Genomic DNA, 72,089 nt, shown 5'->3' on the forward strand with positions numbered 1-72,089 from the left:
ATGGAGGATCGGGGTCCGGAATAGCCGCTCCTCAAGTCATCAATCGGAACCTGCCTGGCCTAGAGCCCGAGGCCAGCCAACACCTCGCTCGGCCCATGCTAACAATAAACAAAACCACAATGCTGCAGAACCAGGCCGGGCCTAGCCCTGCTGCACCTTGCCCCTGTAGGCCCCTTTTGCTTTTAATTAATTTCTCTCGCCCGGTCGCGATGCCCCCATACAGTGCCGCCCAGCGGCCACCTCCCAGTGGTCAAAGTGGGGGTAAAAAAGTAGGGGAACTGTGGACAGAGAATCAGAGGGCGGGTATAACCAGTGGATTGGGTCAGTGGGTGGATTTAGAGGTGTAGCAGAAAGAGCTAAATATCCAAATTTTTAGTATTTGTTTCCCATTTCACTAACCGGTTACAGCTTATTACGTTATTGTTATTTTTATTGTTATCTGAGGTTTGTATAGCGCCAAATCACCGTCAGGTCTCTAGGCGCTCATGACAGAAGCAGTAACAACAGCTGAGTGAGTGAAAAGAAGGTACAGATATAGCAACATTACTCAAAAGGAACAGAAAGCTTCCCTAAGCAAAAGTGTTTTCAGTGACTTCCTAAAGTGGAGAAGATTTATTTCTTTGCGGAGAGGCTCCGGTAGTTTGTTCCACATCTGTAGGACTTGGACAGAAAAAGATCTCCCTCCCTTGGTTGCCATTTTGAAACGCGGACACGACAGCAATTGGGAGTTGGAAGACCTCAGCGCTCGTTTGGGGTTATAGACCTCAAGCCGTTCTTTTATATAGGCAGGCGCATGCCCATAGATTGCCTTATAGGCGATGCATAAACTTTTAAATTCCACCCTTTGCTTTATGAGGAGCCAATGTAGCCAGTGGAGGCATGGGTTTGTCTAGGTAATCTAAAGATTAGTCACGCTGCATCATTCAAAATAACCTGCAGGCGGTTGATTATTTAATTTAACCAATGGATACACATGTTTATTTAAGGTTTAATATTAGTTATTGACATTAAAATACATTCACAAAGTGGGACACATTTCCACTCATAGAATGTCCCAAATATCCTTAAAAGTGGAATTGCAAGCCTTTCATCTCCCAGCCATGGAGTTTCTGTCATCAGAACTTCTCCTCCCTTTTCCACAAGAGCAGTTCAAACATGAATGTCAAAATATCCTAGTTTGCAAATGTTTTCCACATAATTATGGATATGTCATATTTGCCACATAATACATCATCTTCTGCAGGTAAACAACCTTTACGACGCGGTCAAAACACTGCAGTACCATTACAACGCAGCTTTTAAAACGCAAGTTGTTACCACGACTTGCACTGGAGGGCGCTCTAGACTAAGGAATAGTAGATTTACTATTCAAACACCTTCCCTACTGTACGTAGGCTGGAGTTTGAATAGTAAATTATACTATTCCTAAGTCCAGCAGGCTACAGCGCAAGTCGTGGTAACGACTTGCGTTGTAAAAACTGGGTTGTGATGTACCGCGATTATTTTGATCGCGTGGTAACATCATACATCCTCTTCTGCATAATCAGACAATTTTAACTAATAAATTGTTTATACCTCAAACGTATCAAAGGTTACTAAGAAATGTGACTTGTGATGCTGTGAAGTGGAGGGCCCCATGAACAGATTGACTGTTCATCTTTCTCACTGCTGCAGTTGTATGTTCCACTGGCACTAATAAGTAACAATCTTTGCAGAGGTTGTTAGCATGTGCAAAAATGTCAAAATAATAAAGTATTAGAAAATTTACGGCACCACTTATACCCGTGTAGGGTGTCAGAGCGCTTTACATCACACATATTACACAGAGACAATCAATCATGCGTGTGTAAATCACTGTATAGGAAATGCAACATAAGAAAAATGACTAACAGGTGTAGGAGTCACATGGCAATCATACTGGTAAACAGCATATTTTAATAGTGATTGGTCTGGAGAAACACAAACTAAAATGTAAAACCATGGTTGGGGGTTCTCTTTAATAATCAGAATTTGTTTCAACCCAAATGAACCCTTTTTTGTAACATTAGGACAATCAGAGACTGGGGAAAAACCATAACACTCTAAATTAAACCTTGCCGTTTACATGCAGCTCTTACATGACAGTTAATAGCTCACTGTTCTATGTTAGGATTTTAACTTATTAACTGCAAGTAACAATAGGGCCTGTCTGGAAAAAGCAGGAACCCACTGACCTATTTACATTATGCAAAAACAACAATTGATTAACAGAATGCAGAACAATATCATGCTTTCACCCCAGTACAGAGATCTGGGCCTAAATCCATTGTTTTTTTGCTCACCGTGCCATTCCAGTTTGAACCCAGCTATATGCAAATCAGTCTTGACCCTGGGCCCAATGGGAACAGTGCAGCCCGAACTGCCAGGCCAGGTCCTCCCTGAACTTGAAACAAGCATCCTAGGACCAGTTTCATTTGTTGCAGTTACACTATTTACAATATGTGCACGTTGTGATCTGAATGGCACCTGCTCTTAGCAGCAGGCACATTCACCCTCTTTCCATGAGTCAAAACGTCCACTAGACTAAACACCTTCTGTTTCTACTAAGAACATGAATCTCTGGAGTTATCATGACATTTTTATTGTTTTCGAAAATTGTTGGAGGCCAGGAAGGAGGCAGCAAGTGCTTTTAAAACTGTATTATACTTGCAAACACGACGCCCCCACCTGAAGTCAGCACCAGCCGCGGTATGGGCAGGTAAGAGCGGTGGGTGGTGGGGCCAGGTGAAGGGGGATTTTGAGGAACAATGAAGAGGGAAAATTAATTATTTATTAAATTTTTCCTCTGTATCATCCCTCGAAATACCCCTTACCCAGCCCCTCTGCCCCACTACTGTTACCTGCATGGACCGCGGCTGGTCAGCGCCTGGTGGGTCGCACTGCCCTAGAGCCACCCTGCTCAAGGGTCCTGTGACCTCAGTGACAGAGTCACTATCATTCTATGGTGTGCTGCTTCATAGGCTGCCTGCAAGACTGAAGGTGAACTTCAGAATGAATTGTGGCCTTCTAGGTTAACCCACACTTGCCACTGATAGGGTCCACCTGCTGGTGATAAGACACCAGGGTTTCTAAGGTCTTATGGGGCCTTCTAAGGTCTAGCATGGGAATGTGCTCCCTCGGGAGTGTGGTCTGGTGGACTGGTCATGAAGGCTTAAACCGGTTCTCCAGTTCCAAATTCAGCAGCTCTAACCCTAGTGCCCCTCCTCTCCCCGACTGAACACCACACTGCCCCACTGAGAGAAACTTGCACTGCACTGACCAGCTATGAACACCTGGATGTGACTCAATTCAAATCACGCACTAGACAAGAGCAATATGCTGCCTAAAAAAAAAAAATTACAACATTCTAGAACAAGCAAACACTCCTAGGGAATACAAGATTAAGTAAAGCATGTGCAATTTAAGCAGTAAACAGCATGGTTACCTTTTTCTTTTAACACTCATTATTCAGAAATTAGTGAGTATTTTGCCTGAAAAGTTAAGGCTATGGCTACAGGGTGTAGAAGGTACCCGTTTCAATGCCCATTGCTTATATCCTTACAAAACATAAGCAGTATGGTTTAAAAAGACCACTTTGTGAACATAAAGCCACTGTACATATTTTGTTTTCCAATTCACCCATCAAGCAGGTATTTCAGTACCTCTAGGAATAGTGCACTTTCCCACCCAGGGTAAGCAATGTTGAGAGATGAGAAAACAAAAGTAGCACTTCACTGCCATACACTGTAAAGTGGCACTAATGGGTTTAGGTGTGAATAAATCAATCTGGCCACCTTGCAACCAATCTGTCTTACTTTAGTTTGTTAGTTAGTTAATTTTTCATATTCTAAATGCTTTATTTCTCTCCACCCCGAGGCTGCACACTTAGAAATTGAACAATGTCAGAAAAAGAGACGTTCCCTTCAACCACAGTCAGGAGCTCTCAGGCCAAGGCAATGTGCTGAGGAGACCCTCTGGAGCTCGGAGGCCCCCCACACCATGGGAGATGCTGGGGCCTTTGTTACGCTCCTGCTTCCCTTCATAGCCACAATTAATGATATCATGAAACTTTAGAAATACTACCTGTACATTTTAAGTTAAATGAAACACAGATTTCGTTTATATAAACCACACACTTCCAAAGCTAATGAGAAGAAACCGGGGGTCAGTTTGTTATAGTAGAGAGGTTCATTGATCACAATCCCTTGTACGCTCTGTTTGCTCATTACTTTCAGTTGCTAATATTCAAGGCCACTGGAATTATGTAGCAGGGATGGATCAAATTATGTCGCAAAGTAGACTATGTTATGCTGCAAAAAAAGTATGCTGTATAATGCGGCACAATGTCAGGATAGCATTGCCTTGTCTGTTTTTTATTTTTACTCACATTATAAATATTTGGACAAATGTTTCATCCCATTAATATAAGTGCACTCAGTCTTTCATCCTTCAAAGGTCGATAGCAAAAGTATCATTGAGGCGAGTTGCACATATTTGTTATACAGCACTAAGACATCCATTGAGATGATGGTGTGCTTTACAAGAGCTCATGTGTGATTTTTTGTCCTGTGTATTTCTTGAAAAGCCATCCTGTTCACAGCGTTGAAATTGGAAGGTCTGTTTTAACATTCTGCCGTAAACTTACCATCTTTTGAAGTGAGCAGTGCTGAGAGATATGGTGATATATTTTATTGAAATGAGGACTGCTGGGGGGTATGGCCTAATATGAACTTCTTTTGAACTGTGCAGTGCTGGTGGGGTATGGTCTGTAATGACCTTCTTGTGAACAGTGCAGTATTGGGGGATATGGGCTGTAATGACCTTCTCTTGCACTGTGCAGTGCATGAGAACAGGGCCGGACTGGTAAGTCCTGGCACCGGGCAATCCCGGGCTGGAGAGGGTGGGGGCTGGTTTTGAGACAGGGGGCTGGTTCTGTTGCTGGAGCCGGTTTGGCCGTGTGGAACCAACCCCTGTGTGAGTCAAAGCCCGTCATTACATTAAGAGCAGTCAGGCATTACCTTCTCTTTCCTCCTTGGGTATATTTGCTCCCCTGTGAAATAAATCCAAAAAGCAAAAACACGTTTGCTGGAAAGGTTGCACCAATAAGCATTCATTATAACACAGCTGCTGCATGCCGGCCAGGGGCATGGCATTCACGTGACGTGGTCATGTGATTACAGTGTATCCATAATCACTGAGTGTGCGGCAGTTATGTTTTTTTTTTGTTTGCCGCTGCTGCCCGCCACGCGGCAATAATTATTTTGGCACCTCCTCCATAATTGGTGCCAGCGTTCACTGGACAGTGAGAGGTCCATGCTGAGTCTTGGTAGAGCGCAAGCCACCGGGTGACCCGCGCCGTGATTCCTCACACCACCGCAGGGTTGCCTTGGCCTCCTGAGGCTCACCAGGTCCCACCAGCGTTGGCATTACCTCCTTAGTTGTGAGCCTGCTGCCGGCGCCGCCCGGTAGCGATGGCTGCTACTCTTTAGGCCCATACTGTCAGTAAAATAATGATCCCTGTGTTAGGGGTCAACCAACTCGGGCCTGACCAGAGCCTGCTGGCGGGCTGCTGCCTGCAGCTGTGAGAGCATGTCCCAGCCCGGGGGAGGCACCTATTGCCATGGCGACGTCTGCTCATCGCCTGCCTCCAATTAAAGTCAGTGAAAACTCTGAACTCGTAAAACTGTGTTCCTAAATAAAAGGGATGTCCCTTTACTCATTTGATTTGGCCAGATTTAGAACTGCAGAGCAGTCAAGAAAGTGATTAGGTAAAGCTTGTTATTTTATTTAAGTTAGTCAGAGCAGAAGAAATTTTAGAAGAACACCTGCTCAAAATATTGGTAGTGGAGTCTGCAGTGCACCATGGCTATATTCCGTACCCCAGCGAATGTTGATGTGTGCTTTCAAGTGAGGAGACCCATGGAAAACAGTCCTTATCCGCCTCCCTCCCTGTATATCCCCCACTACAGCAGTCATGGTATTCTCAGTGCTTGAGGTGAGCAAGTGGCAAACAATTTGCGCTGTTTTTTTAAAAACAGAATTGAACCCTATTACAATAACTGACCGCAAACATTACAGAAACATTCTTTTGTTTGCAGTGGCGCGGCGCACACTGTAAATGACTGGTGTGACCTGAGTCCTCGTTTTGTTTAACAGTACGATCAGCTTAGAAGAGAACTAGGTTCTTCAGTTTCTGGTGCTTTGCTGACCAGCAGTTTTAACATCTTAGAATGTCTTGTTGCTCAAATGGGTTTACCTGCTCATATTTATATGTTTTCCTGGTTTTCATTGCTTGATTTTGGTTGCGACAAAGTGTCACTCATAGTTTTTGAAATGTTACACAAAATTACACTGAATTTATGAAAATGTCGCACACAGTAATCTGTAACCTTGGCAGCTATGAGGAGTGTGTGCACACCATGCTACGCCTCGCCTTGTAAGGATGAAAGAGGCGTTAGCAAGGTCATCATTCATCAGTAATGCCAATACCTGTGAGGAACAAAGGATGGGGAATTTTAGGTCATTACAAAGCTGGGAAAGCGAGGACTGTAAGGAACGTCCCTCTGGCACCCCTCATGGGGTAGCATGCATGTGCTGTACCCCTTCGAGGCAGGGAGCGTCACAGCGGATGCTACAGGCGCCCCACAAGAATTAGACTAGCCTCTAGGCGGAGGATGGGCCCTGGAAGAGGGGTGCAATCATATGATTTTTCTTTTCGGAGTGTTTCCTCAGACATATTCAGCTGTTGCTCTCACTGTATCCAGTGCAACACCATATGCCTCAGATCTACCGCTAATTCTTTCATGCTCTTTTTCAGTGCCGGAACACGATCCAAGTTGATAGCGTAGGGGGTGGATTAGGGAGGAAGATGTAAATGCGGTTGTTGGATAAGAAGCTCTACATTATCACCCATAGGTCCAAGACCAGGATTTAATAGTGACTGGCTGTTTCCAGTTCTGCTAGACATAGAGCGCTTTTCGCCCACCTCCCTAGCCTGTAATGCAGTATGGATAGAGTGGGCAGGTGAAGGCACGGGTGCTTCAGATGGAAATGGATCCTGGAGTGAAGGAACGAGTCCTGGCTGTGTATGCCGTGCTGGACTGACCGACAGGTCCCTGTGTGAAGCCCTGGTCTTTTCCAGCCCCTGGTTCAGGCTATAGCACGATCAAGACTGTCTTTCCGAAAAGTGTGCCATTCCTACCACTTGCTCCTGACCAACACACTTCTCTGTGGTCCTGGAGGCCCCACTTCCCCTATATGATGAGGGCTAGTGGCCTGCACTGAAGAAACTATCTGAGGCCTAAGGATGCAGAAACGCCATCTCATTGCCTCCAACGCTGGACTTCTCCCCATCCCCAGCCAGAATTCAAGAAATGCTGTTTAAGTTGTTCACACTCAGACACACCGTAGGTGTACTGGAAAGCTGGTCTCTTTAGCACTAACACACTACATGCCCTAACCGAACAGGTCTCACAGACCCCCCAAAAAGTATTATCCAACCCCAAGTAAAGGCACTCTTTTTTTCGGCAGAGAATAATTTTGAATTATCAGACTTTTTTAATAAAGCAAGAGAAAGGCAGAAAAGAGATATGGGAGGGAAACAAAGACAGGAGATCTCTGGCAATGGGAGAAAGCAGTGGTGAAAAAGAACTTGCAAGATTGAGGTAAAGAGGTGGAAAGTGGTGGAAGAAAGAGGCAGGAGGTGGACTTCCCAACATTGGTATTTGTCACCCTGGCATCAAGCTCGTTCACCAGAGTGGGCGAGTGATGGGGTCGAATTGCAGGTAGTAGTGGCCCAGCTCACAGCCACTTTGACAAGTATTGAGGTCAAGTGGCCCAGCTCCTGAACGTAAACAAGGGAGCAATGTTCTAGTACTAGTTACCCCGCGCCTAACCAAAATGTGTGATCCTGGGTAGATCGTTCTAACTTCCTGCTCCAAAGGCTAGGATAAATAACAAGATGCTACGTACCAATTCTTGTGCTAGATTTGATAAAAAAGCCATATCCCACAGCACTGTACAAATCAAAAGAAGGTCCTTTCAGGCCACTTCCCCCAGCACTGCAAAGTTAAAAATAAAGGTATACCTGCACATAGCTTCCAATATCACATCCCTCATAAAAAGACCATATCCCCCAATATGGCACAGTTCTAAAAAAGGTAATTTCAGACCATTTTCCCAAGCGCTGCACAGTTCCTTTCAGGTCATATCCCATAGCACTATGTTATGTTATGTTATAGTGGATTTATAGCGCACACTGATTCTCACGATATTCCTGGCACGGGAGTTGACTGGGGTCAGAAGCGAAAAAGTACATTAGATGGCCTGACTGAAAAGATGTGTTTTCAGGTTCGTTTTAAAGAGTTGAAACTCTTGGATAAGTTGCAGATCTGGGGGAAGCGAGTTCCAGGCAGCAGCGGCTTTAACAGAAAGTGACTGGCCTCCCAAGCGAGCTCTGCGGAAGCGCAGGATAATCATCCGGCGGAATGAGGCAGATCGCAAAGGACAGTTCGGCACATAAAAGGCAAACCTCTTCCTGAGGTAGGAGGGACCTGAGCCGTGAAGTGCCCTGTGAGCCAGGGTAATTGCTTTAAACTGCACTTGCTGGGCAACCGGCAACCAGTGCAGTTCACGTAGGTACTGTTGGGCGATGGATCTCCTCGGAGCGCTGAAGAGGAGTCTTGCCGCGGCATTCTGAATAATTTGAAGTTTCCACAGACGATAGCCGGGCAGACCTATGAATAAAGCATTGGCATAGTCCAACCTCGATAGGATCAAGGCACGGGCAATTGTCTATTTAGCCACCCGCGGAAGCAAAGGAAACATTTTCCTGAGTGCCTTGAGGATGCCAAAGCAGACTCCCGTCCGTTTTTTTACATGGTCTGCAAACCGTGAATCCTCACTGAACCAAATCCCCAGATTTCTGGCAGGTCCTTCCACCGAGCATGGGCTAGGGAAGTCAGGAGGCCATAGACAATATCTAAAATCCAGAGGAAACTGACCATAGAGGAGGATCTCTGATTTATCCTCATTACATTTTAGAGAGGCTTGGGTCAGCCAGCGGAATACTGACGTTAGGCATTTCTGGGCAGCTTCAGTGGACAGGTCCGAGCCCCTCCAAGTGAATAGCAACTGCGTATCATTGGCATACGCTATCTCTATTGCTCCCAGCTTCTCAGCCAGGTAGACCAGAGGTGTAAGATATATGTTAAAAAGCAGGGGGCTTAAATTAGAACACTGTGGAACCCCCTGTTCCTGATGGAGGAAGCGCATGGGCCCATACAGACCTGCTGCGAACAAGAGTCCAAAAAGGATTTCACCCATTCCCAGGCCAGGCCCGAGATCCCGATCGCCGAAAGCCTCCCCAAGAGCAGCTGGTGGGGCACCATGTCGAAGGCGGCAGAGAGATCTAGCAAAATCAGGGCTGCCCTGCCGCCCCCATCCAGACACTCTCTGAAAGCCTCCGACATTTCCACCAGGGCAGTCTCCATGCTGTAGACAGACCGAAATCCGGACTGAGCAGGATGCAAAGCACCGGATGTCGCCACAAACGTCTCCAGCTGCCGAAAGGCAGACTTCTCACAGACTTTGGCCAAGGCTGGTAACAGCGAAATAGGTCGGTAGTTGGCAAGAACCAAAGGGTCCAGTGAGGGTTTCTTCAGAAGGGGGAGCAATTTTGCGCGTTTCCATCGGGTCGGCACCACAGCCATCTGAAGAGACAGATTACCATTATCTACTACCACTGGACAGACCTCCTTGGCTACGCCGGCTAAAACTCAAGCCGGACAAGGGTCAGATGGAGAGCCAGACTTAAGAAAGCTAAGGATGGCCAAAATATCAGCCTCGCCAACAGGCAGAAATGAAGTAAGCCTAGCAGAAACCGCACACGGGATATGGGGGAGCCGCAAGGAAGGGGCTTCTCACTACAATATTCCACAGAACTGCACAGCTCAAACGATGGTCAATTCAGGTCATATCCCACCAGAACTGCACAATTCAAAGGAAGGCCATTTCAGGCCATATTCACCAGCACTGCTCCGCTGATAAGGTCATTTCACGCCATATCCCAAAGACACTGTACAGTTGAAAAGAAGGTAATTTTAGACCATATCCCCCAGCACTGTACTGTTCATAAGAAGGTCATTTCAGGCCATTTTCCCATGCACTACACAGTTCAAGAGAAGGTCATTACAGCCCATATCCCTGAATACTGCACTGTTCACAAGAAGGTCATTACAGGCCATACCCCACCAGCACTGCTTAATTCAAAAGAAGTTCATATTAGGCCATGCCCCCCAGCGCTCCTCATTTCAAAAAAATATATCATCATATCTCTAGGCACTGCTCAGTTTAAAAGACGGTAAGTTTAGGGCAGAATGTTAAAACAGACCTCCGAATTTCAACGCTGTGAGCAGGATGGCTTTTCAAGAAATACACAGGACAAAAAAACACACATGAGCTCTTGTAAAGCATACAGTCGTATCAATGGATGTCTTAGTGCTGTATAACAAATGTGTGCAACTCGCCTCAATGATACTCTTGCTATCGACCTTTGAAGGATGAAAGACTGAGTGCACTTGTATTAATGGGATGAAACATGTGCCCAAAAATTTATAACATGAGTAAAAATAAAAAAAGAATGAAGCAATGCTATCCCAACATTTTGCTGCATTATGCAGCATACTTTGCCTTTTTTTGCAGCATAATATAATCTTCCCTGACACATAATTCCCGTGGCCTTGAATATTAGCAACTGAAAGTAATGAGCAAGCAGAGCGTAGATCAATGAACCTCTCCACTATAATATACAGACCCCCGATTTCTTCTCATTAGCTTTGGAAGTGGGTGGTTTACATAAACAAAAGCTGTGTTTCATTTAGCTGAAAATGTACAGGTAGTACTTCTAAAGTTTCATTATATCATTAATTGTGGCTATGAAGGGAAGCAGTAGCGTAACAAAGGCCCCATCAGCCCCCATGGTGTGGGGGGCCTCCGAGCTCCAGAGGGTCTCCTCAGCACCTTACCCTGGCCTGAGAGCTCCTAGCTGTGGTTGGAGGGGGCCCCCTCCATGTACTTTGCAGGGGGTCCCCTCAAATTTCATTACGCCACTGCTGGAAACGTCTCATTTTCTGACATTTTTCAATTTCTAAGTGTGCAGCCTCAGAGTGGAGAGAAATAAAACATTTAGAACATGAAAAATAACTAACTAACAAACTAAAGTAAGACAGGGTGGTTGCAAGGTGGCCAGATTGATTTATAGATACCTAACCTATTAGTGCCACTTTACAGTGTATGCCAGTGAAGCGCTACTTTTGTTTTCTCATCTCTCAATATTGCTTACCCTGGGTGGGAAAGGTGCTTACACTGGGTGGGAAAGGTACTAAAATACCTGCTTGATGGGTGAATTGGAAAACAAAAGTGGTCTTTTTAAACCATATGTTTTGTAAGGATATCAGCAATGGGCATTGGAACGGGTCCCTTCTATGCCCTGTAGTCGTGGCCTTAACTTTTCACGCAAAATACTCAATAATTTCTGAATAATGAGTGTAAAAAGGTAAAGGTAACCATGTTGTTTCCTGCTTATATTTCACATGCTTTACTTAATTTTCTATTCCCTAGGAGTGTTTGCTTTTTCTAGAATGTTGTTAATTTATTTTTTAGGCAGCATATTGCTCTAGTCTAGTGCGTGGTTTGAATTGAGTCATATCCAGGTGTTTATAGCGGGTCAGTGCAGTGCAAGTTTCTCTCAGTGGGGCAGTGTGGTGTTCAGTGGGGGAGAGGGAGGGCACTATGGTCAGAGCTGCTGAATTTGGAACTGGAGGACCAGGTTCAGCCTTCATGACCAGTTCACCAGACCACTTTCCTGAGGGAGCACATTCCCATGCTAGACCTTAGAAGGCCCATAGGATTTTAGAAGTCCTGGTGTCTTTGCACCAGCAGGTGGACCCTAGCAGTGGCCAGTGTAGGTTAACCTAGAAGGCCTGTCCACCACAATTCATTCTGAAGTTCACCTTCAGTCTTGCAGGCAGGCCTATGAAGCAGCACACCATAGAGTGACAGTGACTCTGTCACTGAGGTCACAGGACCCTTGAGCAGGGTGGCTCTAGGGCAGTGCGACGCACCAGGCGTTGACCAGAAGCGTTCCATGCAGGTAACAGTAGTGGGGCAGAGGGGATGGGCAAGGGGGGATTTCGAGGTATGATACAGAGTGAAAATTAAATAAATAATTAATGTTCCCTCTTCATTGTCCCTCAAAATCACCCTTTACCCGGCCCCACCACCCACCGCTCTTACCTGCCCATACCGCGGCTGGCACAGACTTCAGGTTGGGGCGTTGTGTTTGCAAGTATAAAACAGTTTTGAAAAGCACTACTGCCTCCTTCCTGGCCTCCCAACAATTTTCGGCAAAAATAAAAATATCCTGATAACTCCAGTGATTCATGTTCTTAGTAGAGACAGAAGGTGTTTAGTCTAGAGGACGTTTTGACTCATGGAAAGAGGGTTAATGTGCCTGCTGCTAAGAACATGTACCATACAGATCACAAAGTGCACATAATGTAAATAGTGTAACTGCAACAAATGAAACTTGTCCTAGGATGCTTGTTTCCAGTTCAGGGGGGACCTGGCCTGGCAGTTCGGATGGACTGTTCCCATTGGGCACAGGGTCAAGACTGATTTTCATATTGCTGGGTTCAAACTGGAATGGCATGGTGAGCAAAACAGCAAAGTATTTAGACCCAGATCTCTGTACTGGGGTGAATGCATGATATTGTTCTGCATTCAGTTCATCAATTGTTGTTTTTGCATAATGTAAATAGGTCACTGGGTTCCTGCTTTTGCCAGACAGGCCCTATTGTTACTTGCAGTTAATAAGTTAAAATCCTAACATAGGACAGTGAGCTATTAACTGTCATGTAAGAGCTGCATGCAAACTGCAAGGTATAAATTAGAGTGTTGTGTTTTTCCCCAGTCTCTGATTATCCTAATTTTAAAAAAAGGGTTCATTTGGTTTGAAATCAATCCTGATTATTAAAGTGAACCCCCAACCATGGTATTACATTTTAAATTCTGAGTTTGTGTGTCACCAGACCAATCACTATTAAGCTATGCTGTTTAACAGTATGATTGTCATGTGACTCCTACACAATGTAGTCATTTTTCTTATGTAACATTTCCTATACAGTGATGTACATACCTCTGATTTTTTGTCTCTGTGTAATATATGTGATGTAAAGTGCTCTGACACCCTACACGGGTATAAGCGGTGCTATAAATTTTCTGATACTTTAATATTTTGACTTTTTTACACATGCTAACAGCCTCTGCAAAGATTTTAGTACCAGTGGAACATACAACTGCAGCAGTGAGAAAGGTGACCAGTCAATCTTTTCATGAGGCCCTCCACTTCACAGCAGCACAAGTCACATTTCTTAGTAACTTTTGATACGTTTGAGGAATAAACAATTTATTCGTTAAAATCGTCCGATTATGCAGCAGATTATGTATTATGTGGCACATATGACATAGCCATAATTATGTGGAAAACATTTCAAACTAGGATAGTTTGCTATTCATGTTTGAACTGCTCCTGTGGAAAAGGGAGGAGAAGTTCTGATGACAGAAACTCCATGGCTGGGAGACAAAAGGCTTGTGATTCCACTGTTAAGGATATTTGGGACATTCTATGATTGGAAATGTATCCCACTTTGTGAATGTATTTTAATGTCAATAACTAATATTAAACCTTAAATAAACATGTGTATCCATTGGTAAAATTAAATACCGTATTAAGCTGTAACCGGTTAGTGAAATGGAAAACAAATACTAAAAATTGGGATATATAGCTCCTTCTGCCACAGCTCTGACTCCGCCCACTGACCCAATCCATGGGTTATTCCCGCCCTCTGATTCTCCACCCACAGTTCCCCTACTTTTTTCCCCTTTCATTGACCACTGAGTGGTGGGCGCAGGGCGGCACTGTATGGGAGCGTCGCAACCGGGCCAGAGAAATGAATTAAAAGCAAAAGGGAGCAAAAGGGGCCTAAAGGGGCAAGGGGCAGCAGGGCTTGGCCCCGGCCCAGTTCCGCAGCGTAGTGGTTTTGTTTGTTGTGAGCAGGGGCGGAGCGAGGTGGTGGCTGACCTCGGGCTCTAGGCCAGGCAGGCTCTGATTGATGACTCGGGGAGTGGCTATCCCGGACCCCAATCCTCCATGTAACTTAGCCAGCCATGAGCCATCACCACCCGTCAGAGGTTGAAACATGCTACATGCGTCAACCTGGAAGCCAGGAGGACCTCAAGGGCATGTGGTGAGCACGGGGCAGGATGAGGCGGAGAGCCTTCGCTATATTTCGGCTACAGCATCACTCTGGCCTTTTCCAAAACTCATTAGAGAATACATACGCAGGAAAACTAATTGGCAAAACGTACATTGCCTCACTCAGGGGAAACCTAACTGGTCTTCTGTTACTTTTTAAAAATATATATTATTATTATGGGCCTTTTTTTCCGCAATCAACTGTGAAATTCAAACAATTTCCTTTTCAAGAAGTATTCAGTGAGTGCGCACTTATGGCAGAACTACTCACCCCAAAGGACACCCAAATCTTGCAGTTACACCAGACCGCTACAAAGATCAATCATTCTGCATAAAAAGCAAAAAGAAAATGCCTCAGCCCACACACAGCATTGCTGCAAACGGGTTAGCAAATGTTTAAAATAAAGAAAGTGGATGCTCACTGTCCCATATTGCTGAATTCAACCTCAGAAGTGCAGTCACTGACTTATCACAGTTATTACACCCTGGCAGTGATGTGCTGCACCAAGAAAGGAAATCAGTCCTCTTTAGAAGTATTACTTCTGGTCGCACTAAAGAGTAGCAGCTCTTTGCAAAAGTGTTGGTACCACAAGGGTTGAAGTACACATTGTCTTGTACACTATTTACTATGAACCTTTTCACAATTGTTTGACGTGAAGTGCATATTTAATTTATGCCATTTTATATGAAGAATAAATTGGTTATATTTAAATTCATGTTTCGTGCTCGACATTTCATTTTTTTGTGTTTTCTGTAGAAATGTCTGTGATTCATGACTGGGTATCCTGGTGCTCCAAAAGGTAGTCATTTACTATGCTTTAAAACTTGATACAAACTAATATGTAATGAAAAATGTGTTGAAAATGCTTTGCTTTGGCCTTTCTGGCTCAAATTCTCTTGGGGGGACAACCCCCCCAAACTTCCTCTAGTAGTGGTTGCTCACTGCGCTTGCTCGCTACACACCATGTGGGGACTGTTCTCACTATTACTTTGTTCTCTCTGATTCACTACTTGTGTCTATTTTTTGGTGCTCTATGAAAGAAGGTCTATGGGCACATATGACTTGGTGAGTAACCTGGTGCTCTTTGAGGTCATCATCTACGGGCCGGACGGGGGCTGGTCTGGAAAGATTTACCTGGGCTGCTTTAAGTTCCCAGTCCGGCCCTGCATGGCTATATGGCCTAAAATGACCTTCTTATGAAGAGTATAGTGCTGGGGGATATGGTCTAAAATTACCTTCTTTTCAACTGTACAGTGTCTTTGGGATATGGCGTGAAATTACCTTATCAGCAGAGCAGTGCTGGTGAGTATGGCCTGAAACTGCCTTCCTTTGAACTGTGCAGTTCTGGTGGGATATGACCTGAATTGACCATCGTTTGAGCTCTGTAGTGCTGTGGGATACTGTAGTGCTATGGGATATGGCCTGAAAGGATCCTCTTTTGAACTGTGCAGCGCTTGGGGAAATGGTCTGAATTTACCTTTTTTAGAACTGTGCTGTATTGGGGGAAATGGTCTTGTTTTGAGGTATGCGGTATTGGAGGATATGGCCTGTACTACCCTTATTTTGAACTGTGCCGTGCTGGACCTTCTTTTGATTTGTACAGTGCTGTGGGATATGGCCATTTCTTTTTTAATCTAGCACAAGAACTGGTATGTAGCGTCTTGTTATTTATCTTAGCCTTTGGAGCAGGAAGATAGAACGATCTAACCAGGGTCACACAGTTTGGTTAGGCGCGGGGTAACTAGTACTAGAACATTGCTCCCTTGTTTACGTTCAGGAGCTGGGCCACTTGACCTCAATACTTGTCAAAGTGGCTGTGAGCTGGGCCACTACTACCTGTAATTCGACCCCATCACTCGCCCACTCTGGTGAACAAGCTTGATGCCAGGGTGCCAAATACCAACGTTGGCAAGCCTAGATTCCACCTCCTGCCTCTTTCTTCCACCACTTTCCACCTTGGACTTCTTTACCTCAATCTTGCAGGTTCTTTTTCACCACTGCTTTTTCCCATTGCCAGAGATATCCTGTCTCTGTTTCCCTCACATTCTCTCATTTCTGCCTTTCGCTTGCTTTATTAAAAAAAGTCCGATAAATCCACATTATTCTCTGCCGAAAAAAAGAGTGCCTTTACTTGGGGTTGGATAAAACTTTTTGGGGGGTATGTGAGACCAGTTCAGTTAGGGCATGTAGTGTGTTAGAGCCAAAAAGACCAGCTTTCCACTACACCTACGGTGTGTCTGAGTGTGAACAACTTAAACAGCATTGCTTGAGTTCTGGTTGGGGAAGGGGAGCAGTCCTAAATTGGAGGCAATGGGGTGGCGTTTCTGCATCCTTAAGCCTTACATAGTTTCTTCAGTGCAGGCCACTGGCCCTCATCATATAGGGGAAGTGGGGCCTCCAGGACCACAGAGAAGGGTGTTGGTAAAGATTCAAATAGTAGGAATAGCACACTTTTAAAAAAAAACACTCTTGATTGTGCTACAGCCTGGACCAGGAGCTGGAAAAGCCCAAGGCTTCACACAGGAACCTGTCTGTCAGTCCAACATGGTATAAACAGCCAGGACTCGTTCCTTCACCCCAGGATCCCTTTACATCTGAAGCAACCCATGCCTTCACCTGCCCACTCTATCCATGCTGCATCACAGGCTAGGGAGGTGGGCGAAAAGCGCTCTATGTCTAGCAGAGCTGGAAACAGCCAGTCACTATTAAATCCTGGTCTTGGACCTATGGGTGATAATGTAGAGCATCTTATCCAACAACCACATTTACATCTTCCTCCCTAAGCCACCCCCTACGCTATTAACTTGGATCGTGTTCTGGCACGGAAAAAGAGCATGAAAGAATCAAAGGTAGATCTGAGGCATATGGTGTTGCATTGGATACAGTGAGAGCAACAGCCGAATATGTCTGAGGAAACACTATGAAAAGAGAAATCATATGCTTGCACCCCTCTTCCTGGGCCCATCCTCCACCTAGAGGCTAGTCTGATTCTTGTGGAACGCCTGCAGCATCCGCTGTGACGCTACCTGCCTCGAAGGGGTGCAGCACGCGCTGCCCCATGAGGACTGCCAGTGGGACGTTCCTTACAGTCCTCGCTTTCTCAGCTATGCGATGACCTAAAATACCACATCCTTTGTCCCTCACAGGTATTGGCTTTGCTGATGAATGATGACCTTGCAAACGCCTCCTTCATCCTTACAAGGCGAGGCGTAGCGTGGTACGCACGCACTCCTCATAGCTGCCAAGGTTACAGATTGCTGTGTGCAACATTTTCATAAATTCAGTGTAATTATGTGTGAAATTTCAACAAATATGAGTGACACTTTGTCAAGCAATGAAAACCAGGAAAACATATAAATATGAGCAGTTAAACCCATTTGAGCAACAAGACATTCTAAGAAGATGTTAAAACTGCTGGAAAGCAAAGCACCAGAAACTGGAGCACCTAGTTCTCTTCTAAGCTGATCGGTCTGTTAAACAAAATGAGGACTCAGGTCTGCACCAGTCACTTACAGTGTGCGCCGGACCACTTCAAACAAAAGAATGTTTCTGTACATTTTTGCGATCAGTTATTGTAATAGGGTTACATTCTGTTTTTCAAAAAACAGTGCAGTTTGTTTGCCACTTGCTCACCTCAAACACAGAGAATACCATGCCTGCTGTAGTGGGGGATAAACAGAGAGGGAGGCGGATAAGGACTGTTTTCCATGGGTCTCCTCACTTGAAAGCACACATCAACGTTTGCTGGGGTACGGAATGTAGCCATAATGCACTGCAGACTCCGCTACCGAAATTTTGAGCAGGTGTTCTTCTATCATTTCTTCTGCTCTGACTAACGTAAATAAAATAACAAGCTTTACCTAATCGCTTTCTTGACTGCTCGGCCGTTGTAAATCTGGCCAAATCAAATGAGTAAAGGGACATCCCTTTTATTTAGGAACACAGTTTTACGAGTTCACTTACTTTAATTGGAGGCAGGCGACGAGCGAAGACGGCACCACGGCAATAGGTGCCTCCCCCGGGCTGGGACATGCTCTCACAGCTGCAGGCAGCAGCCCGCCAGCAGGCTCCGGTCGGGCCCGAGTTGGTTGACCCCTTGTCCAGGGGATCATTATTTTACTGACAGTATGGGCCTAAAGAGTAGCAGCCATTGCTATCGGGAGGCGCCGGCAGCAGGCTCACAACTGAGTCAGCTGTTGCCAATGCTGGTGGGAGCTGGTGAGCCTCAGGAGGCCGAGGCAAGTCTGCGGTGGTGTGAGGATTCACGGCGCGGGTCACCCGGTGGCTTGCGCTCAACCAAGACTCAGCGCGGACCTCTCACTGTCCAGTGAACGCCGGCACGAATTATGGAGGAGGCACCAAAATAATTGTTGCAACGTGGCGGGCAGCAGCGGCAAACAAAGAAAAAATAACTGCTGCACACTCGGTGATTATGGATACACTGTAATCACATGACCACGTCCCGTGAATGCCATGCCCCTCGCCGGCCTGCAGCAGCTGTGTTATAATGAATGCTTATTTGTGCAACCTTTCCAGCAAAAATGTTTTTGTTTTTTGGATCTATTTCACAGGGAAGCAAATAAATGCAAGGAGGAAAGAGAAGGTAATGCCTGGTTGCTCTTAAGGTAATGACTGTCTTTAACTCACGCAGGGGTCGGTTCCACACGGCCAAATCGACCCCAGCAACAGAACTGGCACCCTGTCTCAAAACCGGCCCCTACCCCCTCCAGCCTACCGGGGGATTGCCCAGTGCCCGGGCTCACCAGTCCATCCCTTGTTACAGGACATGGTACCCCGCTCAACATGCATCCACCTCCGATCCAAAACCAACCAACCTCAGATTACATACTTAATGCTACGCGCTACACCACATCAACACAATAATCGTTGTACACCCTGCCATCAATACAGACATAGGATAAATAGAAAAGGGAAACATAATATGAAACAGGTACAGGCATACATAGGATGGAAGGCCTGGACACTGGAACCAGCTGACAAAGAAATTCGGGAAGAAGAGACATACATGTGACAGAGAAGTACAGACAAAGGGACAGAGAGACAAGCGGCAGAGAGACGGAGAGGCATGGATTCACACTGATTCATAAAAATCTGACACTAGTTCAGGCACACACAAAAAGAGGGAAGCAGAAACATGGAGCAACAGATACACAAACCTTAGGACAGACAGACACTTCAAAATATGTAGGAAAACAAAGGCACAGAAACACAAACATTGGGGGGTGGGAGACTATAACAGGATGAAACATATGCAGGTGCTGGGAGAGGAAATCTGAGAATCTGGGACAAGCACTTATATATTCAGGGATAGTTGAACGAAAACACTGGAAAGGAAGACTCAAACACTGGGAAAGGAAGATAAAGATTCTGACTAGTCGGGTATCCGTGCAATACAGACACAACCATAGGCAAGGAACATAGACCAAAAAAAGAGAGAGAGAAAGAAAAGAGAGAATGGAAAATATAAAGAGGGAGAGTGACACAAACAGGGACACCGTCTCTTGGGAGATAGCGATACTTACATAGAGCAAATAACATCCATATATAGTCATTTAAGTTTGAACAGGAAAACATTGACACTAGATGTGACGACTTAGACTCTCAGACAGGGTCACACCGACCCCAGGACAAGAAGACACAGACACGGTGGCACAGTTAGACAAACATAGACCAGGCAAATATGCAGAATGAGATGAAGAAATAGCAATGCTTGGCCAGGGACAATAAAATACTAAGGACATCAATCAGAGGAAGGCAGTAATGAGCATTCATCAATAATTTGTAGATGTTTCAGTCTGCTGTGCTCTCAGTTTCCCCGTCTCATTTACAGGTAGGGAGAGCACTGTTTTACCCAATAGGGTCCTGCTGCCTACTTGGGTATTGAGGACAATCTTGCTCAAGCCTAATGCTGGTAGACAAGGTGTCTGACGGCTGCTCCTATCTAGGGCTGCCCCACCGATGCCATTCAAGCCAGGGTCTCTTCTATCCAGTTCAACGAAGTCAACCAAGGCAATACCAAAGATAAGAAGTTCAGAAATGTCCCTCGCTCACTTGGAAAAAAACAGGACTTGGGGAACATTAGTTTGGTAATTTTCCAAGAATTACCTTGTCTTTTGGGGTTTCTATTCAGTTATTACGTAAACTATGCGGGTCTCCTATGCAGCCATGGCATGTGCTGTTCCAATCATCAATCTTAGGTGGGTTTTGCGAGAGACATCTCTAGCTGTCTTCTGCTCGAGCTCTTGTCATGCTCTTGTCATGCATACTTCAAAAACAAATATAGAATAGAATAGAAAGTGAGCTTTGGTCAGCCCTCTTCAGCCATTGGCTTTCCTTCATTTGTTTTTCCTGCTTTGCCACTGCTTGGATGGGCTACCTGGCAAGGACATGCCATTTTGAGAATGTGTATAGATACAACATGAGCCGTATTTCCTGGCACAGCAACATTTTAATTGATTTATGAATTTACTGCTTGCTGTTTGGGCGTCTGAACCTATGATACATTAAGGGGCCCAGTGCTATTTACAAGCCCCCCTGCATATGTTTAGGGGCAGATGTATGACCGTTTTTTGCATTCGCAAACAGGAGATCGGTAAAGGGTCCTGGCATGTACAAACGCTATTTTGTGAATCACTGACTCACAAAATAGTGTTTGCTACTATCGCTATTAGGAAGGGGCACCCCTTCCTAATAGTGAGTCTCAATGCCATGTACTATTGTTTTGCAACCGCATTTTCAGCCACAAAACACTTGCGGTTTACCACCAACTTCAAGTAGGTGGTAAACCACTTGCAAACCGGAAGGAGTCCCCAGGGGACCCCTTACCCTTTGTGAGTGTTTGCATATTTGTTTTTAAGAGGACCACTGCCTGTCCTTAACCCCTTTGCTGCGGCGGCAAATCCGCCGCAGCGCTAGGGGGGAGGTGGGGCCGAGCGGCGCTCGCATGCTCGTGACGGAGCCGCTCCGTCACGAGCCGCGGTTGAGCTGTGCTCATGATGGAGCGGTTCCGTCATGGCCCCCCTGCTCAATGGAACGTCCAGCGCAGGCGCGCCGAGCGGGCCATGACAGAAGCGCTCCGTCATGAGCACAGCTCAACCGAGGCTCATGACGGAGCGGCTCCGTCATGAGCATGGAAGCAGTTAAAAAATGAAACAGAAAAGTTTCATTTTTCTCTTTTCATTGAATCCCATTTTCCTTTAAGGAAAACAGGCTGCATATTTTTTTAAAAACTGCTTTATTTAAAAAGCAGTTACAGGCATAGTGGTCTGCTGACCCCAGCAATCCACCCTCCCTGGGAGTACGAGCCATTCCCAATGGGGTCGCAAATTGAGCTTGCCTCATGACTATTAATGAGGCATGCACTTTGTGACCCCATTGGGAATCGCAAACAGTGTCTGGGACACTGCTGTACATTCACTTTTGCGAGTCATAAATTGCGGGTTGCAATTCAACGCAATTTGGGACTCGCAAAAGTGAATGGTCGTACATCTGGCCCTTGATTATTTTGCTAGCATGATAACATTTTGTTGGATTTACTGATTTTCTATTCGTACATAACACAATAGCATTCAAAAATAAAAATCTAACAGTATCTCTTTGTGATTCTCGGTAAAAATGCTATGATCTCTAAGCATGTTGTATTTTACCTAGCCTACTAGACCATATCTTGCCTACCATACCATAGAGTTATTACCTACCATAATTAAACTAAATACCCAACCATCATTTTAACACCTAACCTGTCATATCTAACCTAGCTAGCATACCAAACCTAACTTACCTCACAAATACTACACCTACCAAACCTACATACCAAACCTATTACCATAACCGCTCACCAGTAATACCTACCTACTGTACCTAACATAACATACCAACCATACATACCTACTAACCACCCATACCTCCCTATCACATTACCTACCATTTCAACCACACTTAACCTACTTTCCCCACAATAAGTAGCACACCTTCAATACCTACTACTGCTAACCTACCATCTGTAGCTAACCAATCCTAACTTACTAGAGCAACCTGCCATAGGTGCCATACACAACCTATCATATATATCTTACTGCCATATGCACCTACCTAAGTACCATACATATCACACCTAGTTATCAGACCTTCTACTCTTACCATACTTAACCTAGTTTATCTAAAAATAATCTAAAATACTGTACATACTTACCTACCTACCTACATCATAACTAGCCACCACACCTACCAAGCTATACTATACTATACTCTTACCCTACCTACTTACCTACCATACCCATTATATAATACTTACCATATGTAACATAACAGCAATACTTACCTACCAAACCCTATGTAACCTACTTTACCTACCAAAAGTAGCGTAACACACCCTTAATAAAACCTTTACCTAATCCACTAGCCCTAATATACCAACCTAGCAAATTTTTACAAACCAGCATATACATACTTGCCTATGACATACCTACCAAGCATGCCTAACACACTAGAGCTACCTATCATATTACCATACATATATACCTAACATACCTTACCTACCATATCTTACTTACCATGTCTTATTTATCATATCTAATTCTCCATCCCTAACCTACTTTGATTAAACTCCCCTCCACCTCTGCAGTACCTATCACCTGCCCATAAGTGGTGGCTTTGTGCCAAAAGGACAAGTTATGCATAAGAAACTTCTAATAATGGCTTAAGGTGCGGCAGACTACATTTGGAGAGTGCTGCTTGCAGCTTTCGAATGCATGAACACTTGGATGCCATTTTGTCTTTAAATGGAGCATGGGTGCATAAAGGGTGGGCAACTTTAAATTTAGCAGACTAGCCTCAGCTGGAGATGCAGAGCTGCTACCATGGCCACCTCGCCATAAAAACATTTGCATGTAAATTTGCCTAAGCACATCTTTTGCTGAGGTTTTTGATGCAAGAGTCCTTCTTAGAACTAGGAGGGGCAGTCACTGCACAGCAGGTGTGACAAAGGCACCACCTCTACTTTTCCAGCGGTGTCTGGCCCGCAAATATAATTTTGTCTACCTTGCTGCCACAAACTTTACTCTTGAAGTTGATCCCACATGCATGTTAAAAGCTGCACTAATGGAATACAAGAGTGGTGTAAGTGCCATCTGCCATGGAGGCATGGTGTCCATGTAATAATTTATGTCATTCATTTCGGAGGACAGGCTAGCAAAGAAAAGATACATTGTTGGAAATTACATAACTAATGTACCAACGAGTTGACTGATTTTTCCAAATGCATTGGGAAATTTACTGGACATATTCTCCACAGGACAAATATGGATCTCCCAAGACAGGGAGTCTAACTGTTGCGAGGTCTTCAAACTAACAATGGACTCTCTCAAATGTACATTCTTAGATAGAAAAGGCATGCTTTCTATAGTGTTAGGCCGTCAATGCAAGGAGAGCATAGCCCTCACCATACATAAATAATGACAAGGTGGGAGGTCTACAATAAAAGAAGAAACAAGAGAAAGGAGAAAGTACACTTGGCAGAGCAACAAAGGAGGAAGAGGAGGAAGAACTTTTTTTTGGGTGGATAAGGAGAGTTTATAATTCTTAAGATTGTTTACCTCTTTGCGCAATAGAATAATTTCCATCATTCTTATTCCTTGAGCCAGCAATGTCAAGTGCATGAACAACAGTATTTTGAACCAGTACATAGATATCGTCCTTTCCAGACACATGAGACTCACAAACTGTTCTCTCACCAACAAACACCTCACCGACAGGGATCTGAGATAAACAGTGCAATAACAAGAAACAGGATCATCACTCCCATCAGTTGCCACTTAATTCTTTTTACAAAAATTCCCAGTTTTGTTCTAACTTCATATATAGTGATTATGATTCTGGCTGATTGGTTTCAACAGCATTCCTGATGTCAACTTTCTTATAGTCAAAAATGTTTTCCTCATAAAATAGACTTTTCTTCAATCACCATGGGCACAGTTGAGGGTGTTGACCTTTGAGGTGTGATTCTGTAATTCCATAATCTCTTTCCTACACTTAAGGGCCAGTCGCCATTACAATGAATAGACTCCAGATCACTATCTTTCAAGGGATGATTGCATTGCCGTAAGGACCTGAAAAGGAAGCCATAGTGAGTATTATATAATACTTCAATAAGAATTCTGACATTTTACTAGACATGAGTTTGACTCCATTGTTGGTTACATTGATTTCATGGAAACCTTATTTGCAGAAAACTTTAATAAAGTAATTTAGAACCAAGATGGTGGTAATTTTTTTCCAGGGGTTTAATCTTAGCCTCATTTGGAGAACAGGTTCACACGAACTAAGGTTGTACGTTTTAGGATTTAAAAGGATTTACTAAATCAAAACTTAACTTTCGTCAAGTTAGCTCAGGCTAAGGAACAGGCTGTATTGGCATTGTTGTAATTTTAGAGTTTTTTTGTCAATAAAGGTACATGTTAAAAAATCTGACACATTGCTTAGATCTACTGTCTATGGCAGGCACCAGAAATAGCTTCTTGACAAACATCTCCATGTTATGTTGTTGACTATTTTTAGGAATGCATTCATGTACCATCTCTGGTTGTATACATTTGTCATCTTTCATAACTAACCTAGGGATTACAATAAACTCCAGTCTAACATTAAAAATAATAAGTGTGATTAAAACTGCTGCTAGGAGATCATCCTTACGTGAAATATGTAATGATGAGTTGGAGTGTTTGATCATTTGTTTGCTTCCTAATGTACTGTCCTTCAGATATTCAGTGCTATCCTATCATGATTGGTTGCCGCTACTCTTATTTCATGTTAGTCAATCACCCTCTGTGAAGTCATAGATCAAGGGTGCATGAGAAGCAATCAGCAAACTGATTAGGACATACATTGGACCATACCTTGGACACACGTAGGATGTAACTAGGACATACATAGCTTCTTAACTATATTCTTGGAGTCTAGGACACCAGTGTGCAATACAAGCTGCAGAGTCCTTAACAGAGAGACACAATGTTCAACACATGTGTTCACTTCTGATCATGACCTTGTTATCCCGAAAGTGCTGACAATGAGTCCTTGCCCATAAACATGCTATAAACATGGAGAAGTGTGGCTCACTGGATAGAGCAGGCAGACCCTGAAGCAGAGGTCAGACCGGGGACCAGGGTTCAATTCCCGACGCGGCAGGGTCTTGAGCTCAAATGTCCATGGACTCGATAATTCTCGCTTCAGTGCCTGCTCTAATCATGCGTTCACACTCTGCAACTCTGGGCATTAAGCTTCCTTTATCTCCACAACGGCCCCCCAGCGGCGGGATGCCTGGCTTTCACCTTGGGGATGGCCTGTAGGGGCTATCTCACAGGGGCTATCTCACAGGGAAAAGCCAGGACGGGTTCCCAAGGCAAGCGCGGAGATACCCCTTCGGGGGTCAAATCTGGCGCTATATAAGAATATAATATTAATAATAATAATAATAATAATAATAATAATAACAGCTCTAGCTCTATAGCAGGATAATATCTTGCAGAATCACTGAGGATGTGGGAGGCAAAGGTAACTACCCATTTATGGTTTCCTGACTTTTAGACAGCGAGCAGCCTCCAAACCATAAGAACTAGTATCCATAGTAATAGTGCATTGTTTTCCCACCGAAAAAGGTTCTGTTGTAGGTACAGTAATAATTTACTCTAACCAATTCAAAGGCTTTCTGTTATCTTGGTCCCACATAAACTCTTTGCTCTTATGTGGAAGTTCCCTGAGGGGTTCCATGACACCAACAAAGTTCTTCACAAATTTACAGTAATATTCCCAGAGTCCTGTGAAAGATAACAGTTTTTTTGCTGCAGTGGGGAGATGGTGCTTTCTTGATGACATGCGGTATATATTCATTGGAAACAATATTGCTGACAGAGATTGAATTGTTTTGGGGCAAGCACTTAAAACAGAGCATTCTTTCCTAGCCTCAAATAAACTTCTTGGAGGCCATCATAAACAAAAGCAGAGATAAAGGTAGTAAGAGTTCTGAGACAGTTCAATTTGGTGGTAGGCTGTCATTAGGTCAGCGATAGGAAATATGATGTTTAGGCACGGATGGATCTTAGGCAGATGGTGGTTATCAATGATTATGCAAGCATTGAGGGTTTTAGGATCTACACTCAGACATTATTTACCATTCCTTTTCCTGGCCAGCGTGTTGCGGGTTTGTCTCTACAATAAAGACATTTACAACCACACCCTCTTTCATGAATTGTTGGTATGTGATATCACACAAATTGGCACACCTCTTACATTTGGCTTTGCAGCTACAGCACATTTTTACAAACATTTTTTGTATACAAAGCTATGTTGTTTGCTTTGTTTACCATTGTCCATATTTGGAAAAGATTTAAAAATCAAAAAATATCATATCCAACTTTTGTATTGCCATTACAGGCTCTGGCGCACATAGGTCTTTTGCAATCGTTGATCCCAACATAGCAACATTATTTTTTATCCTTGTGAATCTCACTTTGAATAAAACATTGATAGCAAGATGCCCTATAAATTCTAACAGCTGACCACAGATTGAGACAGTCCTGATATCTGAGTGCATGAGCTGCCTGACATTGTCAGCATACCGCTGAATTTAGTTTTAGTAATATTTGTATGTAGTGACCCTGAGTCAGCTCTTACTCTGAGTTCAATACCAAAATCTTGTAATGAGAACGGGTGGGGAGGGGGACCTTCATCCCCTCATCTACTTTCCCAACACTTCTTAACATAAGGGCCATGTATTTTGACATTCATTTTGTTCACTTCTGAATCTAGCTCATTAGCTTCTACCTTATGCGCTACTTCACCTTAAGAAACCATTCTGCTTACCTTACACACTTTTGCAAACATATTTGCAGTCTTTCTCTGAAGCAAGCCTTCTCTAAAGAAATCTAAATGATAAGTTACTACATTTGTAATCTAACATTTTCCTCTTTTCATCCGACCTATCTTAGGCTTTCTGTGAAAGATCTATTACTAACATTCAATACTTCAATAATTTCCCTATATGGCTTGCTTTCATTCACCTCTATTACCCAAGTCAGAGATTGTTCATTTGCCTCCTCTGTGGTGGGAGCTCCACGTACCCATAACCCGTAATTTTTACTTGTAGCATTTACCGTCAGTCGGCTCCTTACATTTCAACAATGTTTGTGCCAAATTTGCAAGCAGTAGCTGTATATCTGAGTATAGTTAGAAATATGTCACACGTTTTATTTTCCTTCTGTGTGCGTATGAATAAAAATGATACCTTTCTAATGTGTAGCTTGAAACACCTCTCGAATCTAGCCCTTACCTTTTCAAAGTCATTGTAGTCCCCTCACACGACAAAGCTTCAGCCCTAGGTAATATTTTGAATAGTTTCTGTCATTCAGATCCCAGATAATAGAGGAAAAAGCACCTCTATTCTTCCATCTGGCATTTTATCAGCATCAATGGTGACTAAATATGTTAAGAACTCATCTTTGAAAGTGTTCCATGATAGCAGAGGATTACACAGAAGGAATTTATGTATGGTTTCAAGTTGCATTGTGACATTACCGATAGTTCAAGAGTAGAGCTAGCATAATAATAGAATGAGTAAATGTCAGGAATTCAATAGAAATGTGAAAATAAATCAATCATTTTAATGTGATAAAATGGAATGGAATTATTAGAAAAATGAGTTTCGAGATTTAAAATAGACAGTTATTGGAATAATTGTACATGCATCACCGAGACGAACTCACTCAGCATAAGCAGGACAAAGGGCAATTGAGTGTAAAAAGAATAGTAGTACTGGCAGTATTAATTTCTCAGGAAGTCATGATGTATGCACATCACAGAAGACATTTCGCTCAAGGCTGGTGGATATTTATTCACATTTGCAGGAATATCGCAGTTAGACGCACTCATGAACTGAAATAAAATGGCAGATGAAGTGACAATAAGGTTTCAATCTTGCTGAACGCATCGGCAAAGACAAAGGCACTGCGAGCATACACATGGCATTTTGAAGCCACTTCCTTGCTCTGTCAATGATCCGATGGTAGGGACATTAGGCATGCCATGTCTCAGGCGTTCAGGGTTGAAGGCAGAGTACCATGAGTGTAGCTGTTAGGTCTATGATAATCACTCAGCAGACTCATAACTTGATGTGAAATATAGTAGGGTGAAGAGGATTCCAGATGAGTCAGTGGCTGCTGTAAACTCTCGTCTTGATCATCTGTGAACAACTATTTTACCAGCTTACTGACCATTGTGTTCTGGCTGGATGAAGTGGCAATACGTACCACATGAGATGGAAGCTGTGGCTCCAGTGAAAAGAGTGGTGCTTGCCGTAGTGAGACCTTCCTGGTGTTAGCAGAGAGCCTGCTGCCACAATTTATTTGCTGTGAGATTATTCCGTGAGGCTGTGGAGGGTATGGTGGCCCCTCAAGAAAATAACAGCTCAGTGGACTTTATACTATGTTACCCCAATGTTTCTCACTGAAGAGATGCCATTCTCTGTCCTCAACAGGGAGGGCAGCCCATGCCTATCAGCAGGGGCGCAACTAGGTCTTAATTTCGGGGGGGGCTAACATGGCAGAGGAAGGGGCGTGGCTAACGTAAATCAATGGGGCGGAGCTAAAATGGCAGATAATCAGGATCGGTTAATGCTCAGGTCAAGCTGAGAAAAAAATGTGGTGAATTCTACATTTGAAACTGGACAACAATTAAAGCACACATTTTTGTTAGTTTGATGCATTGCCCCCCAAAACCCATACTCACCCTGAATCTTAAAATTACCCCTGGCACACCAAAACACATACCCACGCTGAACCCTAAAATTAACCCCTTCACACCCTAAAACCCATACCCGCCCTGAAATCTGTAATTACCCCTGGCACCCCAAAACCCATACCCATCCTATCCCTAAAATTATCCCTCCCCGGCACCCCAAACCCCATACCCACCCCACACCCTAAAATTACCCCCTGGCACCCCAAAACCCAATACCACCCTGAACTCTAAAATCACCCCCCTGGAGCCCCAAAACCCATACCCGCCCTGAACCTTAAATTACCCCTGGCACCCCAGAAACCATACCCAAGCTGAACCATAAATTCCCCCTTGCCCCCCAAAATCCAAACCCACCCTGAACCTTAAAATTACCCCAGGCACCCCAAAACCCATACCCATGCTGAACCATAAATTCCCATCTGGCACCCCATAACCCATACCCACCATGAACCCTAAAATAGCCCCCTGACATCCCAAACCCACACCTGCCCTAAACCCTAAAATTACCCCTGGCACTATAAAACACATACCCACGCTGAACCCTAAAATTAATCCCATGGCACCTCAAAACCCACACCCACCCTGAACCTTACAATTACCCCTGGCACCCCAAACCCCATACCCATGAACCCTAAAATTACCCCTGGCACACCAAAACCCATACCCATCCTGAACCATAAATTCCCCGCTGGCACCCCATAACCTATACCCACCCTGAACCCTAAAATTGCCCCCTGACACCCCAAAACCCACACCTGCCCTGGACCCTAAAATTACCCCTTCACACCAAAACACATACCCACGCTGAACCCTAAAATGTCCCCTGGCACCCCATACCCACCCTGAACCCTAAAATAGCCCCCTGACATCCCAAAACCCACACCTGCCCTAAACCTTAAAATTACCCCTGGCACCCCAAAACCCATACCCATGCTGAACCATAAATTCCCCCCGGCACCCCATAACCTATACCCACCCTGAACCATAAATTTCCCCCTGACACCCCAAAACCCACACCTGCCCTGAACCCTAAAATTACCCCTGGCACACCAAAACACATACCCACGCTGAACCCTAAAATTAATCCCATGGCACCTCAAAACCCACACCCACCCTGAACCTTACAATTACCCCTGGCACCCCAAACCCCATACCCATGAACCCTAAAATTACCCCTGGCACACCAAAACCCATACCCATCCTGAACCATAAATTCCCCGCTGGCACCCCATAACCTATACCCACCCTGAACCCTAAAATTGCCCCCTGACACCCCAAAACCCACACCTGCCCTGGACCCTAAAATTACCCCTTCACACCAAAACACATACCCACGCTGAACCCTAAAATGTCCCCTGGCACCCCATACCCACCCTGAACCCTAAAATAGCCCCCTGACATCCCAAAACCCACACCTGCCCTAAACCTTAAAATTACCCCTGGCGCCCCAAAACCCATACCCATGCTGAACCATAAATTCCCCCCGGCACCCCATAACCTATACCCACCCTGAACCATAAATTTCCCCCTGACACCCCAAAACCCACACCTGCCCTGAACCCTAAAATTACCCCTGGCACACCAAAACACATACCCACGCTGAACCCTAAAATGTCCCCTGGCACCCCATACCCACCCTAAACCCTAAAATAGCCCCCTGACATCCCAAAACCCACACCTGCCCTGAACCCTAAAATTACCCCTTGCACACCAGAACACATACCCACGCTGAACCCTAAAATGTCCCCTGGCACCCCATACCCACCCTGAACCCTAAAATAGCCCCCTGACATCCCAAAACCCACACCTGCCCTAAACCCTAAAATTACCCCTGGCACCCCAAAACCCATACCCATGCTGAACCATAAATTCCCCCCGGCACCCCATAACCCATACCCACCCTGAACCATAAATTCCCCCCTGGCACCCCATAACCCATACCCACCCTGAACCCTAAAATTGCCCCCTGACACCCCAAAACTCACACCTGCCCTGAACCCTAAAATTACCCCTGGCACACCAAAACACATACCCGCTCAGAACCCTAAAATTACCCCCTGGCACGCCAATCCGTAACCCACCCGTAACCCACCCTGAACCATAAAATTACTCCCTGGCACCCTAAAACCCACACCCACCCTGAACTCTAAAATTACCCACTAGCACCCCAAAAAAAAATGAACACTACAAACTTACACTACATTTGCATATTTGGAGGGGACTGTCCTCTTTGACGTTTCTATGTATGTAAGTCAAGAACAACATTCACAGTAACCAAGGGGCATATGTATGAAAGTTTGGTTTTGCTATTCTCAAATAGCAAATTTTAGAGAATCGCTATTTGAGAATGGCAAAACGAGATGTATGTAGGATTTGCAAAAAAAATTGTGAATCCTACATATTCCATAATTGTGAATCGCAAAGTGCGATTCACAATTACGGAAACCCTCTCCATTCATTCCTATGGGCCTAGAGGCCTATAGGAATGAATGGGAAGACATTCTCAATTTGGGCCATATGTATCATCAAACCAATTTGCATTTCCAAAATAGCGAATTTTAAGAAATCGCTATTTTGGAAATGCAAAATGGTATGTATGAACAAAATCGCTTTTATATAGCGATTCCTTACCATTCCTAATTTGCGATTAGCAAATTGCTAATTGCAAATTACCCATTAATTTCTATGGGCCAGGAGGCCCATAGGAATGAAGGGGCAATTTGCGATTAGCAATTAGCTAATCGCAAATTAGGAATTTTTTCAAGGGTGCAGGGGTGTCTCAAGAACACCCTGCTGCACCCCTGAAAAAGACATTTGGGGGCATATGGCGCACATACATGCCCTAAGGGCATGTATGGGCGTCATATGGCACCTTTGGTTTGTTTGAAAAAAGCATTATTAAAAGAATTCGCAACTTACCACCAACTGGAAGTTGGTGGCAATTTGCGATTCCTTAATGGCATTTTTTTCTTTTTTTTCTCCGATACATTGCATTTAAGGAATCTCAAAATTTGCGATTCCTTAAGTGCAATCGCAAAATAAGGAATAGCAATTTTTGCGATTCCTTATTTTGATGCAAAAATGTTTGATACATACCATTTAGGTATTTAGCATTCGCAAAGGCCGAAATTCGCAGAATTTCTGCCTTTGCGAATGCTAAATGGCTTGATACATATGGCCCCTAGATATGTAGGCAGTATGTAATGCTGTGCTGAAAAATGCATTAAAGTTACTGGAACTTACACAAAAAACTGCTGCCTGACAACAGGGGGAAAGGGATGGCCAGTGCAGGTGAAGCTTTTCCTTTGTAAATTAATTCCTGCTGGCGTCATAGCCCAGGGGTTGCTGTCTGCGCACTTGTATGAAATACACATCTATACAAGTGCACAGACAGCACCCCATGGGCTATGACGCCAGCAGAAATTCCTTTACAAAGGAAAAGCATCACCTTAACTGGCCAGCCCTTTCCCCCTGCTGTGCACTTCACACCCCATGCTCACAAGCGATCAAGTGCTTAAGTGAAATCCCTGCCTTCAGGCAAGGATTTCACCTCGCGGCGCCACCGTAAAGGAAAACAAGAGGTGGGGGCAGGAGGTCACTCACTGAAGCAGAGGCTGGCTGGCTCGGGCTGCTGGGCCTCTCAGAAAGCATTAAAAAAATCATTCTCCGATCGGATGCTATCTTGCACCATTTCAGTGCGTGTAATCTTAGCCCGGGCAGAGGAGGCGACGGGGGGGGGCTGAAGCCCGGTGAGCCCAATGGGTGTTGCGCGCCTGCCTATCAGAGACACAGGGCAGAGAAATGCTTGTCTTTCTATACCCAGATTGAGAGGCGAGCGCGTGCATCGGACAGACAGCTGCAGCCTCCATGACAACAGATCGCAAGGGACTCAAAACACCACAGCTGTTCAAAAAGCAGTATTGCACCACTACAGAAAAATCGTAACTGTAAACAGATGTAAATCACCACTAGCTACTTAAGATACAATAGTGCGCCACTGTAAAAGAAAGTACTACTTAGCACCATACGTTGGTGATGCAGCGGAGTGCAGTGAGCAAAAAACATAAAAGAGGAGCAAAGGAAGTAACATTACTAGTTGTTTAGACAAATTAAGGGAAGAACTAACCACCACATACCATTCTGCAGAGGTATTGTAATCTAAAAATACAATGTGGCTCAGGTTATGCGATATGCATGCTAATGTGAGAGTCACTTCAACAGCCAAGTGTTGAACCCACTACATGTATACGTCTGTGAGAATTACTTTAGATGAATGCAAAGTGACTTTGGTAGCAAACAAAACTTTTGAAAACAGAAGAGTGCGTATAGAAGATGAAATGAGTAAACCAACAAAATGGAGTGTTTTAGCTATAGTAGTTTGAACATGTTGCAGCATCTGTCCTGCATCGAAAATGCATTGTTTTAAATGTAGGAGATTAGGGCATTTGACTTGTGCTTGTAACCAAGATTTTGGTAAGGATAAAAATGCTAAATGTAATTCAAGAATAGTGCAGGAGTAGCAGTGAGAGTGATGAAGTTTTAGTGATATGTGAAACATGAGAGTGTAATGGAAGATTATGGTCCACAAAACAGTACAGTCATATCAGTGCTAGGATCCAGAAATTAGCATCTATTGTTTGATTCTTGCTTTTAATGATGACATTGATGAAGAGATGTACAAGAAAATCTATATCTTCAATGAGTTGCTGTGAAATTAAATTACCTTTATTTGGATATATTGAGTCGAAGATCAAATTTAAAGAAAGATAGGCAGTTGGTGAGAGCAAAACCACTGGGAATTTCATTTAATGCCAGCCATCCTGATCAAGTATTGATAATTTATGATGTTGGATTTAACAAGTGAAAAGTGGAGTTTCTTGGTGTATTTAGTGGGAAGCCAGGATTCTGTAAAGACTGTGGGGCATATTCTCAAGGATTTATTGTCGAGTTATCGGCACTTTATCGCAGCCAAAGTGGTGATAAATTTATCACTCCATTTACAAGCTGGGGCTAACAGCTGATATCACCAGTTTACCTGCGAAAGCAGCCTTAAAAAACATCACCACAGATGACCCCAGCAACTAATGCTAATGAGATGCAGAGTCGGCGTTCCCGTGCAAAAAACAGCGACAACACCAATCCGCAACATTCTCAATGACCAGCCAGTTCGGCGATAAGATCACAAAATAGGCGATAAGGTGCGTTAACAGCAGAAATTTAACACCTGCCCTGAACTGGTGTAAAGTCGGACCAAAATAGGGAGCCCAGCCCAGAGCCACACCTGATGAACAACAGATGCCTGGAGTACTGAACATGCACCTCAGAGCGCCAAGAGTGCAAAAACACCCACCACCACCCCCAGGCACCCCTAACTCCCGGGGCCCTACACCGGGCACCCCTACCCCTCCCCCATGGACAAAGATATGTAACCTCAACCCCACAAAATAATGTACAAAACAATTCGCCTGACTTCGCACAATAACAACAATCAACATGCATGTGTGTTCAGAAAAAGGGGAATCACTCATTCATATTCGAATCACCAAATGAAATATTTTATTCAATAAAACTAAAAAAAAAACTACTATGAAGAGTCATGGCAGGTCTTCTCATGACAATCTGTAGATCACAGCCTACAAGACAAAATACTAGATGAGAATGTGTGTCCTGCACTCATCAAAACACAAAGAGAGTGAGCAAAAGAAATAGAGAGAGAGATAGAGAGAGAGAGAAGGAGAGGGAGAGAGAGAGATATAGAAAGAGGGAGAGAGAGAGAAGGAGAGGGAGAGAGATAAAGAGAGGGAGAGGAAGAGAGAAAGAGGGAAAGAGAGGGAGAGAGAAACAGAGAAATAGAGGGAGAGAGGGAGAAAGAGAGGGAGATTGAGAGAGAGACAGTGAAAAGAAGAGAGTGAGAGGGAGAGAGGTTGCCGACACTGCGGACCCAGCAATCACTGCTCACGGACTGCCACTGGGGTGTCTCCAACCACGTGCCGGTAAACACTGCAGTCCACCAGGTCCATACAACTGCACACGCCATCATCGCTTGCCCACCCCATGCGCACCCAAGCTGCTGCACCCCAGCCCTCCTGCAGCCCAGTGGTGACTGCCCGCCCCTGCCCACCCAGGCCTAACTGCTCACCTTCCCCCACCGGTGTGTCTCCAAGAGGGTCCATCACGTGCCGGGGAAAGCCCCAAGCCTGGGGCCCGCGAACATGGCACCCTCCACATCATGCAGCCCCACAACACGGGCCACCAGGTCACACACTTGATTCTGGGTCTTGATTTCGCTATGGCAGAGATCATATCAGTGTACATGGCATCATTGCAGGCTGCACACCCGCTCAACCCTTTAGGTGCCATTAACTTTGTGAACGGCGAGGCAACGCCATGTGCTGCCAGGCCAGTACTGCCCGCTGGCTCAGGCCTACACTGCGGTCCAGCAGAGCTCACGTAAATCCTCACCAGTCAGACCATCAGGACGGGGCATCATCGCAGGCTGCACACCCGCTCAGCACTTAAGGTGGCCCTACCTCAGTGTACGGAAAGTCACCGTCCTGTGATAGTATGCCTTTGCCGGCCGCAGTGTAGCCGGTGCCACCAATTCGGTACCATGCACAACATGGACCCTTTATGATTGAGTCCTGTGGTGCAGACACTATCATGTCACCTCCGGCACTAGGGAATGTGAAGTGGCATGGCCCTAGGCCCTCATGTATAAATATTAACCACATGGATACACCCAGCTAGAGAGTGGAAATGGCATCCAGCACTGCGCCCGGCCATTTTTATTGGCATGGTCACATGTCTTGTGACCCATGTGCTGGATGGGTGTGGTGTGGGTGTAAACCAGCCACGAGGAAGTGGCTGTGGCATGCTGACAACAAGACCTGTGATTGGCAGATCACCACAGGAAAGACCTGGGACTTTTAGCGTTGTTGTCTCCCGCTGTGAGCATAAGCGGAGTGGGCTGGCCTGGCGTATGCCAGTGCAGTGTAAGGGTGTGAACATTGACCCCGGGGCTCTGGGCGTGGTTCCGTCCTCGGCTGGACAAGGAAGTAAGTAATTTGTGTGTTCCCTGTTGTAGTGCTGGCGCCACCCGCGCTGCAATCGGCAATGTGTCACCCTATGACCCAAGTCCCACAACATGAGTGACATGGACATAAGGGGGAATCACTGACCCTACATTCATCCATACTTCCACACTTGAAAGATGAGAGATATGACACATCTGTGTGAATAAGAATGTTTAATGCACATTCAGTAGAGTGTTGTAGCTGGAGTAGTACAGGGCCTAGCAAACCCCACTTTGCATTGTTGGCCTGTGGAGGGCCAGCCAGAGTCCTTCAGTACAACGGAAGGGGAAGAGCTCAGTCCGCAATCTGATTGCTTTGTCATTGGTGACCAAACAGAATATGGCAGCCAATGTCGAGGTCCAAGGTGAGTGGTGGAGAGTGTATTGGGGACAGTGGAAGGTGATGAAGCAGAGGGGAGAACCAAGCAGAAACAGGCCATACGGTGGAGATGAATGCTACTGCATCCGTCTGGCCACGAAGGCAGATTCTTCCGCATCTTTGTCCTCTGCTGTTTCATGTGTCTCACATGTGGATGGTGATGTTCTAACTCCAGCACTGTGTGGCAGTGACACCTCAGGACCAGAGGTGAAATGTCTGCTGCACTGTATGGCACTGACACTTGAGGGGAGATATGGATGGAGTGGTAGCAGCAGCATGTATCAGTGCTATGCCTTGTGTCAACAATGCCATGAGGAGGGTCTTTAGGGTGTTGAGGAACCCAGCTACCTCTCGCTGGTGTGCAGCTGTGACAGACGCTCTTTCCACCTGCATCCGCTCTATGTTCTCCATGATCCTCCGCATGTGTCTCAACTCATGGGTGACATTGATGGAGCCACTCTAACTAGACAGTTGTTTGCGTCTCCGAATCAGGACTCCAGCGATGTCAGCCATGGTTCATTGGAGAGCATGGAGCGAACTTTGGGTGTCCGTTAGGGACTGTGAGGGGTCCCTGATGAGACTAAGGCACCCTTGTATGGCATTGAGTTTGGCTGCCATGCGGTAGAAACCCACCTGCACCTGTTCAGCCAGCTTCCCTAGACACCGCAACACACGGTATTGGAAGGCCATGTGTTCTTTGTGGGGGTCCTTGGAGGCAGCTGTGGTGGTGGGTAATGCCTGTTGTTTGCTCTGTGCAGGGGGTTCTCCTCGTAGCAGCTGGGCTGACCTGCCCCTGAAGGTGGGGTGCGGAGACTCGCCATGAGCTGTTGGAGGGCGTTAGAGTTGAAGGTGTGGTGTTCCTCTTCGTCATCAGAGAAGAGAGGTTCGGACTGCTCTGTAGGAGGTGTTGGATTTCCCTCTGCAATGTGAAGGAGAGATGCATTTTAACATTGTGTTCACATGTATGCTGATGCATTTGACAAGTTTACATACAGACTGCGTGACAATGTACATTGTGACTGTTTGAGAGGAGCTGCCTATCTGATGCGCGACGGTGGACATTTTGACAACATCACAGATGTGTGTTTGTACTTGTACATTCTCAACTCACATTTCCCTGCAATGCCAAATGTGATAGGCCTGTTTCTACAGACAAGTGGCACCAGTTGTGTCCTCTGTTCTGTTGTGGACGTGTTGCGGTTTGTACCACATCGTTGTCAATGTTGATGTGCTCTGTATTATGTGTGTGTGCCTCATTTTGGGGGAGTCGCCCCTGCAGCTCTGATTTTGCTGCCCCTTATCCCTTTCATACGGTGTGCCTCTGACGTCTGTACTTATACAGTGCTGAGATGTTGCATACTTGGGTACATTTGTCTCTTGTTGGGAGTTCGGGGTCTGGGGCAAGGTTTGTCCCAAGATGTGCTCTACTTAATTGTGCATGTGTGCCATTGTGCCCGTCTCCCCCGCCCTCCAAGCCCCTGATCATTACTAACTCTGGTGCTGTTGTGTCCAGTCATGATGAGCAGTGTCCGGTCCTCCAATTCCTGCCACCATCTCTCTACTGATGACTGTGGACACCATTTCCTCCATCTCGACCAGGTCCTCCTGTGGCGCTGGACTCCCACCTCCATTCTGCATTGCTGCTACCGGTTGTTGGCGAGTTTCTGCTTGGTTTTGTGCTTCACATCATTACAGATCCTCTTGACCTCTTCCACCGTCCTCCTCAGCACTCCGACTACATTCACCTGTCTACGATGGACTGCCATATTCCATTTTTGGTTGCCAATGACATAGTGGAGATGTTCTACCACCTCCGTTATCAGGATCCTGTTTTCCTGCGGACTGAAACGCTTCTTCCTACTCTTCTTGTCCTTGCCCTTCTCTGACCCCGAGGTCCCAGGCTTGTCCTCCGTGGAGCTTGAGGGGTTCTGGTTGTCCTCTGTACTTGCTCCGGCTACCACATTATGGTTTGCGATTTTTTGGCTTTTGTTTGTATGTTTTTTTTCTATAGTTGTTTTTTCTGCATGCTGGGTGGGAATTGCAGGCCTGTTGCTGGTTTTCGCTGATTTTTGTTTCGTGCTTGGCCTCATCGCTACTATTTTCATGTTCGTGTTTCGCGTTTTTTCAGCGTCACGTTAATTTTTACGGGTCATTTAACGCGTTGGCGAAGGACTATACCATGGTACCGTATTGGGAATACAAAATTACAAAGCAGTATTTTACCGCAATAGACTGCGATGTAAAGAGCTGCTTTAAGCTAAATTTGCAGTAATTATCACACGTTCTTCAGATTATCCTCCTTTGTACAATACACAATTTTAAAATGTGATGCCAGCGTGTATGTACAAAGTAAGAACTGTACAGGTGTTCTTAAGGGAGCCATTAGGTGAGGTGTTGCAAAAGTTATCCAGTGACAGTCCAGTAGAACTTATTCATAAATCCAATGATAAGATCAGATTGTGTATCAATTACAAAATCTTAACTGGTGTATTTGAGTAGACAGATATTCCTGCTAAATGTGCATGAATTAATAATGATCAGAAAAGAAGCAAGTGTATTTACCACACTAGCGCCAGATGTGCGACACACCAATTTGTGACCCGCACATTGCATTGCATTTGCAACTCACAAATTGGGGATGCATAACAGTGCCTCAGACACTGTTTGCTATTCCTAATGGCATCCCAAAGGGGCTGAAAGGAAAACGGGATGCATTTAAAAGAGAAAAATTAAACTTTTCAGTTACATTTTTTTAAGTGCAGGCAGTGGTCCCTGGGTCCACTATCTGCTCTTAAAAATATGTTCTGACATACTCACACAGGGAAAGGCGTCCCCTGGAGACTTCTTCCTATTTGCGAGTGGTTTACCACCTACCTGGAGTAAGTGGTAAACTACGTGTGTTTTGCAGCCACAAATGCGGTCGCAAAACAATTGTACATGGCATGGTGACTCGCTATTAGGAAGGGGTGTAGCAAATGTTATTTTGCGAGTCAGTGACTCACAAAATAGCATTTGTACATGCCATTACCCTTTTTTGCGGTTGCAAACGGTCGGATCTCCCGTTTGCAGCCACAAAAAAGGGTTGTACATCTGGCCCTAAATCTTTCAAAGATATATCATCAGATAAGACTACATCCATCTTCCAAATATCTCACATATAGGTTTCTGTGGATGCTTTTGGCCCAGCTTCATCCTCTGAAGTGTTTCAGAGAGTGATGTATAAGTAGTTTGAGGATGTAAAACATGCATTTTTTTCCAGGATGACATCCTGGTTTTGGGAAATAACAAGAATGAACATGATGAAATTCTAAGGAACTTATTAAAGATTTTCAATGACGCTGGTTAACGTTCACATCTACAGATGCAAATTTGAGGCAGAGTATTTGGGGAATAATATTTCCAGCAAAGAAAAATTTGTGAAATAGAAGAAGCTCTAAATCCAGAAAACAAAGATCAACAATGATCCTTTTTAGGCATGGCAGAGTTGTACGCTTAGTTTGCTGAATGTTTTTCAGATAAGGCTGGACCTATAACATTGCTGATGAAAAAGAATAACACATTTATATGGACGAATGAGTATTTCATTCAATTAAGAAGTGAATTACCAATTCCCTAACTGATGAAGTCTTTCAGAATTAATTTGGGAATTCTATTTTAGAGTATTTCTAAACTAATCAGGGCGGGGCAAAATGCATTACATTGAATGGAAGGCATCCAAGGTGGTAGTGCAGGGTAGTGGTACTGGTAGGATGCTGGGAGTTATGAAGCTACTGGATGAAGAATTGAGAGCACTTAATAGGACTATACACAACCTTCAACTAGATTCCATAGAGAACCACGGTTCTAGAGCTAAAATGACTAGGAATAAGGGAGAGCTACACCCAGATCGTTGAGAGACCGAGGTGCTATAATTATAAGGAGTACAAGACTAGAGTGCATGAAGGGCCAGGTAAACCTAGGAAGATGTCGGACTGGCTAGTTCAACCGGAAAGTAGAGTGTCTCTGATTACACAAATGCGAGCTCCTGGTGAACAAGACTCAAATCAATGCTTCCTTTCTGGAGTATTACACAGACCTTTATACCCAAACTGAGGAAGCAGTACCCGAAGAGATGTATATATTCTTGTATAGAGTAACCTTGAATAAGTTGAAACTGGAGAACGTTGAAACTCAGGGGGGGGGCAATTACTGAAAATGAGACTGATAAAGACATGCCCAGAGGCAAGAAACCTGTGTTGAATAGTCTACCAGCAGAGGTTGATTCTACTTACTCCACTGTTCTGGTGCTGCATCTGGCAAAGGTGTACGCTGTGACCTGTCACAAGGGAGAACTACCAGCCTCTACTAGGGAGAACTTGGCGCTGCCACTCCCTACACCTGGTAGGAGAGGGGATGTGACTTCAGCTTACAGACCGCTCTTGAAGCTGAAAGGGGTTTTAAATTACTTAGCAAGGTGCTAGCATCTATGTTCTGTCAACACCTACCTGTTTTGATTTATAAGGAACGGAATAGGTTCATACCACCTCATAGCCCATCAGGATATCTCAAGAGACTATATAGAATCCTGGAGGAGACTAATGTAGCTTTATTCCCAGAAGCAATTGTTGTGTGTCTATTTAGATTCCATATACATTTCCGATTTATGCCCTTATATAGGCATAATTCACATTTCCCTTATATAGGCATAGAAATCCAGTCCTTATTTAGGAATAGTCCACTTTACGTCAATACTAGCATTCCTAAACACCTTCATGGTATAAATATACCTTCACTTGCTAAGTCAAAGCATGGTGTGGTTGGTGCAGTTCGACTACCTACTTGCATGACGCAGCTCGACACAGCAAGTACCGAAGGAAGCTAACTCACCAGCTGAAGCACTGACTAGACGCTGTCATCCTCCTGCCGAGAATCCAGCTCCAGTGTTTCTGACACCCCTTGCAGGGTGTTGCGAAATTGAGTCCAGGGAAAGAGATACCAACCTCTCTCATTCTAAGGTATGGAACTGATTAGAACCTAGAGAAACCTTTGGCAATTCTTGGCAGAACTAAACCTATGGTAAAGCAGCACCTATTACTTCTCTAGTACAAGACTTAGGTTAGGTACACTGGGGTAGGTGTATTTTAGAAGCACCAGTTGAGTATTTAAGCTGTGTTATTTATGTATGTATTTTATTATATGTCATAACAACAGACAATGCTATTACAGTAATATTTTATATTACTGTTTTCGCTGTACGCATTATACTTTGCGACTCTGAAGATATTGTTCCGGTTCTAGGGGAAACAAAGTTGTCATGTTTATGCAGTTGTCAGAGATTAATCCCTTCTTGTTTATTTGAGAAAGTTTCTAGTGACCTCTGAGTTAGCTGGCACAGATAATTAAGTTTAATGTACTCGATAGAGACAAACTGACCTCAGTCCTATATCAAATCCATAGTGTATATTATTCCAATGCGCGAAGCCTATTGGGAATATAGGAACTAGACTACACAATCTTAGTTATTATTGAGAGAATCTTTCAATAACGTTAGATAGAAATGTCCTGAGATGGTTATTGCTTGAATGAGGCTTGGGATGGATTAGATGGATTAGGGTATTATGCTTTAATCTGGTAGCCCTGGTCAAGAAGACGGTAGGGTATGAATCTAGTTAATATAACATATTTCAATGTACACAGCAAGGTTGTCCTCTTTCCTTTCTGCTTTTTTTCTCTAGCCATTAAGCCTTTAGTAGCAGTGGCAAGTCACGGGGGAGAGGACTAGGGATTGACAGTGCCTTCAGCGTGAGTGAAAGTCATGGAGGAAGCAAGCTAAGGGTTTTATCACTAGTTCAATAACGTTCGGCCACTTGGGGGACAGCCCTGTGGTGTGCACCTAACAGTGGTAATCAAATCTGAGTGCTCCCTATTAATTTTGACTCTGGCCCTGGATGCAGTTTAAAGTAGGGAAACATGTTCAGGTATTTATTGCCTAGTCTCAGTCGTCAATGGACCTTGAGCATAAACAGGTATTCAAGGGCATCAACTTATTTTTCTGCACCTAGTAGAACAGTCATCAATGGCAGATGTGAGCCCACAGGTTGTGGCATGGTCATCAAAGTGCAGAGATTGAAGGCTATGGAGCTCTTAGGGATGACTCCGACTTGAACCTGCATGAGGGGCCACAAGTTCTGAATGAGAATTTTGGCAAAGATGTTGTTGTCTGTGTGGACTAGGGATAAGGTCTGTACATGGCCCATAGCATTACGTTCCTGAAAGGTTTTAGTAATACAGTTCCTTAAAGGTTTCAGTAATACAGTCATTACCACCTCCAGCATGGTAGGGGGATATAGCTGATATTGGTAGCAGTATTGTAGCTGTTGAGTAGTCTGTGAGCCAGTATTGTCAGCAAATTCCTTGTAAAATTTGAGTTGGAGGCCATCTCTTCCATCGGCCTCGCTGCTTGAGAGATCTTTGATAGAAGTCAAAACATCTTCCAGTGGCAACGGGGAATTAAGCAGTTCCAGTGCCTTGCCCTCCACCAGGTAGCATGGACTATGCCTAAATAAGGACGGGATTTCTATGCCTATATAAGAGCAATGTGAATTATACCTATATAAGGGCATGAATCAGAAATGTATACGGAATCTAAATCGACACACAACAATTGCTTCTGGGAATAAAGCTACATTAGTCTCCTCCAGGATTCTATATAGTCTCCTGAGATATCCCAGCCACAGCATTCAATAAAAACATAATCTCTGAGGTGCTCCAATAAGATCTGTTGGAATAGAGCTTGTTGTAATACTGGGAAAAATTGGTTATAATGTCTGATGGTGTAGATGAATCCGCACCACTGCTCCACTGTATGCTGGAGATTTTGGAGTTATTAGTGGACGGTTTAAGCCCCCAGGCCAACATTTTCCCAGGTCCGCCACCCTTACCAAACCACCAGGCTCAAGTAAGTTTGGCAAGGTATAATATTTTGCAATTTCCTGCCTCTCTGAACTGCACATGCAGTTCCTGGTATTTACTAACTGTGGTTTTTGATCTGATGCTGTTATATTCGATGTCCAAAGTTTTAAGGTCTTGTTATAGACTATCTAGTGACCCCCAGACTGGGATTTAAGAGTGTCTGCTCTCTTAGAGATGTAGATCACACAAATGTGTACCTTAGAAGGCTTCCACAGGGTCTGCACAGTGGGTGTCGAATGTTATTTCAGACTGAAGTATTCCAAAATATAATTTTTGACATCTGAGCAGAACGCCAAGTGCCACAGTTCGATACCTTGCAGCCTCCGACTAGTGAAACCAAGGGGAGAAGAACTGGTGAGTGGTCCAGCAGCATTCTAAGAAAGATGCTGACAGACCGGATACTAGCCAAGAGAGCTTGAGAAGACAACCACAAATCAATATAGGAGGATGTGTTGTGTACAGAGGAGTAAAATGTGTACCCTCTCTTAAAGGGATGAAGGGATCACCTTGCAACAGCAAGGCTGTATATCTGTTTGATGCTGAAGAGCCAGCCTGCTATTACATGATATCTGCACAATTCAGACAGTCCATTGAAACACAGGGAATATTACATTAAAGGAGCCACCTCAGAAACTAGGCCAGTCTTTGTACTTCGCACACATGACCATGACTTCCTCAAAGAATTCTGGGTTGTCTATATTCATGCAATAGATATTAATCAAGAGTAGTGGGTGGGCATTAAGTAGGACCGCCAACATCACCAGTTGACCACTGGTGTCAGTCATGTGTTCTGTAAGTGTGAGCTACAAGGTTTTATGAACAAGTTTGACCACCCCTCGGTAATAGGTTGTGCATGAGGAGAAAAACTGATCAAAGTGGGCGCAAGCACAGGGCTGATGGATGGTGAAAAGAAATCCTGTGCCTGTATAGGTAAGCTAGAACATGTCAGGCTTTGCGGTGATTGTTCAACCCTGGTAGATTCCAGCTAAGATATCAAACCATGGGGCTTATAGGTATGTAACGTGAAAATACTGGTACTTAAAGATACTGTATCCTGTGGACAAGTTGTCAGCATCAAGCTAATGTGTATGTTCATGATGTCATAGCAATTCTGAGATAAGAAACAAAAAAACCCTTTAATTGGTGACACCCCACCCATGCTAACCCCAAATGTTAGGAAATGCCCACATGCCAATAAACAATAAAAGAAAACCCTTTAAAGCATCAGTCATTGATGGTGAGAGTGCAATACACACATAGGGTGTGTTGTAGACAACAATTATGGAATTTATACATATAGTTTCCTAAGTCAAAGAGTAGACCATCACAGGGATTTAACTACAAGACAGAACAATGGAAGACATGTGAAACACAGATATCGAACATGCATGCATCCCTAGTGCAACAATGAATACGCAAGTTTTAGCATACAGAAGCCTGTCAGAAGTGTTGTGATGCAATGTATATGCCGGTATCATAACAATTGTTATCACTGAAATTGGAGTCAACTCTGCATGTCTTTAAGTTAAAGATGCAGAAAATAAAAAAGAGTGCATCTTTTGGTTGCATGAAAAAATGCATCTTGCCGTTGTGTTCCCTTTGCAGGTGGGCTGGGTAGAGTATGGAATATTTTAGGGCACAAGCACGTAGTAACATTTTGACTTCTTGGAACAACCTTCTTGCAGCTTGGACCACGGGTAGGAAGGTGGGTGTTAGACCTGGCATCTTTGGCGTGGTTACCCCTATCTTTTTGCCTCTACCGCCTGTATTTTTGATGCTGTGCTGGATTTCGTTTTTGCTGGTTTAGATGCTTTGGACACTCTGCCACTGCTGATCGGTGTCAGAGTGTAAGTGCTCCCTGAGTAAATTGTTATTATGATTGGATGTACATGATTGGCATGTTTGTATCACCATGAAGTCCCTAGTAAAGTGCACTGGGTGTGCCAGGGCTGGTGATGACAAATGCTACTAGTGGGCCTGCAGCACTGATTGTGCCACCCACATGAGTAGCCCTAAAATGGTGTCTCAGGCCTGCCACTGCAGTGCCTGTGTGCAGTCCGTGAACTGCCATGTCCTCCTGCTCAGTGTCCCCACTGACCAGGCCTAACCCGTCCCCTTTTGTGCACATTGGTCACCTTGGATGGCCCAAGGTACCCCCTTGGGCAGGGTGCAGTGTATGTGAAAGGTAGAGCATGTACTTGTGCAGGTGACATGCTCTGGTAGTGAATTACAGCCATTTTTGTTTTTCACTGCTGCAAGGCTATCTTGCTCCATAGGCTATCATGGGGGATGCTGGCTACAGTGGCTACCAGCAGATCTTCCCATAGGAACAAGTCTGATATCCCTGAACTCAGAATTTAATAACCCATCTTTTAGGAAAGGTTGTTTTTAAATCCTGTGTTTGAGAACGGCACTTTTAGAAAGTTGCTGTTCTCTTGTCTGACCTTTCTGTGTGCCTTGGTCTGTTGTGTATTGACTGTCTGGTTTGAGAGTGACAGAGGCTGGGGATTGCCCAGGAGGCTGGCTGAGTCAGCCCTAGGCTGAATGACTGCATTTGCAACTTGAGTGGTGGGAGGAGATAGCACCTGGGCCTGAATAGGGCTGTGCCTGCCTTCCACAATGCTGGCTCCACCTCCTGCCGGGCGGCTGATGACCCTACCCCTCACTCTGAAAGGAAAGGAGAAGCCAGAAAAACAAAGTGCTCAAGGAACACCCAGAACTGGTTCAGACCGGGCTCAGGGCCCACTTGCACAAAGAGAACAAAGACTTTTCGGGGTATAAGTACAGGACCCCTGACAACAGAAAATCAGATCATCCTGGAATCAAAAGGAACCTCTGCCAAGGATAAAGCTGAATCTGAAGAAGGAAGACTGCCCTGCTGTTGCTCGGCTGTTGCTCGAGTATACTGACCTGCTGTTGCTTTGCTGCCAAGAAGTAGGGAAGGACTTTGCTGTTAAGCTGTGTCCCCTGTATTGAAGGAATCTCCAAGGGCCTGAGAAGCCCAGGAACAAAAGGACTTCACCCCCAGCTTCCCTGAACTCTGTTGAGAGAGTTCTGTCCTTCCTAGAGTGCTTGGGCCAGTTGTGGTGCCTCTGGAAGTTGTACCTGTGCTGGGAAGCTGGAAACTAAGATTGAGAGACTTTTGCAACTGAAAAGTTATTGCATCGCTCGCTGCGGAGCGCATCCCCGACAGTGTGAAGAAATTCCCGCCGCTACAGAGGTCAAGATCGTCGCAGCACTGTTGCTGCTGCCTAAGATGACACATCCTTTGATTGTGGGAAGATCACCATCACTGCGAGTGTCGTCGCAGAGCCTGTCGTCACTGGGTGAGAACGCCGCACCGCTTGCTTGCAGACCGCATCACGTCTCTGCGAACTGCGTCGCAGATCATCGCATCGAGAACCTGCGAGAGAGAGATCACCGATGAATCGCGCATCGTCGCCCCAGAGATCGTTGCAGCCCCTACGAGATTGTCGCATCGTGCCTTTGCAAGAACAAACTTCCTACAGAACCTACGCACCGGAATCCATACAAGTGGCCTGCCTCCCCATACAGACCGGATTCGTCGCAACACGCCCGCTGCTGCAGCGGGGTTGTCGCATCACCTCCCCAATGTCTCAGGAGCAGTGCATCGCTTGTTTTCCACCACACCGGCTTCTGCTTTTGGAACTTTGTCGCAACTAAAGGTACTGTCGTCTCAACGTGTCGCAACTGTGAACTTTTCACGCAACTGTGGATTATTTTATCGCAACCTAAAGAACTCTTTCGCAACCATATTCTTGAACTGTGTATGTTGGATTTTTGTCGTTTTGGTCTTCTGTAGTTTATATTAAATACCTTTATTTTTCTAAACTGTTGTGGAGTCAGTTTGTGGTGTTTTCACTGTGTTACTGTGAGTGTTGGTACAAATACTTTACACATTGCCTTCTGATTAACCTTGACTGCTCATGCCAAGCTACCTAGAGGGTGAGCAGAGGTTATCTCAGAGGGTTTCCTCCTTACCCTGACTAGAAGCAAGGGTCCCTACTTGACCAGTGGTACCTACCTCTGCCAACTAGAGACCCCCAGTTCTAACAGTGGGGTAAAAGGAAATCAGAGAACCTGCATATTGGAGATCCGGGGTGGCTCTATTAAGGCAGAGAACTTGATCCCTGTTTCCCTAGTTGAGTAATTTCACTATTATAGATATGGTATTCTGTCCGGGCCGAGGCTTAGGAGGCAGAGAGCGCTAAGCATGCTCAATAATGAAAACTGATGAGAAGGAGTCACTGCCAAATAGCCACTCCAGAAGTTGTTTTGGCAAAGAGTACCATATTGGCTATGTCAGTGGATTCTGCTATTACCAGAATGTATATATTGGTATGCTGGTAATGCCCTTCTAGATCTTCATTATTTTCCTGCATTGTCTGCAGGTGCTGAGTCAGTCTGTTAATTGTGGTGGTCATCTGCTGTTCGAGTCTTCTACATTAGAGATTGTGAACTATGCGTTGCTTTAAATGGCCTCATAGATGTGGAATGAGACAAAGCAGCCCAAGTCGCCGTGTTGCCTTACTCTGAACCAGGGAGATGTTACGTGGGTTTTCTCATACAACACCCATGGATTTTGATACTGTCCCAGATTTATTTAATCACATAAAACTAGGTAGCCAAAACGTTACACCTTTCCAGAGCAGGTGTAACGAGAATTAATATTTGTATTTCTCCTCTTTTTTCCTCTTTCCGTGTGTGCAGCCTTCTGCAGGGTGCAGAGACAGAATATTGAGTAAAAATATCGAGTTGCACAAATATTGAGTCATTAATATCGTGGTTCAGAAATATTGACAGCAAGAACATTGTGGGCAAGAATATCGTCTTAAGGTAAGAAATATTGATTTTAAAACTATTGAAGGCTTTAATATCGTTTGCAAAAATATAGGGCCCGATGTAGGTAAATGTAATTTACCGACTCTAAAATACCGAATTTTACCGATTCGGTATTTTAGAATCGGTAAATACTGCATAGGTAAAAAATCGGTATTTTTTACCGATTCGGTGGAATTCGGTATCTGTCATTCGGAATTTACCGAATCGGTATTTACTGAAACGGTATTTACCGAATCAGTATTTCCTATTCGTTCCTATGGGCCTCGGATAGCAAGTAAAACTAAAACTGAATCAGGCAGCTAATCAGGTGCTACCACCCTCCCCCTCCCTATCAGGAAGTGGCTACACAGGCAGCTGCAAGTAATTAGAAGGTTCTGGAGAGGGAGTTGGAGCTGAGCTGAGTGCAGGAGTCACAGAAAGAGTTTTGTAGTTTTAAATTGTGAAAATGACAAGCAGCAGTGAAAAGGAGCGGCCAGAGAGGAAGAGGAAACTGAAATTCAGCTCCATGGAGCTACAGGTCCTTGTGGAGGAAGTGGTGAAGGAACACCATAATTTATTTGGCAAGCTGTCCCTGACTGTGCCTGAATCTGCCAAGAGAAAGATTTGGCTGCACATTCAAACAAAGGTTAATGCTGTTGGAGTGACTCCAAGGGACATAGAGGACCTGAAGAAGAGGTGGTATGACCTCAGAAGCCTGACCAAGAAAAACTCTCTGACATCCACTAACAGGCAAACAAAACTGGAGGAGGGAAGAACCGTGCACCCTCCCTGACTGACCTTGAGGAGCTGGTGGGGGCCACCATTGAACCTGAGAGCGTCTGTGGACTGGGAGATGCAGACAGCTCAGTTAGAGATGCAAAAAAAAAGGTAAGATGCATGCACAGCAATCAACCCCACCCCATCAGCCTTCCCTTTTCCTCATGTGGCATAGTTAACCCCAGTCCAGTAGAGGTTGCACTATACAGGAGCAATGCATCATGGGAGATGTAGTCAGTAAATGAAATACCATGTCATTCAGCGCAGCAAGCAAAAAGTCAGGCAAATCATGTCAGACATAATGAAGCGCAGGCAACATGTAAAGTGTCTAAGTGCGAAAAATGTAATTGTAGTGGTTGTGAGGCAGTAGCACTGAGCTAATGTTCGTTTATATGTCCACAGGCGAGACATCTCGCAAGACGGAAGGCACGGCACCAGAGAGGGATGACAGCCAGAATACAGGACCAAGTGCAGGGAATGTCACAGAGGACACAGGTGCACCAACTACACAGCCACCATCCCAAGACACAGAAATGGCTCCACAACTGCATGCGTCCCCAGAACTTTCAGGATACCCTCTGCTACTGTTCTCACCTGAACTGCCTGCATCACTGCCTCTTACACAAAAGAACATGAGGCATGTAGTTGCCCCACTAGTTCAAATAGAGTCATCAGCAAGTGACATGGAGGGGGATGACACACAAACCATGGCATCTGAAGGTATCCCTGCAAAACAGCAGTCCACTGCAGAGGTTACCCGTACAGGTACCAGACGCTGCTGGCACAGAGAAAGCATTGTACCAGAATATGTTGAGGTTCCCAGTGTCTTCCGTGGCCTTGAGGGGAGCATGGTCAAAATACAGAGGATGCAGGGGAAGGCCATCCAGTCTATGCAACGCCAGGTGAGGAACCTAAACACACATATGGAAGGAATAGGGAAGGGCATTAGAGAACTGGAACTGGTAGATGTGAACAAAGAGATGACACAATTGGTGCAGCTTCTGTGCACCAAACCGGACCAGGACATGGCAGCTAGGCGCAAGGAGAGGCAGCGTGCGCAGCAGCAAAATAAAGCTATTAACCGCTTGGCCACAGCCACTTCCCTGCTATGCAGAAGATGCATTAACATGCAGGATGGACTCACACACAACAGCAATGAGGTGTCTATGGGGCATTGCCAGTTTGACAAGTGCTGTAGAGGTGCTGATTAATTCTCAGACAGCACAAACTGCTGCTCTGGATGCACCAGAAAGTGAGGAAAGCACCAGTAGAAGCAGCATGACAAGCCCCCTTGTTGTGGAGACACGGAGGAGCATCAGGCGCCATGGTGAGCCAGCAGCCCAAACACACAGTGAAGAGTGCCAGCCACTTACATCTGGCACTGGTAGGTGTGGGCGTAAATGACTTGTTCAGTAAATGGGGAAGTGACCCAGGACTACCATTATTGCCTCAATGACGTTTGTGTTGCACATTTGTGTTTTTGACCACCTGCGTAGTGACAAATATTAAACTACTTTGGGTGCATACTCCACCTGTCTGTGTCTCTTTACTTACTTAAAAGTAGTTGCATGTGATCTCTTCCCGTCTTTGTCTACCATCTGTTGGTGTTGCAACTCCAGCAGTGTTGGGTTCAGGCAGTGCTTGTTCATCATCATGGTCCTCATAATCAGATATGTCCACCTCGGTGCCCTTCTTCATGGCAAGGTTGTGCAACATTGCACAGGTTGCAATCATCTTGCAGCAGGTGACTGGAGTATACTGGCGTGCCCCTTCACTTTTGTGGAGGCAGCGGAACCTGCTATTCCATAGCCCAAAGGTGCGCTCCACAATGTTCCTGGTAGATTTGTGTGCCCAGTTGTATCTCCTCTGGCTGGGGGTTGAAGGGTTGAGGTACAGAGTAAGGATGAAAGACCGGACTCCATATGCACTATCCCCTATTTGTAACAGAAAAAGACATTATTTATCCACACATACACATACATCTGCAATATGTATCAAGGGAGTGTCACACAGTGTTTTACCTAGCAGGTATCCTTCGCCAAATTCCCCCGCTGTCAGGCGTGTGTAGATCCCACTGCTTTGAAAGATGTATGAGTCATGGGTACTTCCAGGAAACTTGGCAACTATGTCCGTGATGATGTACTTCGCATCTCTGATTACCTGTACATTTATGGTGTGCGTAGACTTCCTGTTCCTATAAATGTACTCTGTGGCAGCAGGTGGACATATTAGTATGTGGAGGCTTGTTTCCGGTCCAGGGAGGGCGTGGCTTGGCGGTTCGGGCTGGACTGTTCCCATGGGGCACAGGGTCAGACTGATTTGCATGTAGCCATGTCTGAACTGGGGTGGCAGAGTGGGCTAAAGAACGGTGATGGATTAAACCCAGATCTTTTGACTGGGTGTGAGTGTTTGATTGGTTCAGATGCTCCGTCCATTACCACCCCCTTTTGTACCGCTTTTGGCCGCCTTAAGTGTGGCAGGGTATGCTCAGACGTGAATCCCTTGCTCACTTTGCCACTGGATTCGAGCGGGCTGTGCTGGGAACGGCTGGAGGGCCGGAGGCCGGTCCTCGGAGGCTTGTTTCCGGTCCAGGGAGGGCGTGGCTTGGCGGTTAGGGCTGGACTGTTCCCATGAGGCACGGGGTCAGACTGATTTGCATGTAGCCATGTCTGAACTGGGGTGGCAGAGTGGGCTAAAGAACGGTGATGGATTAAACCCAGATCTTTTGACTGGGTGTGAGTGTTTGATTGGTTCAGTTGCTCCGTCCATTACCACTCCCTTTTGTACCACTTTTGGCCGCCATAAGTGTGGCAGGGTATGCTCAGACGTGAGTCCCTTGCTCACTTTGCCACTGGATTCGAGCGGGCCGGGCTGGGGTCGGCTGGAGTGCCGGAGGCCGGTCCTCGGAGGCTTGTTTCCAGTCCAGGGAGGGCGTGGCTTGGCGGTTCGGGCTGGACTGTTCCCATGGGGCACAGGGTCAGACTGATTTGCATGTAGCCATGTCTGAACTGGAGTGGCAGAGTGGGCTAAAGAACGGTGATGGATTAAACCCAGATCTTTTGACTGGGTGTGAGTGTTTGATTGGTTCAGATGCTTCGTCCATTACCACCCCCTATTGTACCTCTTTTGGTTGCCATAAGTGTGGTAGGGTATGCTCAGACTTGAGTCCCTTGTTCACTTTGCCTCTGGATTCGAGCGGGCCGGGCTGGGGTCGGCTGGAGTGCCGGAGGCCGGTCCTCGGAGGCTTGTTTCCGGTCCAGGGAGGGCGTGGCTTGGCGGTTCGGGCTGGACTGTTCCCATGGGGCACAGGGTAAGACTGATTTGCATGTAGCCATGTCTGAACTGGGGTGGCAGAGTGGGCTAAAGAACGGTGATGGATTAAACCCAGATCTTTTGACTGGGTGTGAGTGTTTGATTGGTTCAGATGCTCCGTCCATTACCACCCCCTTTTGTACCGCTTTTGGCTGCCATAAGTGTGGCAGGGTATGCTCAGATGTGAGTCCCTTGCTCACTTTGCCACTGGATTCGAGCGGGCCGGGCTGGGGACGGCTGGAGTGCCGGAGGCCGGTCCTCGGAGGCTTGTTTCCGGTCCAGGGAGGGCGTGGCTTGGCGGTTTGGGCTGGACTGTTCCCATGGGGCACAGGGTCAGACTGATTTGCATGTAGCCATGTCTGAACTGGGGTGGCAGAGTGGGCTAAAGAACGGTGATGGATTAAACCCAGATCTTTTGACTGGGTGTGAGTGTTTGATTGGTTCAGATGCTCCGTCCATTACCACCCCTTTTTGTACCGCTTTTGGCCGCCATAAGTGTGGCAGGGTATGCTCCGACGTGAGTCCCTTGCTCACTTTGCCACTGGATTCGAGCGGGCCGGGCTGGGGACGGCTGGAGTGCCGGAGGCCGGTCCTCGGAGGCTTGTTTCCGGTCCAGGGAGGGCGTGGCTTGGCGGTTCGGGCTGGACTGTTCCCATGGGGCACAGGGTCAAACTGATTTGCATGTAGCCATGTCTGGACTGGGGTGGCAGAGTGGGCTAAAGAACGGTGATGGATTAAACCCAGATCTTTTGACTGGGTGTGAGTGTTTGATTGGCTCAGATGCTCCGTCCATTACCACCCCCTTTTGTATTGCTTTTGGCCGCCATAAGTGTGGCAGGGTATGCTCAGACGTGAGTCCCTTGCTCACTTTGCCATTGGATTCGAGCGGGCCGGGCTGGGGACGGCTGGAGTGCCGGAGGCTGGTCCTCTGAGGCTTGTTTCCGGTCCAGGGAGGGCGTGGCTTGGTGGTTCGGGCTGGACTGTGCCCATGGGGCACAGGGTCAGACTGATTTGCATGTAGCCATGTCTGAACTGGGGTGGCAGAGTGGGCTAAAGAACGGTGATGGATTAAACCCAGATCTTTTGATGAGTGTTTGATTGGTTCAGATGCTCCGTCCATTACCACCCCCTTTTGTACCGCTTTTGGCCGCCATAAGTGTGTCAGGGTATGCTCAGACGTGAGTCCCTTGCTCACTTTGCCACTGGATTCGAGCGGGCCGGGCTGGGGACGGCTGGAGTGCCGGAGGCCGCTCCTCGGAGGCTTGTTTCCAGTCCAGGGAGGGCGTGGCTTGGCGGTTCGGGCTGGACTGTTCCCATGGGGCACAGGGTCAGACTGATTTGCATGTAGCCATGTCTGAACTGGGGTGGCAGAGTGGGCTAAAGAACGGTGATGGATAAACCCAGATCTTTTGACTGGGTGTGATTGTTAGATTGGTTCAGATGCTCCGTCCATTACCACCCCCTTTTGTACCGCTTTTGGCCGCCATAAGTGTGGCAGGGTATGCTCAGACGTAAGTCCCTTGTTCACTTTGCCACTGGATTCGAGCGGGCCGGGCTGGGGACGGCTGGAGTGCCGGAGGCCGGTCCTCGGAGGCTTGTTTGCGGTCCAGGGAGGGCGTGGCTTGGCGGTTCGGGCTGGACTGTTCCCATGGAGCACAGGGTCAGACTGATTTGCATGTAGCCATGTCTGAACTGGGGTGGCAGAGTGGGCTAAAGAACGGTGATGGATTAAACCCAGATCTTTTGACTGGGTGTGAGTGTTTGATTGGTTTAGATGCTCCGTCCATTACCACCCCCTTTTGTACCACAGTGTTTTACCTAGCAGGTATCCTTTGCCAAATTCCCCCGCTGTCAGGCGTGTGTAGATCCCACTGCTTTGAAAGATGTATGAGTCATGGGTACTTCCAGGAAACTTGGCAACTATGTCCGTGATGATGTACTTCGCATCACTGATTACCTGTACATTTATGGTGTGGGTAGACTTCCTGTTCCTATAAATGTACTCTGTGGCAGCAGGTGGACATATTAGTATGTGGGTACCATCAATACAGCCAATGACGTTGGGGAAATGTTCCATTTGATAAAACTCTGTCTTGGTCCTGAGCTGTTCTGCGTGCGTTGCAGTGAAGCTGATGTAATAATGCATTCTCTGCATCATGGCCTCTAGGAATTTCCTAAAAAAACGGGACAGGCAGTTCTGGGACACCCCACCGACCGCAGCAACTACACTATGGTAACTCCCAGAGGCAAGCAGGTGTAGGCTACACAGCACCTGCACATGGGGTGGGATGGCGTGCGCCCTTGGGGTTGGGTGCTCCAAAAGTGGGTGGAGGTCCCTGATCAGTTCCAGGATGGTTTGGGGGTGTAGCCTGTACCTTTGTATGATCTCTGGATCAGTCAGTTGGAATTTTATGATTCTCTGCCTGTAGACCTGCTCCTCCCTTCTCCAGACGCTCTCCCCTTCTGCCTGTAGCCGTAGCCACCTCGCAATCACATAGAATGCCGCCATTCTGGTATTTTAGGCACTTTTTTATAGCCTGCACCTGGTTACCACCTGATTTGAATCCATGGTAAATACAGACTCTTAAATACCGAATTTCATGTAAATTCGGTATTTTAGAGGTTACCTACATCTCAATAGTCATTTTTACCATTTCTTATTTACCGAATCGGTAAATTTACCGATTTGGTAAATTTACCGAATCGGTAAATTTACCGAATCGTACGTTTTTGTGGCCCCTACATCTAAAAAACCAAATACCGGTCGGTAACGGGCGAAATTCGGTATTTTCGGCCATTACCGAACGGTATTTGGTTACGTACATCGGGCCCATCGTTTTTTAAAATATATATTTTTTATTAATGATATGTATTTTAATATATATTTTGTATGTATAGAATGTATGTTTTTTTTATAAGAATTGTTTATATTTTTAATATATGTATTGAATTTTCAGTAGTTATTAAAAAAAGTATTAGAAATTTGGCTGTTAATTAATTTCAATTAATAACTTGGTAATTCATTATGGTAATTATGTAATAAATTTTAGGTTTGTATTGTGTTTATAGGTTTAAAGGCTAAAAACGAATTTATTTTTAATTTATGAATTAATAATTGGTTGTTAATTATTTTTAATTAACTAATTGGTAATTAATTATGGTAATTGTGCAGTTAATTTTAGGTGTGTGTTGTGGTGTATATAGAAGTAAAGGGTAGCAAGTATTTTGTGTTTAATTAATTATTATATAGTTGTTAATTAATGTTAATTATTTTATAATTACTTTAGGTAATTGTTTTTTTGTGTGTTGTTTTTACTTTTAAAGGGGTAAAGGGTTGGTAGTAAATACATTTCAAATATTGGATTATTACTTGTTAATAGTAATAGTTTTAAATTTAAAAAAGAGTTTTAATTGTGTTTTAATATTTAAATTTTAATGTAGGTGCGTGTTGTGGTTATTATAGTGTAAGGTGTGTGTAGTCAATTCATGTTTATTAGTTTGTTTTATTAATAATATTTTTTTAATTGATTATTAATTATGTTAATAGTGGAAATAAATGTTATTAAACATTTGGAAGTTGTTATTGGTGTGGTGTTATAGGGTAGGAAATAAAATAAATGCATTTATGTTTTAATTAAATTATTTGTTTGTAAATATGTTCTAGTTTAAAAGAATTATTTTTTATAAATGTATTTAATATTTTATTTTATATAATATTTGTAGGTTTTTTGTTATACGTAATTCATATTTGTTCTTTATATATGTTTAATATAGTTGATGTTTGATTTTTTAAATATTGTTTATTTATATTTATTTTTCATGATTTTTTAAATTGTTTATATATATTTTGTTTAACTGTTTGAGTCTAAATAGTAATTTTTGCTTGTTCGCTATCCAACACTTTCCCAAATTTTGCACTCACTCGAGTGGGAATAGTAATGTTTACCCCACGGCTATCCAACACTTGCTCTACTGTTGCACTCACGGGGCTGGGAACAAAATGTTTTACTCCTCCGCTATCCAACACTTATACAACTGTTGCACTCAGTGGAGTGGGAATAGTAATTTTTACCCCTCTGCTATCCATCACTTTCCCTACTGTTGCACTCTTTGGAGCGGGAATAGTTATTTTTGCCCCTTCGCTACCCAACACTTTCCCTACTGTTTCTCTCACTGGAATGGGAATAGTAGTTTTTTCCCCTCCGCTCTCTAGCAGTTTCCCTGCTGTTGCACTCACTGGAGTGAGAATAGTAAATTTTACCTCTCCACTATCCAACACTTTTCCTACTGTTGCACTCAGTGGATAGCGGAGGGGAAAAAATGACAATTTTTTCCCCTCCGCCATCTAACACTTTCTCTACTTTGCTCTGACTGGAGTGAAAATAGTAATTTTTACACCTCTGCTAGCCAACACCTTCCCTACTGTTTAACATTTATTTTATTGTGTTCATATTATATTTAATATTTGATATACATAATATTTTATTTTACATTCATATAAAAGTCAATATTTTATACATCTATATTTTTTGCATCAATATGTTTTAGTTGATATCTTTGTATATACCTTTTTTAGTAAAGGAGTCGATATTTTTGTTTTCTATATTTTTTACTCGATATTTTTAACATCGATATTTTTTATATCGATGTTGTGTCAGTGAACCATTCTGCAGCACTCATGGAAAGAGGAATCCCCTCTTGGGTTTGTTTGTGTGCAAAAAGTGGCCCTTTCTGTGCAAAAACAATCCTGCATTTGCGCTAGGCAGCAAATTGTGCACCATCACAGGGGAATGGACAGGAATGAAATTTGGTGCATTCCTACCCTTTCACATTGGTGTGGGCAGTGCAGCAAGAAGCCCTGCAACGATGCCCTTTGCCAATTCCCCGTAAATAAGGGACCCTGTGTTTTGAGTTTTTTAAGTTCTACCTATAGGTAATTCTAGGCTATCACACGAGGTCTTGTGTGTCCGGTGTTGTTTTAGTGTGGTTGGATCTTGCCATGAGTAGTTTTGTGTCTTCTTTGTGGCTGTTTTCACTTAGTTTTGTGACTTATTTTGGCATTGCATTATTCTCAGTGTTGTCTGTTCTTGCAGGGCAGCATTTACATGCTGCTTTTTTTAACAAGGCTGTGGATTTTCTTCTTTGCTTTTGACTCTTGTTTCTGTTTGCCTGGCACTGGTAAGCTGAATATATGGGGAGATAGTGGAACTTTGCCTTCACAAAGACAAATAAGTATGTGCGTCATTACTTAATATAGGGTTACAATACATACAAGATCTTTAACCCCTTGCATGCTGGTGACGGCTCCCGTCCGTCATGGCACACAGTGCTCGTGTGCTGTTGACGGCCGGGAGCTGTCACGACCACGCCCGCGATCGGAATGTGCCGCACAGGAGCGGAATTCCGACCGCAGGCAAGGGGTTAAAACATTCTGAGCAAGTTCACAGAGAGAATGGGCTAAACATGTTTAGAAGGACTCATGCGATTAAGTCAGGGTGACAGAGTGTTTTACAGAAACTATGGGGCCCATTCACAAAGGCATTTATTAGTACCAGTACGGGCAGGAATACTCATAAAAGCCTTATTTGAATTGGCCCTAGAGGTAAGTGAGACAGCACAATTTAGTTTAACATTTAAAAAGTGCAATTACCTTCGGTTGCATCTCTAAGAATAACATTTGGCCGAATACAGTGGTAGAGAGCTGTAAATTGCCAAAGATTCTTATAATAAATGAGAGCCTGCAATCCCTGTATAAACGCCAGTCTCTCATTTCCTTGTTATTGGCAACTTGTGAAAATCTAGTCACCTGTAATGAAGAAATGATGCTCTCAAATGTAAGAACTTATTACAGGTGAGTTCTGGGTCACAATACCTGCTGCCAGCAGCCAGGGTGAAAGCAGGCCATGTAGCATAATTATAGCCACAGTTTAAACAACGGAAATCAGAACTGACTTTTCCTTTGTCTGATATTTTCTGTTAAAAAAACGATCAGCAGAAGGAAAATACTTAGGCAACATGTTTATTTTTTCCACACTATAGACCATTGAATGAAAAATAGAGGGGCATGTGCACGAACACATTTTCCCATAGACACAGAATGGGTAAAACCCTTTGATACATCTGGCCCAGAATCTTTGAATGTTTCTACACAATCTGAACCACAGCACATTTTTAACCTGTTTTACATTAAGCAGGTTCTAATACCTTTTCACAACAATTACTAATTGCGTTTTGGTGTTTATTTTCTCAGAACAGATTCTGCTCAGAGATCCATGACCTCATAAAGGAATTTGATCTATTATCTGATCACAACTCCTCAGTGACTTGCAATATCCTTAAAAAAGATAGCACAGGGGGTACTTTAACCCATATGTATAATGGGTGGGGCACAATTTACCACTTATAGGGACAAATATGTGTGATTATATGTTACCTTGCTGAACACATTTATCTCCTTCTGCTGTTGTTTTACTATTTAACGGCCATTCAACAGCACTGCTGTAAGATCAGTATGCAGTGTGGATGTTTTCTAGATGTCATCTCTGGCTGCTGCAGACTCAGGCCAGACACCACCTATCCAGAATAAAGCTCTCTGTTGGTCTCCTGCCACTCAACTGCTCAATTAGCCAGTCCTCCTGATTTGATGGAGATCCTCATCAAAGCAACAAAGAAATCAGCCATCCAGGAATGCATCAACACCAACGCACACGACAGCAACAAACTATTTGTCGTGTGTGAATTTGCCAAACCCAGCACAGAGACAGCAGACATTCCCCCCTCTCAAGTCCTCTGTGATAACATTGCCATCTTCTTCCACTGCAAGATTTAGAAGATCTACAACAGCTTGGATCCCTAAGACCCACCCGCTCTATCCATGGCCACCCCACCCAGTAGCTCCAGACTCCAGCAAACCTTACCCATTTGGCCCACCATCCCCTCCGACAACACCCTTAGGATTATGAAGAGCATCCACTCTGGATCACATCCTCATCAACTGCTCCATCGAGTCTACCACCTTCCCGGATGATTGGAAGCACCCAGATTTCAACCCCCTGCTGAAGCAATCCTCTGCTGACCGATGGACCTCAAGAACTAAAGACCCATCTCTCTGCACCCCTTCCCAGCCAAAGTCATCACAGCTCAACTCACAGAATTCTTCTAAACAAACCACAGCCTGAACCTCTTCCAATAGGGCTTCAGAAGCAACCACCGCACCGAGACCGCTCTCCTCACCAATACAGATGACATCTGTGACCTCCTCGACTGAGGCAAAACAACTCCTCTCATCCTCCTGGACCTCTCAGGCACCTTCAAAACCTTTGACACTGGCTCCCAGCACACACTCTGTGAAAGACCCCACAAATCCAGCATCCACAACAAAGCCCTAGAATGTACCCGCTCTTTCCTCACCGGCCAAACCCAGAAAGTAAGACTTTGACTGTTCAACTCAGAACCCACAGAGATCAGCTACAGAGTACCTCCAGGATCATTCTAGAGGCCCACCCTCTTCAACATCTACATGGGCCGGCTTGCATCCATCGGCAAAAGCCAAGGACTCAATATCATCTCCTACGCTGACGACACCCCACTGATTCTCTCCCTGACAGACAAACCAACAGCCACCAAGAGCAACTTCCAAGACAAGATGAAGGCAGTCGCCTCCTGGATGAAGGGCGGTTTCCACAAGCTCAATTTAGACAAGGCCGAAGTCCTCATCCTGGACTCCATCCCCTCCACCAGGAATGACTCCCTGTGGCCCACGGTGCTTGGAACCCCCCCACACCCACAGACCACACACAAAACCTCAGCATCATCCTGGACTGTTCGCTCTCAATGAACCATCAAATCAAGGTTGTTGCACCTTCTTCCATACCCATACCCTTCACCTGCTTCATAGGATCTTCAAGTGGATCCCCAATGAGTCCAGGAAAACGGTCACCCATGCACTTGTCAGCAACAAACTCATCTATGGCAACGCATTCTATACTGGCACGACCAAGAAACTCCAAAAGAAACTGCAGAACATGCAGAATGCCTCTGCCAGACTCATCCTGAACATACCACGCCATAGCCACATCACCGGCCACCTGAGAGACTTTCACTGGCTACCTATAAACAAAATAATTACCTTCAAGCTCCTAACGCACCTCTACAAAGCCCTCCACAATGCCAGACGTGCATACCTCAGCAACCAATTCTCCTTCTACACTGCCACCAGACACATTCACTGTGCCCAATCAGCCCTAGCCACCATTCCACGGATCCGCAAGACAACGACTGGAAGATGATCCTTCTCCTACCTCACTGCAAAGACCTGGAACTCCATGCCTATACACCTCAGGTGATCACCATGGCTGCTGCAATTCAGGAAGAACCTCAAGACCTGGCTCTTAGACTGAACATCAGATCAACCTGCTCCCCCTCCCCTTTCAGTGCTTTGAAACCCTCATGGGTGAGTAGTCACGCTTTATAAAACACTGATTGATTGATAGAGGAAGGAGAGAGAGAAAGGCAGGGGGTAAAAGGGGCGGTAAGCAAAAATAGAGGGAAAAGTGAGAGAGAAAGGAGGAAGGAGGGGAAACAAGGGTGAGGAGAATGGAAAACTTGATGAGGGAGAAGAACAGAAGTTGAAAATCACAAATACTAAACAACAATGATGAACACTTAAAAAGTTGCAAGAGAACGTGCCTAAAAGCTGAAAAAAAGAAAACTGTGGTAAGCGGGTCTGGAGCTGAGCTATTACCAGATGTGGGAGGCCCCAGGATAGGATGGAAGGTAAGTGAGGGGTGAGCGGTCAATCAATCAATCAATCAATCAATCAATCAGGAGTTTGTTAAAGCGCGACTACTCACCCGTAAGGGTCTCAAGGCGCTAGGGGTGGGGGGGTGCAGGTTCCATTCCATCAAGGAGGGGGGGTCTGTCGAAGAGCCAGGTTTTGAGGTTTCTTGCGAAGATGGGGAGCGATGTTGTCTGTCTGAGGTGGAGCGGAAGGGCGTTCCATGCTTTGGCCGCGAGGAAGGAGAAGGAGCGGCCTCCCGATCTGGTCTTTCTGGTGCGGGGGACCACGGCATAGGAAAGCTGGGCTGATCGTAGGGTCCTTTGGGGTGCGTGGAATTTGAGTCGGCTGTTCAGGTATGCTGGTCCGGTGCCGTGGAGGGCCTTGTGTGCGTGGGTGAGCATCTTAAAGGTGATTCTCGCCTCGACGGGGAGCCAGTGGAGTGTGCGCAGGTGCTGGGAGATGTGGCAGTGTTTTGGCAGGTTGAGGACCAGTCTTGCGGTGGCGTTCTGGATGTTCTGTAGCTTGCGGATGAGGTTTTTGTTTATTCCGGCGTAGAGTGCGTTGCCGTAGTCGAGTCTGCTGGTGACCAGGGCGTGAGTGACTGTCTTTCGGTGTTCGAGGGGGATCCATTTGAAGGTCTTACGAAGGAGGCGGAGGGTGTGGAAGCAGGAAGATGAGACAGAGTTGATCTGGCGGTCCATTTTGAGCTCGGAGTCCAGGAAGATTCCCAGGTTGCGTGCGTGGTCTGTGGGGGTTAGCGGGTTTCCGAGGGCGGTGGGCCACCAGGTGTCGCTCCAGGCTTCGGGGTTTGGGCCCATGATGAGTACTTCTGTTTTGTTGGTGTTTAGTTGAAGGCAGCTGTTTTTCATCCATTTGGCGACGGCTTCCATGCCTTCTCGAAAGTTGCGTCTGGCGGTGTTGGGCTCGTTGGATAGGGAGAGGATCAGCTGGGTGTCGTCTGCATATGACACGATGTTGAGTCCGTAGGTTCTGACGATGGGGGCAAGTGGAGCCATGTAGACGTTGAAGAGCGTCGGGCTGAGGGAGGAGCCCTGGGGGACTCCGCAAGTGATCGGTGTGGGGTCCGAGAGGAAAGGGGGGAGTCTGACCCGCTGCGTCCTGCCGGAGAGGAAGGAGCAGATCCAGTCGAGGGCCTTGTCCTGGATTCCTGCATCGTAGAGTCTGCGTATTAGGGTGCGGTGGGAGACTGTGTCGAACGCCGCTGATAGGTCGAGGAGGATGAGGGCTACTGTTTCTCCTTTGTCCAGTAAGGTGCGGATGTCGTCTGTTGCGGCAAGGAGGGCGGTTTCCGTACTGTGGTTTTTTCTGAAGCCGGATTGGGAGGAGTCGAGGATGTTGTGTTCTTCAATGAATATGGCGAGTTGGCTGTTGATGGCTTTCTCGATGACTTTCGCTGGGAACGGGAGCAGGGAGATGGGTCTGTAGTTTTTGAGGTCGGTGGGGTCCGCTGAGGGTTTCTTTAGGAGGGGGTTGACCTCGGCGTGTTTCCAGTCGTCGGGGAACGAGGCGGTCGCCAGGGAGCGGTTGATGGTTTGGCGGAGCATGGGTGCGATGGTGTTGGCGGCTCTGTTGAAGATGTGGTGGGGGCAGGGGTCCGTGGGGGCCCCTGAGTGGATTGACTTCATTGTCTTCAGTGTGTCTTCGGTGGTGAGGGCTGTCCAGTCATCAATCGCTGGTTTCCGGGTGTCGGGGGTGGTTGGTGAGGGTTCAGTGTGTTGGTTGTCTTTGTCGAAGTTGTCGTAGATGCTCTTGATTTTGTGGTGGAAAAAGATGCTGAGTTTGTCGCAGAGGTCTTGTGAGGGAGGGATGTCAGTAGACTCGCTGGTGGGTTGGGCGAACTCCTTGATGATGCTGAAGAGTTCCTTGCTGTTGTGTGCGTGGGTGGAGATTCTGTCTTCAATCGCTTTTTTCCTCGTTTCTCTGATGAGTTGATGGTGGGCGTTGGTGGCGGCTCTGAAGTTGTTGTGGGCTTCTGTGGATTTGGTGTTTCTCCAGGCCTTTTCAAGGCGGCGGCATGTGCGCCTGGACTCTCGAAGTTCGGTGGTAAACCATCTGGCTTTCTTGGCACGGGTATTGTTTTTCTTGAGGGGGGCTATGGTGTTGGTGCTGTCCGAGATCCATCTATGCAGGGTTCGGGCTGCGGTGTTGGGGTCGTCGTTTTCCGCGATGGTTGGGGTGGAGTTGTTGAGTGAGGAGGTGAGCTGGTCATCGGTGATTTTGGTCCAGTTTCTTTGTGGAAGCAGGTGCTGGTGTCTGTGGATGGTGGGTGTTCTGAAGGTGAAGTGGACGCAACGATGGTCGGTCCACGGGAGTTTGGTGGTGTGGCTGAAGGTGATGGAGTTTCCTGTAGTGAAGAGGGGGTCGAGGGTGTGTCCTGCTGAGTGCGTGGGCTCGGTCACGATCCGGCGGAGTCCAATGTTGTGGAGGTTGTCCAGGAGGGATGTGGTGTTGGGGTCCAGTTGATTGTCGAGGTGGAAGTTGAGGTCTCCCAGCAGGGTGTAGTTGGTGGATGCGATGGCCTGCGGGAAGATAATGTCCGTGATGGAGTTGGCGAAGGGTCCGTGGGGTCCAGGGGGTCGGTAGATGAGGGTTCCTCGGAGGGCGGCGGTGGGGCTGGCCAGTATCTTGAAGTGAAGGTGTTCCATCAGTTCTGTGGACTCGTCAGGGAGTGTGCTCAGGCGGAGGCTGGATTTGTGGACGATGGCGATTCCTCCTCCTGGGTGGATGGGGCGGTCCTTCCTGGAGATCTTGTATCCTTGGGGGATGGCGATGGCGATGTCCGGTCCAGAGGTGGTGTTGGTCCAGGTTTCGGTGAAGAATGCTACGCCTGGGGTGGTGCTGTCGAGGAGGTCCCAGATTTCTGTTGCATGTTTGTGGAGGGATCGGACGTTGAGGAGGATGCATTGCAGGGTCTTCGGTTCGGTTGTGTTCTTGTGGGCGGGTTGTGCTGGATCCGTGTTCTTGGCGGTGCTGCAGGTGTGCCGGCATCGGTGACAGCTGAAGGGTCCATGGGTGTCGGCTGGTGATGCTAGCTTGCAGTTGTTGTTGCAGCCTGGGTTGAGTGCGTGGAGTGCTGCTGGGTCGTAGCGTTGGCGGGGCGGAGGTCCAGGGTTCCTGGTGCTGGATGCAGACGGGTCGCAGACGGGCGCAGACGTGCTTGCCTTTGACGCGCCTTCGGTGCACCAGCGGCGCGCCCGCAGCCCGCAGCCGCTGCGCGGCCGCGCAGTGGCCGCCATTAAGTAGGGGTCGGGGAGGGCTGGACAGCTGGGAGGCGGGGAGGGGAGCTGGATTGGGCCGGTCGTGCTGGGGGGGGGGGCGCGGGGGCAGCAGCGGCAGGGAAAGGTAAAGGGAGGAAAGAAGGGATAAAGAAAAAAGGGAAAATAAGCAGAAATAAGGCACAAAAGAGCAGAGATGCAGAAAAGAGCAGAAAGGTGAAAGATAGAAAGGGTAAAAAAACGAGTGAAAACGAGTGAAGGAGCAGAGGGAGAGAAAGGGAAAATGGGCAGAAATAAGGCACAATAGAGCAGAGGTGCAGAAAGGTGAAAGATAGAAAGGGGAAAAAATCGAGTGAAAACGAGTGAAGGAGCAGAGGGAGAGAAAGGGAGAATGGGCAGAAATAAGGCGCAAAAGAGCAGAGGTGCAGAAAGGTGAAAGATAGAAAGGGGAGAAAAACGAGTGAAGGAGCGGAAAGAAAGAAAGGAGACAGAGGTCCACTGGACCACCAGGGATGAGGCGCAGGGAAACCTGCGGGTGGAGGAGGGCCTCGATCACCAACACTGAAGAGTGCAGGGGCACCTCACTTAATGGTGGAGCTGCGAGGGTGGGAGAGCAATTTCACTGACAATGAGTCAGTGGTCTTGCTTGCCTGTCCCCGCAGTGGCCGCCATTAAGTAGGGGTCGGGGAGGGCTGGACAGCTGGGAGGCGGGGAGGGGAGCTGGATTGGGCCGGTCGTGCTGGGGGGGGGGGGGGCGCGGGGGCAGCAGCGGCAGGGAAAGGTAAAGGGAGGAAAGAAGGGATAAAGAAAAAAGGGAAAATAAGCAGAAATAAGGCACAAAAGAGCAGAGATGCAGAAAAGAGCAGAAAGGTGAAAGATAGAAAGGGTAAAAAAACGAGTGAAAACGAGTGAAGGAGCAGAGGGAGAGAAAGGGAAAATGGGCAGAAATAAGGCACAATAGAGCAGAGGTGCAGAAAGGTGAAAGATAGAAAGGGGAAAAAATCGAGTGAAAACGAGTGAAGGAGCAGAGGGAGAGAAAGGGAGAATGGGCAGAAATAAGGCGCAAAAGAGCAGAGGTGCAGAAAGGTGAAAGATAGAAAGGGGAGAAAAACGAGTGAAGGAGCGGAAAGAAAGAAAGGAGACAGAGGTCCACTGGACCACCAGGGATGAGGCGCAGGGAAACCTGCGGGTGGAGGAGGGCCTCGATCACCAACACTGAAGAGTGCAGGGGCACCTCACTTAATGGTGGAGCTGCGAGGGTGGGAGAGCAATTTCACTGACAATGAGTCAGTGGTCTTGCTTGCCTGTCCCCGCAGTGGCCGCCATTAAGTAGGGGTCGGGGAGGGCTGGACAGCTGGGAGGCGGGGAGGGGAGCTGGATTGGGCCGGTCGTGCTGGGGGGGGAGGGGCCGCGGGGGCTGCAGCGGCGGGGAAAGGTAAAGGGAGGAAAGAAGGGATAAAGAAAAAAGGGAAAATAAGCAGAAATAACGCACAAAAGAGCAGAGATGCAGAAAAGAGCAGAAAGGTGAAAGATAGAAAGGGTAAAAAAACGAGTGAAAACGAGTGAAGGAGCAGAGGGAGAGAAAGGGAAAATGGGCAGAAATAAGGCACAATAGAGCAGAGGTGCAGAAAGGTGAAAGATAGAAAGGGGAAAAAATCGAGTGAAAACGAGTGAAGGAGCAGAGGGAGAGAAAGGGAGAATGGGCAGAAATAAGGCGCAAAAGAGCAGAGGTGCAGAAAGGTGAAAGATAGAAAGGGGAGAAAAACGAGTGAAGGAGCAGAAAGAAAGAAAGGAGACAGAGGTCCACTGGACCACCAGGGATGAGGCGCAGGGAAACCTGCGGGTGGAGGAGGGCCTCGATCACCGACACTGAAGAGTGCAGGGGCACCTCACTTAATGGTGGAGCTGCGAGGGTGGGAGAGCAATTTCACTGACAATGAGTCAGTGGTCTTGCTCGCCTGTCCCCGCAGTGGCCGCCATTAAGTAGGGGTTGGGGAGGGCTGGACAGCTGGGAGGCGGGGAGGGGAGCTGGATTGGGCCGGTCGTGCTGGGGGGGGGAGGGGCCGCGGGGGCAGCAGCGGCGGGGAAAGGTAAAGGGAGGAAAGAAGGGATAAAGAAAAAAGGGAAAATAAGCAGAAATAAGGCACAAAAGAGCAGAGATGCAGAAAAGAGCAGAAAGGTGAAAGATAGAAAGGGTAAAAAAACGAGTGAAAACGAGTGAAGGAGCAGAGGGAGAGAAAGGGAAAATGGGCAGAAATAAGGCACAATAGAGCAGAGGTGCAGAAAGGTGAAAGATAGAAAGGGGAAAAAATCGAGTGGAAACGAGTGAAGGAGCAGAGGGAGAGAAAGGGAGAATGGGCAGAAATAAGGCGCAAAAGAGCAGAGGTGCAGAAAGGTGAGAGATAGAAAGGGGAGAAAAACGAGTGAAGGAGCAGAAAGAAAGAAAGGAGACAGAGGTCCACTGGACCACCAGGGATGAGGCGCAGGGAAACCTGCGGGTGGAGGAGGGCCTCGATCACCAACACTGAAGAGTGCAGGGGCACCTCACTTAATGGTGGAGCTGCGAGGGTGGGAGAGCAATTTCACTGACAATGAGTCAGTGGTCTTGCTCGCCTGTCCCCGCAGTGGCCGCCATTAAGTAGGGGTCGGGGAGGGCTGGACAGCTGGGAGGCGGGGAGGGGAGCTGGATTGGGCCGGTCGTGCTGGGGGGGGAGGGGCCGCGGGGGCGGCAGCGGCGGGGAAAGGTAAAGGGAGGAAAGAAGGGATAAAGAAAAAAGGGAAAATAAGCAGAAATAAGGCACAAAAGAGCAGAGATGCAGAAAAGAGCAGAAAGGTGAAAGATAGAAAGGGTAAAAAAACGAGTGAAGGAGCAGAGGGAGAGAAAGGGAAAATGGGCAGAAATAAGGCACAATAGAGCAGAGGTGCAGAAAGGTGAAAGATAGAAAGGGGAAAAAATCGAGTGAAAACGAGTGAAGGAGCAGAGGGAGAGAAAGGGAGAATGGGCAGAAATAAGGCGCAAAAGAGCAGAGGTGCAGAAAGGTGAAAGATAGAAAGGGGAGAAAAACGAGTGAAGGAGCGGAAAGAAAGAAAGGAGACAGAGGTCCACTGGACCACCAGGGATGAGGCGCAGGGAAACCTGCGGGTGGAGGAGGGCCTCGATCACCAACACTGAAGAGTGCAGGGGCACCTCACTTAATGGTGGAGCTGCGAGGGTGGGAGAGCAATTTCACTGACAATGAGTCAGTGGTCTTGCTTGCCTGTCCCCGCAGTGGCCGCCATTAAGTAGGGGTCGGGGAGGGCTGGACAGCTGGGAGGTGGGGAGGGGAGCTGGATTGGGCCGGTCGTGCTGGGGGGGAGGGGCCGCGGGGGCTGCAGCGGCGGGGAAAGGTAAAGGGAGGAAAGAAGGGATAAAGAAAAAAGGGAAAATAAGCAGAAATAACGCACAAAAGAGCAGAGATGCAGAAAAGAGCAGAAAGGTGAAAGATAGAAAGGGTAAAAAAACGAGTGAAAACGAGTGAAGGAGCAGAGGGAGAGAAAGGGAAAATGGGCAGAAATAAGGCACAATAGAGCAGAGGTGCAGAAAGGTGAAAGATAGAAAGGGGAAAAAATCGAGTGAAAACGAGTGAAGGAGCAGAGGGAGAGAAAGGGAGAATGGGCAGAAATAAGGCGCAAAAGAGCAGAGGTGCAGAAAGGTGAAAGATAGAAAGGGGAGAAAAACGAGTGAAGGAGCAGAAAGAAAGAAAGGAGACAGAGGTCCACTGGACCACCAGGGATGAGGCGCAGGGAAACCTGCGGGTGGAGGAGGGCCTCGATCACCAACACTGAAGAGTGCAGGGGCAGGGGCACCTCACTTAATGGTGGAGCTGCGAGGGTGGGAGAGCAATTTCACTGACAATGAGTCAGTGGTCTTGCTCGCCTGTCCCCGCAGTGGCCGCCATTAAGTAGGGGTCGGGGAGGGCTGGACAGCTGGGAGGCGGGGAGGGGAGCTGGATTGGGCCGGTCGTGCTGGGGGGGGAGGGGCCGCGGGGGCAGCAGCGGCGAGGAAAGGTAAAGGGAGGAAAGAAGGGATAAAGAAAAAAGGGAAAATAAGCAGAAATAAGGCACAAAAGAGCAGAGATGCAGAAAAGAGCAGAAAGGTGAAAGATAGAAAGGGTAAAAAAACGAGTGAAAACGAGTGAAGGAGCAGAGGGAGAGAAAGGGAAAATGGGCAGAAATAAGGCACAATAGAGCAGAGGTGCAGAAAGGTGAAAGATAGAAAGGGGAAAAAAACGAGTGAAGGAGCAGAAAGAAAGAAAGGAGACAGAGGTCCACTGGACCACCAGGGATGAGGCGCAGGGAAACCTGCGGGTGGAGGAGGGCCTCGATCACCAACACTGAAGAGTGCAGGGGCACCTCACTTAATGGTGGAGCTGCGAGGGTGGGAGAGCAATTTCACTGACAATGAGTCAGTGGTCTTGCTCGCCTGTCCCCGCAGTGGCCGCCATTAAGTAGGTGTCGGGGAGGGCTGGACAGCTGGGAGGCGGGGAGGGGAGCTGGATTGGGCCGGTCGTGCTGGGGGAGAGGGGCCGCGGGGGCGGCAGCGGCGGGGAAAGGTAAAGGGAGGAAAGAAGGGATAAAGAAAAAAGGGAAAATAAGCAGAAATAAGGCACAAAAGAGTAGAGATGCAGAAAAGAGCAGAAAGGTGAAAGATAGAAAGGGTAAAAAAACGAGTGAAGGAGCAGAGGGAGAGAAAGGGAAAATGGGCAGAAATAAGGCACAATAGAGCAGAGGTGCAGAAAGGTGAAAGATAGAAAGGGGAAAAAAACGAGTGAAAACGAGTGAAGGAGCAGAGGGAGAGAAAGGGAGAATGGGCAGAAATAAGGCGCAAAAGAGCAGAGGTGCAGAAAGGTGAAAGATAGAAAGGGGAGAAAAACGAGTGAAGGAGCAGAAAGAAAGAAAGGAGACAGAGGTCCACTGGACCACCAGGGATGAGGCGCAGGGAAACCTGCGGGTGGAGGAGGGCCTCGATCACCAACACTGAAGAGTGCAGGAGCAGGGGCACCTCACTTAATGGTGGAGCTGCGAGGGTGGGAGAGCAATTTCACTGACAATGAGTCAGTGGTCTTGCTCGCCTGTCCCCGCAGTGGCCGCCATTAAGTAGGGGTCGGGGAGGGCTGGACAGCTGGGAGGCGGGGAGGGGAGCTGGATTGGGCCGGTCGTGCTGGGGGGGGAGGGGCCGCGGGGGCAGCAGCGGCGGGGAAAGGTAAAGGGAGGAAAGAAGCGATAAAGAAAAAAGGGAAAATAAGCAGAAATAAGGCACAAAAGAGCAGAGATGCAGAAAAGAGCAGAAAGGTGAAAGATAGAAAGGGTAAAAAAAACGAGTGAAAACGAGTGAAGGAGCAGAGGGAGAGAAAGGGAAAATGGGCAGAAATAAGGCACAATAGCCTCAGCTAGCGGTCAGTCCGGAGAGGTTCGGAGATGACTGTCAGGAGGTGAGGGACCTGTACTGAACTTTGGAAGCCACTTAATGACGGAGGAGAGGCAAATCACCAAATCAAGGGGGGTGCCTCCAGGAGGGGTAGACTAAGTCCTAAAGGGAGGGGAACAGGGGATGGGGAAAGGGAAGGGATCACACAATTATTCGCAGCAGCGAACCAGTGGGAGTACAGGAAGGTAAGATGGAGTGGGGCCCATCAGACATCACTAACAGACAGGCCATTACATCAGTAATGCTAACCGTAAAACAGCAAGCCAGCAACAAGCCAACAGCAACAACAGAAAGACAGTCCAGGTGTTCACCGCTTGGATGCTGGTGCATTGCTCCTTAGTCAGCTGATGGCTAGGCTTCAGTGGCAAGTGGGATTTTTTACAGCACCTGTCCTGCATGTGGTCCATCAGTACCTTGATTGCCTTGCCCTGCTACGCAGCATGCTGTGAGTTGTTCCCTGGTGTTCATGCCGGGATGCACTGGGCTGCGATTCCAGGTGTCCTAAGGATGGGTGATCTAATACGAAGCCAGGGTGCATGGAGAAGTGTCCATGGTAGTCTCGCGGAGATCATCTAGAAAGGTTGGCAGCACTACCGGGTTGTACAAATCTCTGGAATTGCCATCCACTGTTGTCCACATCTGTGCTTTTTCAAAAAGGCCGAACTTGATGTTGCATTTGCAGAGCTGCGGACGAAGAGTGAGGAAGGCTTGCACCTGCCACTTATTTCCCTAGAGAAATCAGCTGTGATTGTTATTTTGGGACCTTCAAAGTCATAGGGATCATGTGCCTGCGCTGCCGCCAGGATCTGCCATGCTTGTTTGTGCCAGAGAAAACAGGCTATGATGGGTCCCACTTCCCTAATGTCAGTTGCCGATGTAGCTGCATTCGGGCAGGCTTCTGTAATTATAGTGGGGACGAGAAGGCAATCCCAGTTCGGGTGAGTAGGATTTCACAGGGGAAGCCACAGATATCAGTGAGCTCTGCCTTTGCCATTATGTCAAAGAAACAGACATTGTCCCTGGGGCTGTCGCTGAAAGTGCACTGCAGGGGAGAGGCACTTCTGGGGCTGGAGGAGGAAACGGATGTAATGATCAAATCCTCCTGAGTGATTTAGGGGCACACGCTGTCGGGCTGTGGAGCGATTGGCTGGAAGTCGGGTAATTCGCCATGTGAGTTGGTGTAGCGGAGTAATGGGTAGAAGGTGATGCTTGTGTTTAGGGAAGCATTTAAGAGTCACGCTATTGCAGTACAGCGCTATGGGAGCACAGAGGATGGTGCGGGGGATATTAAAGCACGCGAACAATGGGTTGGCGAATTTTAAAAGCCAATGAGTTGGGGTGGAATGAGTGCTTTAGATGAGAGCTCGGAACGGCAGGAGCAAGGGCAAATTTCACGATATGGTGGTCAGAACCACAATAATAAAAAGCGCGCAAGGGCATCAAAACAGCTTGGGTTCAACTCAATGAGAGTAAAGACTGCGCCGCGCCGCTCCGCAGGGCGGCCAATAGGGACCAAGGACATTAGTATAGATTGTACAGCCATAAGGGGGTGGCTGGGGAGCGGCACTTGGGCACAGGTAAATATGTGTGGTGAAGGTGAGCTGATGAAGGTAGTAGGGTGGGCAGATGATGGTGGGGAACCTCAGGTCCCATGGTTAAAAGAGGCTACAGGGGAGGCGAATGACGACTAATGCTTTTCTATCTCATTTAAGTGCAAGGGGAAGGACGCACCCGGCCACAAGGGATGATTTTCGCATGCTGGCATAGCTTTTGGAGGTCACTAAGGAGAAAGGCATCGACTGGGCGTTACGGACATTGACGCAAGGGGACGGTACAAGAGCGCAGGAAGACGCACCGCTGGCCAAGCGGGTACGGCGTACGCCAGAGAGATTTAAAGAGGCGCAAACAGAGAAGCGCAACAAAGCGGGGGACTCTCAAACTGCAACCTTAGGTGAGGCAGGGGTGATGAACAAGACAGTTTTGGTGGATGATACAGCGCAACCAATGAACTCGCCCTCCGTGGGCCCGTTTGGGGTCCCATTGCAATGACAGGCACCGCAGCGGTAAATAATGTTTAGCAGACTGGGGGGTTACCAGTCACAGCGAGCATGGTGCCCAAGACACCTTTCGCTG

The sequence above is a fragment of the Lissotriton vulgaris genome, chromosome 2_1 (genome assembly GCF_964263255.1).
Source record: "Lissotriton vulgaris chromosome 2_1, aLisVul1.2, whole genome shotgun sequence".
In the NCBI taxonomy this organism is placed as follows: Eukaryota; Metazoa; Chordata; class Amphibia; order Caudata; family Salamandridae; genus Lissotriton; species Lissotriton vulgaris.